General features: G+C 42.7%; 2 protein-coding genes across 2 annotated transcripts; one reads left to right on the top strand and one right to left on the bottom strand.

Annotated features, from left to right (window-relative positions):
* Positions 1–23,409: 23,409 nt before the first annotated feature.
* Positions 23,410–36,863, bottom strand: LOC133792593 (uncharacterized). Its single transcript, XM_062230502.1, has 10 exons — positions 36,760–36,863; positions 35,624–35,633; positions 35,109–35,220; positions 32,987–33,004; positions 32,770–32,912; positions 32,584–32,679; positions 32,171–32,351; positions 24,706–24,811; positions 23,644–23,721; positions 23,410–23,518 (listed from the first exon to the last, which is right to left on the bottom strand). The coding sequence occupies exons 1-10, from the start codon at positions 36,861–36,863 to the stop codon at positions 23,410–23,412; spliced, it is 957 nt and encodes a 318-aa protein (XP_062086486.1).
* Positions 36,864–44,189: 7,326 nt separating this feature from the next.
* On the top strand, positions 44,190–46,653 carry LOC133792594 (AT-hook motif nuclear-localized protein 1-like). Its single transcript, XM_062230503.1, has 7 exons — positions 44,190–44,247; positions 44,476–44,603; positions 45,445–45,709; positions 45,879–45,940; positions 46,054–46,179; positions 46,266–46,403; positions 46,642–46,653. Exons 1-7 carry the CDS (start codon positions 44,190–44,192, stop codon positions 46,651–46,653), a joined length of 789 nt encoding a protein of 262 aa, XP_062086487.1.
* Positions 46,654–72,089: the final 25,436 nt, after the last annotated feature.

The following is a 72,089-nucleotide window of genomic DNA, read 5'->3' on the forward strand; positions in this document are numbered from 1 at the left end:
AGATTAACACGGGATTTTTACGTGGCTGGGGCGTTAACTAGCCTTAGTCCACGAGTCTATGTTATTAGAGCTTGAAGAAACTTTTACAATGAAGTTTTTCCTCTATATTTTGACAGAGTTCCTGCCTTTTCTAATGGAAGAAGCGAGCCAGTTTACAGTGTTCTGTAGCTTATATTTATAGGCTTGTTGGAACACCGGGTCTGGGCCGGGTCCGACCCAGGCCCATCGGAGAAATGGATATATGTGGCCTTTCTAGTGGAGGCCCAATACAAGAGGTACAAAATACATGAATTCCAAACCAGCTAAGGCCCAACAGATTGACCTTAGAGCTACATCTCGCCCGACAAAACGACACTTTTGGTCTGATCACTTCGAGTCACGAGGCCGATTCAGGAGACAATACCAGTCAGAGTACTTGGCTGCGCAGACCTGACACATTGGCGTGCAATCCTGAGGTGGCCTTTTCTGTAGGTGAAAAGTGGGGACAACGCCCACGTGGAGTGAGGCGGCTTCAGGGTCCTGGACACTTGGCCCCTTCAACCGGGGGTGAGGTGATCCGGGTCTGTTTACCTTTGCCCCGCTTTGTTTACCACAGGCCCGGACCGTATCAGGGTCCGGGATCGGGACACGTAGGCCGCGGGTGGTCCGGACGCTCTGTACACCGCCCGGACTATCGTCTCAGAGGACGAACCCGGAGTGACATTCCGGACCCCTCCAACGGGCCCGGACATGAATCCCCGGTCTATACCCTTCTCCATGGACACTCTCCATACCAAGAGGCCTTGGGCCGGGCCCGTGTGCCTACATGGCCCCTGATAATGGGCCTGGAAGAAGGCTCCGAGCCCACGCAGGAAATGGGGATAACATTTACCCCTCAAGCCTTCGCCTAGGTCTGCCAGGAGGAGAGTTGCACTGTCCCCCCGACGCTCGCTTGGTTGCCTCCCCGGTTCCTGCCCGAGTTCGTGGGTCCGGGTCAGTAGGCAGTGGCATTGGTTGGATGCTTGGCCCGGATCTCTTACCACGGTCCGGGGACGTTTACCTTTGTCCCGCTTTATGGCAAGGATACACGTGTCGTCAGGTGATTGCTGCACGGGTCTTGAAGGGTCGCCTAGCCCTCCCAAGGGTCGCTAGGCCTAGACTAGGGTGTCAGCGCACGTCTCGAGGCGTCCCACCTGCATGGGGGCCATCATTAATGTCCCTGGAACGAGGTGGACCGTAGGATGGGGCGACCTTTGGCATCCGTCACTCCTGGGCCATCAGATCTGATACGGCGAGGATCCAACCTGAAAGGACTCATAAATGTCCCTGTGCGACTCCTGACCGTCTGATGAAGAGACACCCGTCCATTGGATCGTGGGACGGAACTCGGGGCCATTATAAATACCCCACGAAAACCACATTTGGCACTTTTACCTCTTCGAACCAGCTTAAGAAAACGCAACCATTACTTGAGCTTTGCATGTCCGACCTCGCCGACGACCTACACCGCCACCTGCTAGCTTTGCGCCGCCGCCTGTTCCCCGGAATCCCAATTTTCGCTCTTCTTCCTGAAGACGCGTCTCAGGTTTGTCTTGTCGACGAACTACTGCACCGGCTGCGCCACTTCAAGAACGAGGTTCTACCGTCCTTACAGTCGGACAACCACCACCTTCTACAGTCGACACCTCATAGTAAGTTCTCCTAACTCTCTTGACAACTTTATGAACCTGTGATGTTCTTTTGATGCGTGCGTTTAGGCTCTGTGCTTAGAAATTTCTAGGAAGGTTGCCTGGTCCGGGTTGCTCCGTACCCGGACGCCTCTCGGACAAGGGGCGGGCCTTAGTAGTCTCCTCTCCCGATCAGGGTCCCGGGGCTCTCCGGAATCCCGGACCTGATCCGATGGGACTCCAAGCAGTCCTTAGGAGACTCCCCGTACCTTGACCGACTTTCTTGGGTTTAGGTGCTGACTGCTTGGCCTTTCTTTCTGTGTCCCTAGATCGTCAGCTATGGCAACGGGCGTTACACTCCATTCTGAAGAGGAGGTCTATAGGGCCCCTGTCATCGTTCCCGGATCCCAGACGCCTAAGGGCAACAGGTGGGAAATGGACGTGACGACCAACTCGTTCCGGAATTACCGGATGATGCTGCTCCTGGAGCAGCGTCTGGGCATCGAATCAACTCCGGGCCTCTTTCACAACTGCCTGGCCAGGCTCGAGGAGCGGGCGCATACGTCCGTGGAAGGATTCGGGGCCTGGAGTGCTGGCCATATCAGCGCGGGAGCTACGCTCTTGCTTCATGACTTTTTCGTGCGGTTCCTGACGTACGTGGGAATCGCACCGTTCCAGCTTCTGCCACAAGCGTACCGTCTACTCGCTGGATGGCGAGTATTTTGCGCCGCGAAGGAGATTGCGGAGCCCACCCCTGCGGAGGTCTTGTACTTCTACAAGTTGGAGCCGCAGGTTAACGTCAAGGACACCCTGGATGGCTTTTAAGGCTGAAACCGCGAAGCAGCTATCCCGCTCCTACCAGCTCCTGGAGGCATCCCCCAGACGTCAGGCATTACTGGTTCATGACGTCCGGATTCCTCATAGACAAGAACCCCACACTGTTGCTGGACTTCCAGCGAGTGGGTAAGTATTTCCCTAGATCTTTCTTTTATTCACCTTTTCTACTCGTCTCTTATCATATTTTCCGGGTGGCAGGGCCCTTCGCTCAAACTCCTCTTACCGAGTTCATTCTGGAAAGGAGGAGATTTTATTCTAAGTTGACCGCGGAGGATCTAGACGTAGGGGGCTACGTCACGGACGACAATCTCCGACTGGTTGGGATGCTCGCAGCCACCCAAACCATTGTTATTCCGAACCTTCGGGGCATCCCCTGTGAGAAGAACGTCGACGTTCGTGAACAGTTGGCTCTGGACCACAATGCCACACGGTATGAGCGGCGCGGGCCAACGCGGCCCAGCGGAAGAAGGACCAGGCCCCGGCGGAAGCGGCCACCTCAGAAGAGCTGGAGGAGCTCTTCGAAGATGCCCTACCAAACGCCAGGACTCCTGGGGCTAGCGTATCGGGGCGAGGTAACTCCCCTTTAACCTTAACGTATGCTCCCTGAGTCGGGGACTTAGCTAGGGATAGGCTAGTCCCCCTGGGCCCCGCGTTTGGGGCCGATGGGGAGATAAGGCCTTCAGTTCCCGTCTCGGTAGGCTCAGAGGTCCTCATGTTCTTATCCGGGTTCCTCCAGTACGGGGGCTTCTTGAACCTGGATGACATGGGGGATCAAGTCCACTCATTTTCTTTAAGGGAATTGAGTCTCGCTCGGGGCCTAGACGAGGGTTCTTCCCTGGCCATTCCTAACTTTGATTTGTGTTTTCATCTATTTGGTTTACCGTCCTAACTCCTTTTTCTGTACTTTGGCAGAGGACTCCGACATGTCAAACTCGGCCAGCGAAATGAGGTGGCTCATCAAGGACAGGGCGGCCAGGAAAAGGAACGAGGTGACGGGTCCGGAGCCCCACCTTACCGGGGAACTATCCGGGACAGAGCTCCGTCCAGGCGAAGGAGCTCTGGCCGTGTTCCCCTTCCAGGTCGTGGAGCATGCTGCAAACTTTGCCTCTGACCCGCCCCCCGTGATTGATTTGGAGGCGGGCGTGGCTGCCAGCCGGAGCTCCGGGAAGAGGGGCTCGGATGCTGATGCCGGAGAAGGCAATGCCGGGAAGAGGCCCCGGACGATGCGGGCCGGCTCGACTGAAGAGTCACATGGGGAGAGTTGGCTGATCGCGAAAGAAATCTCCCCCCGCCAGTTCTTCCCCTACGCCCGACTCTTCTGGAGGAGGGGGAGTTAGCCCTGCGGGATGAGCAATCCCGGCTGATCAATCGGACTTGGGAAAACGGCCGGTGCTGGAGGGATGACACTTACAAGGCCCTGATGATCCGTCGCCAGATTGAATTCTCGAATCGTCCTGCCGAGTTCAGCGCTCTTCAGTCGATCGTGGACCGGCTAGTCGCCGAAGCGGGCTTCCACCCTAAACTCGGCCAGGACACGGCTCCCCTGGCGACTGACCTGCTGGACCAGGTTGAGAGCACCATGTCCAACCTTCAGCTCAAGAGGTACGCCACGATAGCCAACCTGGACGTACTGTTCGTCTCTCAGACTCTCCGCCACCAGGCCACCGCGGTAACTTTCACTTCTCTTACACTCCTTCCCTTACTTGTTGATGATAGTTTTATTTTCTAAATTTTCTTTGCTCTAGGTTGATCTGTTGTCCCAACGGAGTGCTGATTTGGTGGCCGAGCTCGCCATAAAGATGGAGACGGACAAGCTGGAGTTGGAGGTGGGTGTGAATCAGAGGGAGGCCGCCAAGGAGGCTCTTGGCCGGGAGACGGCCCGCGTCCAGGCAGAGTTGACCCGTATAAAGGCAGAGCGCGAGGAGCTCGGTCGAGCCAAGGCCGGGTTGGAAGAGGAGTTGTCCTGGAAGACAAAGGAGGCCGATGAGCGGGCGATGCTCTTGGAGATGGCCGCGGCTCAGTCCGCCCTGGATAAGGAGGAGATCCAGGCCTTGAAAACCCGAGTCTGCGAGCTGGGCAATTCTCTGCTCCAGGAGAAGGCGCCATATGAAACGACCCGTTGAGAAAAGGAGGAGGCCGAGGGCCTACTAGATGTCACCTTTGACGAGGCCATCTACATGGCCTGGTGCAAGGATAAGAGCATGAATCTCCTTGTCTTCCCCGATCCTGAGTCAAAGCGGGCCGAGTAAGAGGCCAAGGAGAGGGAGGATGCAGACCTCCGGGCGGATGCGTTGTAGGCCCGGACACCGGCCTTGTAGTTTTTATTTGTGTTTTTGGCTTGTACTTAAATTTAAAACACTGCTACCTTCTCTGGTTTTTATGAAGGTTTCCTTTCTCTGTTCCAAGTAAGAATTTCATTTTGTTGCCGCGATTAACTGATTGCAAGGGTTTAGTTCCGGTTCCAACGGCCTTGGGCACGGTCCTCTTTTATACCCCCGGACATCGTTCGTCCGGGGTGGGACCGGCCTTGGGCACGGTCCTCTTTTATACCCTCGGACACCGCATCGTCCGGGACTGGACTGGCCTTGGCACGGTCCTCTTTTATACCCCCGGACATCCTTCGTCCGGGGTGGGACCGGCCTTGGGCTCGGTCCTTCGTTTTTATACCCCCGGGCATCGTTTGTCCGGGGTGGGACCGCCTTTAGGTCGGTCCTCTTTATTTTATACCCTGAACATCGTTCGCCTGGGGTGGGACCGGTCTTGGCACGGTCCTCTTTATTTTATACCCCCGGACATCGTTCGTCCGTGGTGGGACCGGCCTTGGCACAGTCCTCTTTTACACCCACGGATGTCGTTCGTCCGGGGCTGGACCGACCTTAGGCACGGTCCTCTTTTATACCCCCGGACATCGTTCATCCGGGGTGGGACCAGCCTGGGGCACGGTCCTCTTTTATACCCCCGGACATCGTTCGTCTGGGGTGGGACCGGCCTTGGGCACGGTCCTCTTTTACACCCCCGGATGTCGTTCGTCCGGGGCTGGATCGTGGTGTTTGTTTCTCCCGGACTGTGGTCCAAGCCGGGACTAGCCTAAGCTTGCTCCCCGCCAGGTGTTTGCTTATACCTGGGATGATACCCCCTGCAAGTGAGCGGAGACAGGTCTGGGGTCACTTGAGAAAGATTAGCACAGTTTTGACAATAACCCTTTATGACGTTTTGCACACGTCATTTCCATTGTTTGAAAGAAATTCGCCCTGAGGCATACATTGTTTACAACGAAAATATTAAACTGGGAAAGGCTCCCTGACTATTGATAGTATTTACAGAGTTGTTCCGCATTCCAGGCTCGCGGGACATTCGAGCCATCGATCCACTTTAAGCGGTACGTTTCGAGGCACACCTCGTGCTGGATCTCATACGACCCCTCCCAATTTGGGCCCAGAACCCCCACTCCCGGATCTTGAGTGGCAGGGAAGACTCTCCGCAAGACCAAGTCGCCGGTTTCAAACTTACGGCTCCTGACTTTGGAGTTGAAGTGCCGTGCGATCTTGCCTTGATACATCTTCAGCTGCACCTGCGACTCTTCCCGAATCTCTTCGATGAGATCTAGTGATTCTTGGAGTAAGGCGTGGTTCTGGGTGGGATCATACGTGTCACGTCGGTGGGACGGGACGGTCGTTTCGATCAGGATGACGGCTTCGCATCCATAGACCATAGAGTAGGGGGTGTGGCCGGTTGACGTCCGCTCGGTCGTCCGGTAAGCCCATAGTACGCGGGGGAGTTCCTCGGGCCATTTGCTCTTACAGGTCTGGAGCTTTTTCTTCAGTGTCCCCTTTAGGATTTTGTTCACGAATTCTGCCTGCCCGTTTGCCTGAGGTCTGGCAACCGCAGAGAAGCTCTTCACTATACCGTGCCTTTCGCAAAAATCCGTGAAATGGGCGCTGTCGAACTGCTTCCTGTTGTCGGACACGATTTTTTAGGGGAGGCCATACCGACACACTATGTTTTTTATGACGAAATCTAAGGCCTTTTTGGAAGTGATTGTGTTCATGGGCTCTGCCTCAACCCATTTTTTGTAATAGTCCACAGCCACAATGGCGTACTTTACCCCCCCTTTCCCGGTCGGGAGGGATCCAACAAGATCGATCCCTCACACTGCGAAAGGCCAGGGGCTATTCATCAAGGTTATCTCTGTCGGGGGGGCCCGAGGGACCTTCACATACCTCTGGCACTGTTCGCACTTGCGGACGTAATTTATACAGTCTTTCTTCATGGTTGGCCAGAAGTATCCTTGGCACAGGATCTTTTTGGACAGACTGGGCCCGACAGTGTGATCTCCGCAAAAACCTTCATGCACCTCATGAATGATGGCGCCCAGCTCGGTCCCGGACACACACCTCAGGTAAGGCATGGACAAACCCCGGCGATAGAGCTTTCCATCCATCATGACGTAGCGGTGGACTTGATATTGGAGTTTCCTGGCAGCGGCCCGGTCAGTTGGAACTTCCCCGGCAGACAGATAGCGGATCGGCGGTCCCATCCAGGAAGCGGAGTGGTCAACGGCGTGGACGGCGGGGGCCCTGATGCTCAGGACGGGGAGATGGTTGACGGGGACCAGTCCGGTCAGTTCTGATTCGGCATCGGTGGCCAGCTTGACCAGTGTATCCGCGAAGACATTCTGCTCCCGGGGGATCTGGCGGATGGAATGTGCTGCGAACGCCTGTAACAGCTCCCTCGCTTGAGTTACGTACGCCGCCATTTTCTCTCCTTTGGTCTGATACTCCCCCAAGATTTGTCTGACGACTAGCTGGGAATCGCTGTAAATTTCCAGGCTCGTTGCCCCTACCTTCCGGGCCAAGCGCAGGCCGACTAGGACAGCTTCATGCTCCGCCTCGTTGTTCGATGCTTTGAACTGGAAGCAGAGGGCATTTTGCAGTTGGTGCCCCTGTGGTGACACCAAGATGATCCCGGCTCCGGCCCCATTCTCGTTCGAGGCTCCGTCCACGAAGATTTTCCACAAGGGCGCCGCGGGGGCTTCGGGAATACTGTCTTCCGGAGAAATCCCGGAACATTCGACGATGAAATCGGCTAGGGCCTGTCCCTTGATGGACACCCTGGGCACGTAAGGTATATCGAACTAGCTTAGCTCCATGGCCCACGTCGGGAGTCTTCCCAATGACTCGGGCTTCTGTAATACCTGCCGCATGGGATGATTGGTTAAGACCTTTATGGCGTGGGCCTGAAAGTAAGGTCGAAGCTTTCTGGACACCATCAGCAAGCAGAAAGTCAGCTTTTCGATCAACGGGTATCGAGATTCAGCGTCGAGCAACCGCTTGCTTATGTAGTATACCGGGAGTTGTGTCCTTTCTTCCTCTTGTACCAACGCGGCGCTGATCGCGTGCTCGGTCACGACCAGGTATAGATACAGGGACTCCCCCTCTACCAGTTTCGCCAGGATCGGGGCTTTGGCTAGGTGTTCTTTCAGCTTCTGGAAGGCCTCCTCGCATTTGGGCGACCATTCGAAACGCTGGCTTCCCCAAAGGACGTTGAAGAACGGGATGCACTTGTCCGTGGCTTTAGAAACGAAATGGCTCAAGGCGGCTACTCGCCCCGTCAGGCTTTGCACGTCCTTGTGCTTCCGGGGAGAGGCCATGTCGATCAATGCCTTAATCTTATCCGGATTGGCCTCTATTCCCCGGAAACTTACTATGAAACCCAGGAACTTCCCGGAGGCCACGCCGAAAGTGCACTTTTTAGGATTCAGCTTCATCCCGTACTTCCGGATAACCGCGAAAGCCTCCGCCAAGTCGTCCGAATGGTTCTGGGATGTTTTAGACTTGACCAGCATATCATCAATGTATACCTCCATGTTTCGTCCTAACTGGGCCCGAAACATCCGATTGACGAGTCTTTGGTACGTTGCTCCTGCATTCTTGAGTCCGAAAGGCATGACTATGTAGCAATAGATTCCCTTGTCGGTTTGGAAACTGGTGTGTTCCTGATCAGCCATGTGTATAGAGATCTGATTGTAGCCGGAGTAAGCGTCCATGAAGCTCAAGATCTCGTACCCGGACGCGGCATCCACCATTTGGTCGATCCGGGGGAGCGGGAAACAGTCCTTCAGACGGGATTTATTGAGGTCCGTGAAGTCGATGCACGTTCTCCAGGTCCCGTTTGGCTTTGGTACCAGGATGGGGTTGGCCATCCACACGGGGTACACAGCCTCGTGTATGAAGTTGATAGAAGACAGCTTCTCAACCTCTAGCTTAAGGGCCTCGACCCTCTCCGTCCCCAAAGGCCTGCGTTTCTGGCGGATCGGGGTCGCGTTTGAGTCAATATTCAACGCGTGGAAAATGATATTGCGGTCTATCCCGGTCATGTCGGAGTGGGACCAGGCCAGAAGGTCCTGGTTATCCTTGACTTGGGCGATGACGGCGGCCCAAATGTCTGTCGGCAGGCTTTTTCCGACTTGGATGACCCGGGTTGGATCGGTTTTGCTAATGCACACCTCTTCTATTTCGTCCATTGGCTCCAGGGCGCTATCGTCCCTTATCTGCGGGTCTAGGTCGTCCTCTTCCCGCACCATCCTCTCAGCGGGCGGGAGAACTGGTTCAACGGGCTCCTCCAGGACCATGAATATGGGCCGGGCGGAGACATGGTAGCACTTCCGAGCGCTCTTTTGGTCTCCCCGAACGGTCCCTACCCCTCCGTTGTCGCATGGGAACTTCATGCAAAGATGGCGGATGGAGGTGATGGCCCCGAACTCGACTAGTGCGGGCCGACCAAAGATGACGTTGTAAGCGATGGGGCAGTCCACCACGACAAAGGTGCAGAACTTGAACGAGTGCTGTAATTCACCCCCTAGCATAACCGGCAGCTGGATCTTTCCCATGGGGAGAAGCACATCTCCGTTGAAGCCATAAATTTGGGTCGGGCAGGACGTTAGATTCGTTTCCGTCAGGCCAATGCCGGTGAAAGCGGGTTTGAACAACAAGTTGACGGAACTTCCGTCATCCACCAGCACGCGGGACACCAATTTGTTGGCGATTTACGCGTCTATGACCAGTGGGTCATGGTGCGGAAAGTGGACGTTGCGGGCGCCGTCCTTCATGAAGGTGATGAGGAGGTTTATCAATTTAGGGCGCTGAGCCGGAGCCTGGACAAGGGCGCAAACTTCCTGGTCGTGGTCCAGCTCGCTCAGATAACACTTTTGGTCATTCCTTGAAGGCCCTCCCAGGTGAGGTCCGCCCGAGATGGTTGCCACATGTCCATCAACTCGAGGGGGTGCTGCCCCGGAGGGATAAGGCATTCTGGGGCCGGGAACTTGCGCTGTGAGGGCCCCCTGAGGGGCATGCGCTGGAGGTCCCTGTGCATACCCTCCCTAGGGGGGTTATGCCCGAGTCGTTCCAGGGGCCGTGGGTTGCCCAGGGCTTGCTGACACGCCTGGGACTCCCACGGTGTAGAGTCCAAGAACTTTACTTAGCTAATTATTTAGTAGTATTATAGTATGTATAGTATTATCTTTGTTACTGTGGATTTTTGGTTCAGACCGGGAATTATTTGGACACTCATAGTAGTACTTGTAGATTTTCTAAGTTTAACCTATAGTTTAAGAATATTAATTTTAACCTAAGGTTTGATTAATATGACTGATATTGATGATGATATTTATTATATTATAAGGTTTAGATAAACCCAATAAGATAGTAACACTTGTCTTATGTATGATTATTAATGAATTATTATTTTAATGATAAAATAAGAGAAATATAAGACTTAGTATTCACCAAAATCTGATAGGAGCATGATAATTGTCACAATTTTATTTATTTGTGAATTAGGTTGTAAATAGATTTTTCGTAACTTTAGGGTACTGTAACTTCCGACCTATTTTTAACCCAGTTATATTAGGAATTTCGAAAAATAGTATTTCTTAATAGTTGTAGATAATTTAATGAGCTTTCTAACGGTATAAAGAGAGTCCAAATCGGAGTTCTACAGCGTCAGATATGTTGATTTTACTGAAGGGGAGTTTAGAGTTACGAGATTTAGGGAGTTAGAAGTTAGGATTCTATTTGTTTTTATTATTTTAAAAATCAAGCTTTGAATCCTTAAATCTCTCTGAAAAATTTGAACAATTCCTAAGCCTTTAGCTGAAGGATATTCAAATATTTTCAATTAAATTTATTATTTTTATTCAAAGCTAAAAAGAAGATTTTTATTCCTAGAACTCTATAAATAGGACCTAGTACCCAGCCATTATTCACCTTTTACTCTAAGTTCAGAGGCTGCAAGATTGCTAGGAGAGTGTGAGAGTTAAACACCTGGGTTGGGGAATCATAAGCTTGATCATCATAAGCTTATCAAACACTTTGGGAAGTAAGGTTTTATGGTATTTCGGTTTGAGGTGTAGATTGGTCTTACAAGTCTTTGAGGTAAACCCGAAACTCTATTTCATTTGTTTCATGTTATTTTCTTTCTCAAAGCCTTCTACTCAGTCCCCTAACCTCATTCTTATTTTGGTTAGGGAATCCAAGTTCTTAAGCACATAAGTTGTGGTAAGCATATTTCTCAATAATTTAGTCTTCCTATTCATTTTCATTTCTTCTTCTTAAGACTCACTCTTTCTCATATGGTTTAGGAGTGTTCCAAAAGTCCCAACTCAGTCCATCATATCCCGGTAACTTTGGTAAGGAAAATAGGATAGAATCTATATGTGTATTGCTTATGTTATCTTATGTGTTATGTTATGAAATATGATATGTTATGAATATGTTATGAATGTGTATGTTTGTAGGCTTGGGCTTATGCCCTATTTGACTAACAAGACCCCAAAAAGATTATGGGCATATGCCTACTTAGCTAGTAGGACCCCACTAATCTCATGGGCATAAGCTTGTTTAGTCTATGGGACCCCAAGTAATAATGGCCATTATAATAAGTGTATGTATTAAGTGTTATGATATGTCTTTACGGTTATTATGAAATTTATGTTTATGACTATGTGTTAGATTTTCCTTGCTGGGCATTAGGCTCATTCCTTTTTGTTTTATGTGCAGGAAAATAGCTTTAGAGGCGGTAAGATTCGTGACGCTTAGAGGATGTGTATCGATGGTGAATGGAGTCAAGGGGCCGAGCGTTATTCGATTCGAGGATGTAGTCTCATTTTACCTCTTTATGGTTTTATATGTATTTTCCGCATTTCTTATGTAATTCTTTTCATTTAAATCATGTTTTTGTTTTTAAAGACAATGGGATCCCATATCCTTCTTAGTATTCTATTTTGTAAGTAACTCTTATTTTCACAAGTTACTCAATAAAATAATGGTATTTCCGCAAAATTGTAAGTTTTATGTATAGTTTCGTTAATGGTCCAAATAGTCTAGATTAGTGGGTCACTACACACGGGCATCCTTACCCACTGGTGGAGGTGCCCCAGCTTGATGAGATTTTCAATCTCATCTTTGAGATGTCGACACTCATCGGTGGTGTGGCCCACGTCCTTGTGATAGGCGCACCTTTTGCTGGTGTCTCTCAGATTCCTTCCCCCCTTATACATGGGGCTAGGCTTCCGGTAGTGGACCGCCCTCTCTGTCGCCAGATAGATGTTTTCCCTGGTGTCCACCAAGTTGGTGTATTCTGAATATTGGGGCTCGTAGCCCCTCTTCCCCTTCTTGGCCGGCTCGGGCCGGTTCTGGCCTTTTCCTGATCTCTTCCCCCGGGAGGGATTCACGCTTGCCTCAGTCACTCCCGTTTGTGACTGCTGGGCCACGACAGGGGCAATGCTGTGTCCTGCCGGCGCGACGCCATAACCGGAGAAGTGGGTTGACTGGGCCGGGGTGTACCACGAGGCGGCAGGGTCGTATACCGTAGGGGTGTAATTGATTCCGAACGTGATGGCCGGTCCCGGGGCAATGGGGGGCGTGGCGTAGGACTGTGCCGGGAACTGTCCTGTATATCCCGGAATCGTCTGAGAGACGGGATGAGGAGCCGGGGGCCACCCGAAGGCCTGGATCTGGGCTTCCTCCCAGTTGATGAATCCTTGGGCCCTCCTGATGAATTCTTCCAAGGTGGCGGCCTTGCTACGCTGCATGTCATCCCAAAGGGGGGACCCGGCCCGGATCCCGGATTGTCGTGCCACCAGGCGTTGTCCGTCGTCGATTTTCATCTTGGAGGCCTCCTCAGTAAAGCGCTGGATGTAGGCTCTCAATATCTCCACAGGGAGTTGCTTAATATTGGCGAGAGCGCTGATTTGCATATCCATCCTCATGGCGACCGCGAACTGCTTTCGAAACGCTGACTGCAGCCCGGACCAGGATTGGATGGACCCCGGTTTAAGCCTCTTCCACCACTCTTCAGCGGGACCGCCCAAAGTGATTGAGAAGTAGAGGCATTTGTCGTCGTCGCTGACATGGGCCACTGTCATGAGTCGGTTGTATCGAGACAGATGGTCCCTAGGGTCGGTGTTGCCAGTATAGGCAGTGAGATTTGGCATCTTGAACCCCTTAGGGAGTACGGCGTCCAAGATGTGCCTTGCGCAGGGCTCTTTATCCTCTTCATCAGAGTCGGTGTCTGCACCTTCTTGCTTGCGGACCAGGCGATCTGTGACCTTTTTCAATGCGGCCATCTGCTCCATCAGTTTCTTGGCCGTGCCATCCTCTAGGGGGATTCTCTCGTTCCTCCTGTCGTTGATGTTGTTTCTGAGGTCGCCATTTCGGGGGAGGATCTTTTCCATGCGGGCCCGCTCTTTCCGAGCGTTCAGTCCATCGCGTAAATCTATCCGGGAAGTGTCGTCCCCCGAACTGAGGGCGTGACGTTCCTCGCAGCGAGGCTGTTCCCGACGGTTCTTGTTAACCGAGGCACTTGGGTGCAACAACCTTTCCCGCCCATCTCGCCCTGGGGCGTGTCGGGGCTGTGTATTTCGCGGCCGCGTCCCCTGCAGATCGATCGGGTGGCCTCGTCCTGGGACGGGGCGCACCTTTTCTTTCCTAGGTAGCGACTGGGAACGGGCCCCGACTTTAGCGACGGGAGTGGTCTTCTCCCGGGTCTTCCGTCGCTCCCTGTCCGGGCATCCTGGAGCTGGCTCAGAAAAAGGCTTCGGGGGAGGGACAGGGCTGGCCCCTCTGGGGACCCCAACTTGCTCTCGTGGGGCATGTTTGTAACGACCCAATTTCGCTAATAAGGCTTAAGGGCCTTGATTAGCGTTGCAGGAGGGCATGATGGGATTTATGTGTGACTTTGATGAGTTAAATGCATGAATATGATTTAAAGCATGTTATATGACTAGTTGTTTATCTGAGATGCATGACTATGTATATTAGTATGCATGTAGGCCCGGATCGTGTTAGAAGGGCATAATTGTAATTTGGCCATGTTGGGCATAACTGTATTGATATGTGATGATTGTATAGACCACAGTGGTATGTGGGCGTATCTGTGATTTGTGACTCGAGACAATCCCAGTGAGCAGGCTAGCGGAAAGTCATGACGGGAATTTATACCCGGCTCGGGGCGAGCCTGGGGGTATGAACAGGAATTCAGAGAATAGATTGAGATTTATTTTGATGGTGGGGAATATTTATTTGGTGGTTTATTAGGTGTTGGAAAGCAACGGGAAAATATTAGAGACACTTGAGGATTAGCGGGAATTGGGTAAAATGACTAAAATGGCCCTATTTGGACAAAAGGATTTAGAGTTAATAGGAAGGGCATTTTGGTCAATTGGCTTTTAGAAGGTTGATTTATGAGGCTTTATACACTTAGTGGGATTTATAGAGAGTGTTGGCTGTGGAGAGAAAGAAAGAAAAGAAAGAAAAGGAAAGGAAGAAAAGAGGGAAAACAGAGGGGTTTTCACAAGGGTCGGTTTGTGCATTTTTGCACCATTCCGCTCCATTTTTCTTGGAGCAAAGCTTAGTGGAGAGCAATGGTAGGCTGTGCACCAAGGATCTTGGGCTAGACTTGAAGATTTGGCAAGAACACATCAACTTTTGAGGTAAGTTTTAGAGATTTCAGTTTTAAGGGTTTTTGATGGTTTGAGTTGTGTTTTGAGCTGAGTTGATGGGAATTTTAGGGAAATTCTGGGCAAGCTTTGATGATGAACAAGCTAGGGAGGCCTAGGGTTGAATCAAGGTCGAAATTTGCATCAATGGTAAGAATTCTAAGCCTTTAACTTTGTTGTTGACTGAATTTCTGAGCTTAGGGTTGTTCATGGTAGATTTTGAGATTTGGGATAAATGTTCTTGGGATTTGAGGATTTGGGATGCTTGGGATGAATGGAGAGTGTTCATAAGCTTGATTTTGAGTTTGGTAAAGATTTGGGGAAGTTTGGTTTGAGATTGGTTGAAAGAAATCGCAGAAATGCGATTTTGGGTTTTCTGGGCTGCAACTAGCGCTACAGCGCTAGTCAGTGGGCGCTGTAGCGCTAGCCCCTGTTCTGGGGGGATTGTTCTGCTTGTAGCGCTACAGCGCCCTCTTTAGAGCGCTGTAGCGCTGCACTGTTCACAGAGGTGGATTTTTGGGTTTTTGATGAGGGATTTTGACCTAGGGTTCGGGGCTCGATTCCGCCACTTGGTTTTGGGGATTTAGGACTTCCCGGGGGCTCGGGATTGGTCCCGAGGCTAGGTATTCGGACTTGGGGTTCAGTGTTGACTTTGACCTATGTTTGTGCCTAGGTGTGCGCTAAGGCTCGAGTGGGATCGTGCTCAAGGAGTCAGGTGATCTAAGCTATTGAAGGGAAAGGTAAGAAAACTATAACACCCGTAGGATAGGGCGTGGGCCCATAGTGTGATTGCGGGGCACGACCCTATATTGCATGATGAGATGATTGCAGGGCACGGCCCTATATTTCATTACATGTTAGGGTGCAGATTTAAATGAATTGATATTTGTTTGAATGTTGCTGATTTATGCTATATATGTTTATAATAAAATGAACGGCAAGGGCCGAGAGCGGCGTAGGCCGGGTGCGGCAGCGGGGCCGGAAGTAACACTTAGCACATGGGATGCTATAGTCAGGGCAGGGCCCGGTGGATACATGTGTTATCCTTACGGTGTGAACCGATACCCCAGGCTTCGGTAAGGCTTCTGGGGTGGCATGGCCGTGTTTGCTTAGTCTAATGGTTGACTTGTTTAATAGTGGATTATCTGTTATGATAAACTGTATAAATTGCATATGTTATGTTCTACATGAGTTTTCTTGCTGGGCTTCGGCTCACGGGTGCTCCGTGTGCAGGTAAGGGCAATGACTGAGTCAACCAACCATGAGTACGGAGAGCGTGAAGCGACGCGTACATGTTTGGCCTGCCCGACTGCTTTGGTTGGGGGTTTATTCGAAAATGGCTGTAATAATCTATGATTTTTATAACTGATCAATTGTAAACTTATTCTAAGATGTAAATAGTTTTCAAACCTTATTTTGGGATCCCAAGTGTTTAATACTAGAAGTTTTTAATGAAACGACGCATTTTCAAAGATTACAGCCCTAACTTTTAATTAGTCACACTTTTGTTTCAAAACCTCGGTTAGCGAGTTCATTGCACACTGTTTTGTCTTAAAACTCACTTAGTAACAGCTCTAAGGAAGTAGGGCGTTACAATGTTGCCGCGTCTCAAGAAGTGGGCCAGTTGCGGGGTTGACTGTCGGACCCCGCGCGGCCAAGAGTGCCTGTAGGGCTTGGAGAGACTCTTGCATCCGTCGATGTGCCTCCGCTTGCTCAGCGATCCTGTCTTCCTGATCTAGGACTTGTTGCCTTAGTCTGATCATGTAATGACCCAAATTCGCTAATAAGGCTTAAGGGCCTTAATTAGTGTGCCTGGAGGGCATAGTGGGAATTATGTGTGGTTTTAATGATTTAGATGCATGATTATGATTTAAAACATGTTATGTGATTACTTGAGTATTTGAGATGCATGACTATGTGTGTTAGTATGCATATAGGCCCTGATTAGGTTAGAAGGGCATAATCGTAATTTTGGCCATTATGGCATAACTGTTTTGATATATGTGATAATTTTCGAGACCACATTATTATGTGGATATATCTGTGATCTGTGACTCGAGACGATCCTAGTGAGCAAAGTAGCGGAAAAGTCATAGCGGGGATTTATACCTGGCTCGGGGTGAGTTAGGGGTATAAATGGGAATTTAGCAGATATACTGGAGTCTATTATGATGTTGAGGAATATTATTGGTGATTAATTAGGTATCGGGAACTAAGCGGGAAATAATAGAGACACTTGAGGAGTTAGCGGGAATTGGGTAAAATGACTAAAATTCCCTTAAGTGGAATAAAGGGTTAGAATTAATAGGGAGGGCATAATGGTCATTTGCTTTACAGAAGTTAAATTATACTAAGGCTTTATGTTAGTGAAATTTGTAGAATATCAAAGAAGTCTGAAAAAGAAGGAAAAGGAAGGGAAAAGAAAGAGGGAAAAACAGAGAGAGTTTACCCTGAGTCGGTTTGTGCTTTCACCACCACTGTTCTTCATTCTTTTTGGAGTAAAGCTCAGAGGGGAGCTAGGTCAATTAAGCTACAAGATTTCTGAGCTGAGCTTGAGGATTTGGCAAGGGTTTAGCAAGGTTAGGCCATTACTTGAGGTAAGGTTCTGTAAATTCTCTAGTTGCTGGTTTTGGTTTTTGAACTGTGGTGTGTAAGCTGGGTTTGATGGGGACTTTGGGAAATTCAGGACAAATTTTAAGGAGGAGCAAGCTAGAGGAGTCTAGAGGCAGCTTGTGGTCGAAATCCTATCAAAGGTATAAAGTCTAAACTCTAACTCTGATGTTCAGCTGGTTTTTACTGGGTTTTAGAGCTTAGGAGTGGCTATGTTGAATTCTGAGTTTGTGGATGCATGTGTTTGGGTTTTAGGTGTTTGGGGTGCTTGGGATGAGTGGAGTGTGGTTATGAGGTTGTTTTTAAGTTTGGGTAGGAGTTGGAAGAGGTTTGGTTGAGGTTGGTTCGAGAAAATCGCAGAAGTGGAATTTTGGTGCTGGGCTGCCTGTGACTAGCGCTACAGCGCTAGCCTTTGGGCGCTGTAGCGCTAGGCCATAATGCTGAGGGGAATTTTGCTTCTGTCTGTAGTGCTGTAGCGCCCTCCCAATAGCGCTGTAGCGCTACCCTGCCTTCTGAAGGGGATTTTAGGGTTATTTGCAAGGGTTTTTGACCTAAGGTTTGGGGTTTGGTTCCACCACCTTGTTTGGTGGAACTAGGACTTCCCGGGGGCTCGGGATTAGCCCCGGGGCTAGGTTTTGAACTTGAGGGTTGATGATGACTTTGGCCGTGATTGTGCTTAGGTGAGCGCTAGGGCTCGAGGGGGATCGTGCTCAAGGAGTCAAGGGATCAAAGCTTGTGAATTGAAAGGTAAGAAAACTGCACTCGGTTATATGATTGTGATGGGACTAAGTGCTCCGGAGAAATTGTATCGTGTCAATGTTGGTATCACGCCATGGGACATGTAAAAGAGGCTTAAGAGTGTCGTACATACTATTAGCGCACAGAGCGCGATTTGGCCACTGGGAGCCATGAACACTGGGATAACAGAGGGAGCGGCCTGTGAGCGCTAGCCCTGGTTATCGTTATAAACTGTGCATGTTATGAATTGATATGCCTAATATGTGGAATACTTGACTATATTGGGTGGTTATTTGACTGAGGCTATGTGATGCAATGTGAGATATTGACTTGACTGATAAATGCTTATGCTCTGTTGTTGTTGTGTTTTCTTGCTGGGCCTTGGCTCACGGGTGCTACGTGGTGCAGGTAAGGGCAAGGGCAAGCTGGACCAAGCCTGAGGTGGAGAGCTCCGAGGTGAAATGTACATAGCCAGCTGTTCGATCTCCACGATCGAGGAGTGGACCAGGACAGGGATTACCTAACTGCTTGTTTTGCCTTAGTATGGCTGGTTATTGTATCCGAGTCTCACAACTTTTGTAAACGATCTTTAAACTTGTAATTTTTTTGGATCCCGTGTAACCAGATAATGTTTCTTAATGAAAGGTGTGGCTTTTGAGACCAAAACGCTTTTAACCCTAGTTCTCTTGTAGCTTCTGTGACACGATTTTAAATAAATGACTTGATTAGCAAGTCTGGCACTTTATAAACGCACAGAGTAACGATCTTGGCTATCCGGGCGTTACAGGTCACCTCCAAGTCTTGCTGATCGTCGTGGGGGGTCTTGGGATCCGCAGCTTCGTCGTGGAACTCCCCCTCATTTTCCTCTTCGTATTTTGTCCCACCTTCGTAGTCTTGTGACTCGTCTTGGTGAGATGTTTGAGGAGGCACGTCCTCGGGCACACCCTGAGGGATAGGCTGTGAAGGCAGCGGGTCTCCGTTGTCCTGCTCTGGGTTGGTAGGGTCGAAGGTGGTGTGTCGCGTGTTCACCATCGTAGTAAAGGCCTGACGTTAGCACTAGCTTCCTTCAGCTCTCAATGAAAGCACCAAACTGTTAACCGAGATTTCTGGCAACTCTATTAATAACCAATATTTACTAGTAAGTATAGTGAAAATAAAAGATTAACACGGGGTTTTTACGTGGTTGGGGCGTTAACTAGCCTTAGTCCACGAGTCTATGTTATTAGAGCTTGAAGAAACTTTTACAATTGAGTTTTTCCTCTATATTTTGACAGAGTTCCTGCCTTTTCTAGTGGAAGAAGCGAGCCAGTTTACAGTGTTCTGTAGCTTATATTTATAGGCTTGTCGGAACACCGGGTCTGGGCCGGGTCTGACCCAGGCCCATCGGAGAAATGGATATATGTGGCCTTTCTAGTGGAGGCCCAATACAAGAGGTACAAAATACATGAATTCCAAACCAGCTAAGGCCCAACAGATTGACCTTAGAGCTACGTCTCGCCCAACAAAACGACCTTAGAGCTACGTCTCGCCCGACAAAACGACGCTTTTGGTCTGATCACTTCGAGTCACGAGGCTGATTCAGGAGACAAGACCAGTCAGAGTACTTGGTTGCGCAGACCTGACACATTGGCGTGCAATCCCGAGGTGGCCTTTTCTACAGGTGAAAAGTGGGGACAACGCCCACGTGGAGTGAGGCAGCTTCAGGGTCCTGGATGCTTGGCCCCTTCAACCAGGGGTGAGGTGATCCGGGTCTGTTTACCTTTGTCCCGCTTCGTTTACCACAGGCCCGGACCGTATCAGGGTCCGGGATCGGGACACATAGGCCGCGGGTGGTCCGGACGCTCTGTACACCGCCCGAACTATCGTCTCGGAGGACGGACCCGGAGGGACATTCCGGACCCCTCCAACGGGCCCGGACATGAATCCCCGGTCTATACCCTTCTCCATGGACACTCTCCATACCAAAAGGCCTTGGGTCGGGCCTATGTGCCTACATGGCCCCTGATAATGGGCCTAGACGAAGGCCCCGAGCCCACGCAGGAAATGGGGATAACAATAGACATCATGTGTCTGTTTATTCCCGAATTCCTGGATATGCAATATAAATGTGCATGATCAGACATCACACGCCTGATTTAGGCCATGCGGCCCATTATCCATTTTACCTATTGATTAGACCACACTTCAATATAAAATTTAAATATTAATCATTAATGTCACAGAGATGATGTGAGGGATCAAGAGATCACAGGATGACCCTAACACCTACCCAGAGATCATTCTCCTATAAATACCAAGACCCTGGGTAGTGCAAGGGGTTGGATTCTTTCTGTAATGCAAATACTCTGTAAAAATAGAAAGAGATATACAACAATAATATTGACTCGTGGACTAGAGGGATTTTAGCCTCCGAACCACGTAAAAAGGAACGAGTATTCTTACTATATCATTCTAAGTACCTTAAAGGGTGATTATTCTCATTACGGTTTATCCTTAAGCACTAGTTTATTCCAGCAAATTTTCGGAACACACTGTTGGCAAAAAACCGTGTCAACAGTTTGGTGCTTTCATTGAGAGCTGCGAATTAGTGAAATTGAAAAAGATTTAGGAAAAAGTTCATCATGGTGGTCACTCGTTCAAGGCACGGTAACGAAACGGATCAGCATGGTGGGCAGGAGGCTCACCATACCACTGTTTCTGACGAACAAGGCCCGGAGATCTAGCAGCGATCGGGAAAACAACCAATGGGTCACGGCGACATCGGACGTTGAACACCTCTACCGCCGAATCCGAACCCAGATTATTTGACTGTGGTAGAGATGGAGAACATGTCGTTGAGGAGCCATCTAGCCAAGGCCAACAAGCAAATCGAGGAAGTCTTGGCTCGGCTAACCCCTCTTTCAACCGACGTTAACGCCGAAAGAGGCAAGGCGGGACTCGTAAGTCTCGCCGGGATAGTCGACCCAGGCCAAGTCGGTCGGTTAGAACCTCAACTCCAAGTTCTACTCCCGTGTCGCCCAATCATCAAGAAACCTCATTGGGTGGCTTTCCCAGGAATCACCAACGAGTCAGTCGGACGGTCAGAACCTAGACGCCGAGTTCAACGCCCCCGTCGAATGTTCATGGCAACCCACGCAGATGGTCAAGGACAAACTCACAAAGACGGCGTGTCCCGACTGGCTTCCCTGTACCGCGATCAGATCGCCATGCATAGGGAACCATAAATGGTGGAGCAGATCAACCTCGAGCTAGTTTGATCCGACCTGATGGGACAAGAATTGCTTCACCAATTAGACACCCTCCGTCGCCCATCAGGAATCCGTCGCCACCTCGCTCTGCTCGAGACGTCCCTGCCTGTAGAAACAGCAGGAGGAATCCTCCTCCTGCTGCCCCTGCTCATGTCCCACGAGCACGCGGGAACGCTCCAGATCCTCCTCCTCGACCACAGGCTATGAACTTCTCTAATGGAAGTTATTGGACGGAGGATCGTCGAAGTGGTAGAACCAGCATAGATTTGAGGAATCAGCTGAGCTTAGCTCAAAATGCTCGGGTTAATCCACATACCGATCTGCAAGATCGCCTAAACTCACAAAGGACCAATCCGACTTGCGATGGATTCAGCGGCACTCACCACGAGGGAAGTCCTTCCGAGGTATGTGACAAGGGGAATGCCCCACCAAACCAAGCTCGAGCTTGGAGAGACAATAACCTGTCAAATGCGTACGGTCAAACGGGAGTTGTTGAACAACCCCAAGGAACCAAGGACCCAACCCTCGAGAGGCTGCCCCAGATGGAGGAACTGATGAAAAGACTCCTATCAGAAAAGGAAAAAGATGAGTACGACTCAGGGGATGAGCTCGAGCTTTTTTCCCCCAACATCGCAACAACACCATACCCACCAGGTTTCAGGATGCCCCGTTTGTCAAAGTTTGACGGAGATGGAGATCCGCCCGACCACTTGGGGATGTTCAATACCCTAATGATGGCCCTTAACATCGAACCCGAATTAAGATGCTTAGTATTCCCTTCGACTCTGGTCGGACCGGTGTTTAACGCCCAAACGTGACTTCCACTTAGCGGTGGTTGTAGTATAGATCGGACGGTCGATTCCACAAGGAGGCAAAGAAATAAAGTTAATCAATAAATAAAGTTTAGAGATAAATAATATGAGGAAAATAGAACAAATGATATTTTTGAGATTAAATATTATAAATGAAGATAGAATAAAGTGTGATGTAACAATATGTAACAAGTAAGAAGGATCATGAGTCATAAATATGCATACTTATTTATTTGAATCTTTGATTCACAAAAGTTACACAAATGAGAAGTTCACATCCCAACTATTCATTTGGAAGATTTAACATTGAAGTACAAATATGTTTTACAAAAATGTATTCAAGTGATTATTATTCTTTACCATGGAAAGATGAGATAAATTTTATGAGAAATCCAAAAATGACATTATACCATTGGACATAATGCAATAAAAGATTGGACATAAAACCTAACACAAATATTACTTTTACCATTTATAATATACATAAAAAGAGCATGACTAATTCTATATAGATTTAGCAAAAGTAAATATATATGAATGAGATGGAGAAAATGATAAAGATATTATCTATATTACTTTTACTAATTTGATAATACATTGAAAGTGCTTGACAAAATCTATATACTATTAGTAAACATAAATATAGATAACAAGATGAAGAAATAGAGATGAAATAAAATAAATCACTCAAATATATAAACTTTAAGCACATGGTGAATCAAAAATACCAAACAAAGTCATAGTGCATATAGGATCATCCTAACCTTCCTAAGAAGGTTAGCCTATTATGCTAGACATTCTCATGAAATTCTAGAGAAAAAATATGAGAAATGAGACTAAAATTTGGTAGAGTTTAGCTACCTAAAAATTACATAGAAAATGTGAAGAAAGAGTTCCTATTTATAGAAGGAGAAAATGACTAAAAAGAAATTAAACAACAAAATGGGGTTTACAAAATAAATCTGAAATATTAATAATAAAATATAATTTTGAAAAATAAAATCTTATTATAAATATTAACCTAGTTATTTTGGTGTATGGTCAAAATACATTTTTTCTAAAGCACCAAAAAAAGATGAGCTTTAAAGCTCAAAATGACAATTTTGCAAGGCCCAATACCCGCAAAATATGGGTTGAAGGTGGTTGGTGGCATAATCTCTGATTTGATCAATAAAAACCAACAGCCCCACCATGTGTTCATGTATATGTGTGAAAGAGAAAGAGAGGAAGGAAACGATAGAGAAGTTAAACAAAATTTATATATGTACCATACTACTCCAACCATAACAGTAATAAAGAGCACTATATATGCTTGTGTGCATATAAACATAACTGTATGATGTAAGATATATATAAGATCCAATGGCCTAGAATCTAGATGACACTCATATTATATGTGTGCAAGGCAAACATGTGATTAGGCTTACTAAAAAAGAAGCAATAAAGAGCATAAATGGTTGTGCCAATTCATTAGTCTGAAATAGTTTGAGAGATTAAATAAAGAGCATGACCATGTATTTAGACTAAGTCCAACAAGCCATAAGAAACTCAAAAAAGAGAAACACAAATAGAACACCACAATAAACTAAGCTACAAAAATCAGCAGCAGAGTGTGCTTTATGATCGAAGCCACTGCCAAAAAAAAAAAAAACAGAGAGAGAAAACACAACAGACTAAACTTGGAAGTTTTATTAACCAACAATTCTGGACCAAAATCATTGTCAGAGAAGGATCCCTTCTAGTTATGAATCAAATACTATTTTGCAACATCAAGAGAGATGTTGACAATCCCTTTAACACAATCCAAACCCAAACACAAATAGAGATATTGACACCTAGAATAAACAACCAAACAAAAAGCTATTATGCAGCATGTCTGTTTTAGTAGTCAGGATAGCTTTTCCCAAAGAATAATTGCTGTCTTTGTAGACAGAATTGTACAGTAATGGACAAATACACAATTGATCAAGGTATTGGGCTTCAAGGGTAGACAAAAGTTAATTATTTGATCTCCAAAACGATTTGTAACCACTAACCAGTAAAGTACATATGCTATAAATATAGAGAGTGAATGTATCAGAGAGTAACAATTCCACTACAATGACAGTAAACAAAATGCACTTAGAATTGACAGTAAAAAGATGGAGAGACAAAATAAAACTATATTCATTAATGGTTCAAACTTAACATAAAAAAACATATTCCAACTCAAATGTCCAAAAAAATCATCATTTTCATGTGACTGAAATTAATTGGAAATGTTTATCACATTAAATAGAAATAAAAAAGAGGAAAAATCAATAAAATGCGTGTTGCATATCTAAAACCAGAAAACGAAATTGAATTGAACTTACTTTCTGCTGCTTCTGCAATTCTTCTCATAAACTCAGAGTTTACAACACTAATGTACGTTTCCTGGCCTAGATACCACGAGTTTAGATTGTCTATTCGAAGGTTCCACATGCCACTATTGTCTAGAGAAATCAAAATTGTTGTCCAAGCTCTGGGAAAGACCTGTAACCAGTTGAAAAATCATTCTGTTAACAAGACATGATTCACTTCTGACAGAATATGGCTCTTGATTAAGGGAATTCTGGTGCAACGACCTAAGAAAATATGAGCTAAATATTAAGCTAACTAAATGCAATGCTACAGAGCACACACCACCAAAAAATAAATAAAGAAACAAAACAGCAATAGCAAAATCAATAAGCAAATAGCAACATCAAATGTCAAAATAAAGTTACATACTGTATTCTACTAAGATAAATACACTTGAATAATAAAAAAATAGAAAAAAAAGTATTAAGCATGCTTACGTGTCCAAGAATAAATCTGCTAAAGCACTGCGCTTGATATGTTCACCCTTCATGGCAACATCTGTGAAAATAATCTGATCTGGTTGTACACCTCTTTGAACAGCATCTGGAACACCAATAGTTTATCATAGAGGTTGATTAAAAAATGGCATCATAGAAATACGTTGATTAAAAAATGAAAGACAATCATAGAGGGAATCGAAACCTGCTGGCCATTGTCTCCTTCTGTGTGGATTAGAATTTTCCCAATCTTGATTCCCTTACAACATGCTCTCAGAGCATTCTCCATACTCTCACCGCTGTAATGACAAGAATAAGTGTGCAATGAGAATATATCGAATTAGTACATTGTGAAAAAGTACAGCTTTGAATCTTATTTTTTGGCCCAAGAATATAAATCCTCTAGAGTTTGCTTCCAAATATAAAATTTATATGAAAAACTGACAAAAAAACACATGCCACAATTGCTTTGCGAAATTACCTCATGATTATAGACACACCACATAATCTCTTACAGAAATCTATACCAGTATACACGGACTATGCGAAAGACAGGAGATGTAAATTAGCTATCAGCAATTACAGTCTCAAGAAATTGGACTCTCTTAGCGAAATCAAAATTAGAAAAAGAAAACAAAATAATGAAGGTATCATCTATACAGCATAAACTAACTTTAGTCTTTGAACAGCAAACATGCATATGAAGCATGGGTCCTAAACTGTCATATTAGGACAGTTAATATTAGATTTTCCTTTTTAGAGATTTGCAGTACTGACAACATAATGCTTTGCTTTTCTAATATGAGTAGTGGCACTTAATTGTTGAGGCTAAACAGTTAATGCCCTCACATTCAGACAAGAAGCTAATGTTACTCATATGCTAAAAAATTTCCAATTTAAAAAAAGAAAAAAGGAAAAGTTACAATATGATAAGTAATTTTTCACATATAAGCTGAAGGAACCCATTAAAAATAAAAACTGAAAGGGACAAAGAACTAAAAAATTCCATTTGACTGTCAGCTTACCAGTTGGAGTGACCACCTGTGTTTCTGTAAATGGCAGATGTCCCAGACCATGCTCAACGACCTGGTAATAATTTCAAGATCATTACTCATTGACTAATCCCATTCTCAAAATGCAAAACCATAAATAAACCATTTTCAAAATATATGATTCCCTCTATGCACATAACAAGGTTTTGCAATCTATCACATAAATGCAAAATCAAAGCAAGGAACAAAGACAGATATAGAAGTTTGTCATGTATTCTCATTAGTTATACAAAAGTGAGATCTATACATATGTATTTGCTTAAATGCATATATAGTTCAATTAATTAAATTAATCAGTGGAATTAGACCTTTAATTAAAAACATTTCAAATTCAAATTCTATCAAAATCATAATGGGAAAACTTATGTATACTCTAGACACGCCTGTAATTGGTTCATGAATTTATTATGCATAAGTTGTATACTATTCACCTTTGAAAAATCTAGAAGAACAACCTGAATATCAATAAATACAATGACAACTAATCAATATAAAACAATTAACTAAAACATAACGTCAGCAAACCAATTATAAGTGTAATTTGTAGTGAATTTATAAATGAAATACTAAAATTATCATGCAACAAACTTTAGTCTAATTGGTAAAATATATACAAGTCAAATTAGCATTTAAACAAAAAAATATAATAAGTACATATATATATGTATATATAGATGCAAGATTAGTAAATTCTTAACCGATGATTTAAAATTACTTCTTTCCCACTTCTAATGCTCCAAACATAAACACTACCATCACCATAACCTATCAATTTTTATTTAGTAAGTCCATGAAAACAGAAAGCAAATTCAGCTTTTTAATGGATTGGATTTGAGTTATATTTCTACAATACATATCTTGTTCTAACAAAATTGGGATTTATTGAACCTTTTCTGATAAAGAACTTGACATGAATTTAGTGAATACACTACTAATTATGAGGTATTAACTAAAAATCAATCATGATAGAGAGTGCCAAAGGCATCAATTGCCTTAGTGGACATGTAAAAGACCCTGTCATAGAAAACATGCTAAAATAAATCAGTTGCCTTAGTGCCAACTCTAGATGTTGCAATTGTGCCAAGCTCTGTCATATAATGTAGAGTCCAAGAACTTTACTTAGCTAGTTAGATAGTAGTATTATAGTATTTATAGTATTATCTTTGTAACTGTGGATTTTTGGTTCAGACCGGGAATTAATTGGACACTCATAGTAGTACTTATAGATTTTCTAAGTTTAACCTATAGTTTAAGAATATTAATTTTAACCTAAGGTTTGATTATATGACTGATATTAAGGATAATATTTATTATACTATAAGGTTTAGATAAGGACCAATAGGATTTTAAGCACATGTTATGAATGGGTGATTAAGGATTAAGTATTTTTGAGGAATAAATTTAATAAGGGGTAAAGTTTGAATGCTATAAGGTCAGTCAGCAGCTTTGAATACGTTGAGGGCTTAGTCAAGGCTGTTTACTCCATTCAAACTTAGCTAAAAATGTGTAATTTCATGTTTAATTAATCAGCGTGTGCCGATATATCGCAGCTATAGGGGGCGATATATCGCAGCACGCAGATACGGAAAACACGAGACGATGCACGACAGCCTCGGGCATACTGGCCCAGGCGATATATCGCCTCCTTCAGTATATTTCAAAAAAAATTGAATTCTTTTTCCTTTCAGCCATTCAACCTCTTGATAAGTCCAGCACCTTTTTGAACGAGTCTTCAGCCTCTGCTGAACGATTATTCAAATTATTTTCACCTAAAAAGCTATTATTTTTATTCAAGTAAAATTTAGATCCTTTCATTCCTAAACTCTATAAATAGGACCTAGTACCCAGCCATTATTCATCTTTTGCTCTAAGTTCAGAGGCTGCAAGTGCTAAGTGAGTGTGAGAGTGTAAACACCTGGGTTGGGGAATCATAAGCTTGATCACTATAAGCTTATCAAACACTTGGGGAAGTAAGGTTTCATAGTATTTCGGTTCGAGGTTTAGATTGGTCTACAAGTCTTCAAGGTATTTCTATACCCTAGTTCATTGGTATTATGTTATTTCTTTCTCATAGTCTTCTACTCAGTCTTCTAACCTTATTCTTATTTTGGTTAGGAAATCTAAGAACTTACGCATAAGTTTTTGGTAAGTATGTTTCTCAAAGGTTTAGTCATTCCATTCCTTCCATTCTTTTCATTACTTTTTCTTCAATCTACTCACCCTGTTATATATGGTTTTAGGAGTGTTCCAAAAGTCCCAACGCTGTCCTCTTATCCCGGTAACTTTGATAAGGAAAATAGGATAGAAATGCATATGTTATATGTCTTATATGTTATCTTATGTTTCTTATGTTATGATAAGTGTTATGATATGTATGTTTGTAGGCTTGGGCATATGACCTATATGACTAACAAGACCCCAAATAGATTATGGGCATATGACCTACTTAGCTAGTAGGACCCCACTAATCTCATGGGCATATGACTTGTTTAGTCTATGGGACCCCAAGTAATAATGGTCATTATAGTATGTGTATGTAATAGGTGTTATGTTATGTCTTTATGTTTCTTATGAAATTTATGTATGTGAAGTATGTGTTAGATTTTCCATGCTGGGCATTAGGCTCATTCCTTTTTATTTATATGTGCAGGAAAATAGCTTTTAGTGGCGGTAAGGTTCATGGATGCTTGGAGATTGTGTATCGATGGTGAATGGATTCAAGGAGTCGAGAGTTCGATTTCGAGGATGCAGTCTTTTATTTATGGGTTTATGTGTAATTTTTCCGCACTTTCTATGTAACTCCTTTATTTTAAATTATGTTTTGTTTTAAAGACAATGGGATCCCATATCCTACTTGATATTTTATGAGAGTAATCTTTATTTCAATAAGTTTCCAATAATGTTATGGTATTTTCGCAAATGTAAGTTTTATTAAGGATTTGTATGTATAGTTTCGTTAATGGTCCAAAAGTCTAGAGTAGTGGGTCATTACATAGAATCATTGAAAAATATTATTTATCTTCCAACATCTTAAGATATGTCATTTTTCAATGATATTTAAACTTTCTAGACTATAAGAAATCACCACTAATTTGACAACAAACAAACATGGTGCTAGCTAAGCTACTTACAAGAAGTCAAGCAACAAGATTCCCGACCCAATTAGGAAGTAAAACAACACAGTTTTAGAAAGACCACAGTACATTCCATGATGTTAGTAGCTAATGGAATTCCTCTAGACTGTTGTAAGAGTGAACTTTAGAATTGAGTGCTCTATATGTCAAAAACTCTTAAAAGATTACACTATGTATATAAATAGATTCAACAAGGGGAAAGCAGTAATTTAGCAGCATTGGACTGGGATTAAATTTATATATAGGATATGTAGAATGTGGTTCCACAAATTCTCAATCTCATGCTTCTTTGGCATCATCTGTAATATTCTTTAGAAGTAAAAAAAAATGATAATCAGAACTAATTAAGTTGTGATACTCTATATCTATGAAGTACCCTTTAAATAATTAATTGCTAGAAAACATAAAATCTATAGCAAAATAATTAATTATTTAAGAGGAAAAAAATAATAGAAAAAAGATACATAGAATATGTTACCATCAACATATATAGAGCCAAAATAGCATTCCATGTGAATAAAGGAAAGATATAAGTAACAATAGCTACTAAACCTCATAATGAACTCAAATGTGTATATGTGATGCTCAATGTGAGTGTTAAAGGAATGAACTCTTATTTTGTTATTTCAAGCTTTGGTTCTATTGGGAGATGCATCAGTCAACATATTCTTCTATCCTGTTTTTTTTTTTTTTTTATCTAAAATATGTAATAATTTTCTTCCTTCAACTTATTTATAATTATTACAAATGGAATGCACACCAGCATTAGTACTATAGCCTCATGAATTCTCAATTTTTATAAATGTTAAGATAGTTGACTACTCACCTTTACATAACTAAATATAGACATATATATATATTTATAGAATAGCATATATAAATTGGTTTTTAATTTTCATTCTCTTCTTGTCTTTCTATTGGGAATTTTTTTCAAACACCTTGAATGCATGAGAAATAAAATACTGACTACCCAGCCAAAAAAGTCTCAGAATTACAAAGATCAATCATAAATGGATCTAGCAAAACAAAAAAAAAACAGTAGTAAATTAACTACATTCATAGAAGCTTAGTTTCATAAAATTGAAATCAAACTCTATAATAAAAATAAGACAGACCCCAAAAAGACAAGAAAAGAATGAAAATTAAAATTAAAATCAAACTACATTCATGGAAGCCTAGTTTCATAATATTGAAATCAAACTCTATCAAAGATTGGTATGGCAAGAGATCCGATCACATATCAAAGATCCCAAACAATAGTAAAATTAGGCATTTTAGTAAATAAAAAAAGTTATAGCATTTGATAACTCTACAAAATAGAGTTATTTTATCACTTTTTATGTGCTAATTGTTGCTTAATTCTTGAGTTTTTAATTGATTTATTCAGTTTTTAAGTAATTTTGAATTTATTAGGTTTATTTTAATTTTATAGATTTTTGTGTATTTTTATAGTTATATTATTGTAAAATATTATAGTTTAATTATTTAAAAATAATATTGTTAAGTTAGGAGTAAAAAGATTGATTATTGAACTTAAATGTAAAATATAAATTAAGTTATAATTAATATTTTCAAATAATTAAATTGATTTATTTTAGAGTTGAAAATATTGTATTATGATTTATTTTACATTTATTTTGTAGGGAATGTATGTTCTTAAAAAGAAAGAAAAATGAAGGACAACATGACATTTTCAAGAAAGCAAAACAAGGAGTTGGCATTTATAAAAAAAAAACTTCATTTGGGCCCAAGCCCAACAGCCTCTCCAACAGCCCCATGTAGCTCCTCCACCTGTCTCCCACGTTGCCTCCAGCTGAAGCTCTCCCTGCAATGCGCCAGCTGTCGCCTCCAAGAAGCTGCTAGATGAAGAGACTCTCCTCATATACATCTCAAAACATGCGCCAGCTGCCTTCCATGTTGCCTATCAATGAAGCTCCTTCAGCTACATCTCAACACTCACGTTCAGCAGCATCAACAAAGCAGCATCACATGATGCGTGAACCCAGGCCCAAATTCCACCATCAGCCAGGCCCAAATTCCTCCACAGCCAAGGCCCAATGCCAATTTTCTCCCAACCAAAGACAACAGCCACAAAAAACCCAAAACTCACATTTTTATTCCCAATATTTTTCACTCAAATATCAATTCACTCTTCCCTATTTTTCTTACCTAAATAAACATTTCTAATTCATTTTTTTTACCCTAGCTTTTCACTAATCTTTTACCCAACCAAATATTTCATCTTTCCAATACTCTTACACTTACTCTATTTATCCTACCACTTCCCAACACAATTAAATTAATCAATTTATTTATTTTAATTTGATTAATTTAATTTCCATATTTTGCCTATAAATAGAGTCTTGTAAGACCATTTGGGGGGCTCTTCTTCTTCATCTTTTTTTCAACCTCTTCTACACATATTTTTCTCTCTTCTTTTCACTATTTTCTCTCTACCATTTTCATCTTTTGAAAAGCATGTCAAGTATGTTATTTTGTAATTTTTATTTCAATCTAGTTATGAGCTCCTAATCTTTTTCAAAGGTTATTAAGATGATGATGAAGCAAAATGTAACTAGATAGTATTTTTTGTTGTATGTTGATTTCCCATTTGTACAACATTGTTTATGGATTTTTCTATCAAAGATATGCATTTTTCATCTAGTGTTGATTGTTAAAGCATATTACACTTAGTTCTTCATTATGCAAAAATATGATATTCTTTGATTAAATGTTTTTCATTAAGTTGTTCACATCTAATTCTTAGAGCATAAGTATCATATTTTGCCTAAACATAATCTCTTTGATTTTTTGTAGTTTCATTAGGTTGTAACACAACTAATGCTTAGAAATTATATCTTATATAAGTGAAGAAAAATCCTACATTTTTTTAAAGTAACTTGTGCTTGAATAGAAAATGTATTTTGAAAAAAAAGTATAGTGTGATTTATTTCAACTATATCTAAACTTGGGAATCAATATACTTATAAATACTATTGAACTTGCATTTTGTGGATTCTAATATCTTAATAATCTTATTTTACATATCTCATTTGAAAACCATTTTTCTATTTAATCTTAAATCTTTTTATTACTTGTCTTTTATTTTTCTAAAACAAAATCTCATCAAATATTTGGAACTAGGTTAGAATATTCTTGCTTTGTTTGAAATAGTTTCTTTTGGTGTTAGTCAACTCCCATGAGTTCGACCTTGTACTTACATGAACATTATATTCTGAAACGATTCATGCACTTGCGAGTTTAAAATTTAAAACATACCCGTTTTGGGTCCAACAGCATTCATCTCAAGGTGATCAGTAGAGCGAACCCAATAAGTGTACCCTAAACTGGCTGTAGCTTGGAATCTCAAGGTGATCGGTCTGCTGCTTGTTGGTGGATTTGCCATGTCCCAAACTGCCCCATAGGCTCTGCGCATGGATTTCCATTGTTTGGTATCCTCCTGCACATAAACAAATAGCATTGGCTCATCAATCAATTTATTGGTTAGTATATTAGTATTAAAGGTTAAAATCAGTTTTCAACTTTTTAAAAGACTTATTTTATACATTGAATAATTTCCAATGGTATAGCATATTTCAAAGAGACCTTTTTGGACAGTTTTAAAAATGGTGTTGAGTATTATTAAGCTATATAAAAAAATGAAGGCGAATCAGTAGGATGACAATTTCAACCTTGTCTCCAGTGTATATATCTCTCTCAGTTGCAGCAACAAAAACTGTTTTCACCAAATCAATTGCTTCTGCTTCAGAAAGTGGAGTGACAGCATCCTGTCATTGCAAAGGATTTGTGGATCAGACAAAGGCAGAGTAAGGACCATATATGAATGGGTAATATAAACTTGAGGTCAAAGAATATACCTGAGCAGGCAATATAAGAGGGCTGGGAGCCTTTAGATGCTTATCCAAAACAAGCATGATAAGTGTTGAACCAGAATCTTGAGAGCTATATCCAACCTTCTCGTAGGAACCAACAACAACGTATGTGAAGACACAACCCTTGCCTATTGAAATAAATACATCTAATTAGCATGCAGAAAGGTCATCAAACAGGCAACACTAGAGTTTTATCGATTACCTTCATTATCGAGACCACCTATGTAACGACCCAAATTCACTAATAAGGCTTAAGGGCCTTGATTAGTGTGCCGTGAGGGCATAATGGGAATTATGTGTGATTTTTATGACTTAGATGCATGATTATGATTTTAAGCATGTTATATGACTATGTGTACTATGTTATGTGATAATTATGATATGTGAATCGTACCACGTGGGTGCGGTGATACCAATGTGATGCACGTGTCAAGACGGTCCTAGAAAACTAGATAATGGTAACTGGTGATTTGGTAACTTGTGTGACTGTTAGTAACCATAGAGAGTAACAAGTTTTGTTAGAGAGGTGGTAGAATTGTAAGCCAGTAAAAGGACAAGTAAGCCCTTGAGGTCTAGTTAGAAAGGGATATTAATAGAGGGATAAATTGGTCTGTGGCAGTAAATAGATGAGTTTGAGCTAAAGGAAATACATTTACGTATAACATTTTGGGAGTTGGTTTTATGCTGAATATTGGAGACCTAGAAGTAGAACAAAAGAAAGATAGGAAAAGGGAAGCTGAACTTTAGCTCTTGGAAGGAGAATCAAGGGGTGTTTGAAGTTATTAACCAAGCCTAAGCCAAGAAAACTCAGAGGTAAGGATTTAGCTATAATATGTTTAGGTTTCAAGTCTGGTTTTTAGATGATGAATATGAATTGAAGCAAGTTGGTGGCTGGTTTTGCATGAATTTAGAGTTGGAGTAATCAAAAGGAGAAGGTGATTTGAAGCTAAAGTTGAGGAGAATCCAAGCTGAGTTCTTGACTGAGGTAAGAGTGTATCATGTTTAAATTTTCGTAGCTGTTATGGTTTAGGAATCTAAAGGGGCTGGTTTACACATTTCTCAAGCTTTGGTTCAAAGGTCTGAATATGAATTTAAGTGTGAATTATGTGGGTGATTGTGTAGTTGAGCTGGATTATAGTGTTTATAGGTTGTTGGTTGGTCTATGTGGGGTTTTAAATAAGTTTTGGGGCTTGGGTATGAAGTTGGGCTGATTTGGAGTGATTTGGGTTCAGGGAAAATGCAGGGAAACCCCAGATTTTCTGGGCAGGGCGAGTCCCCTGACATGCTGGGCGCCGCGGCGCAAGGCCAATTTCAGGATAGGAATTTTTGCAATTTTGGGCCTTTGCTCCGGGGGTTCGGGGGATGTCTTCGGTGTATAGTTTTAGGGATTTGGGGGTTCCGAGAGTGTGGGTTTGGTTCCGGGGAGGTAGCTTTGGATTGATTAGTGACAAAGGATGTTTTATTTGTGTTGTGATTAGGACTTTGGAGAGGCTCGGGGTAGAGGACCGTGCTCGCGGCTTCGTGGCATCGGAAACCAGTGAATTGAAAGGTAAGAAAACTGCACCCGATTGTATGATTGAGATGGGACTAAGTGCTCCCGAGGATGGTATCGTGTCAACGTTGGTATTATGCCATGGGACATGTAAAAGCGGCCTAAGAGTGTCGTACATGAAATTAGCGCACAGAGCGTAGATTGGCCACTGGTAGCCAAGAATAACAGGATAACAGAGGGAGCAGCCTATGAGCGCTAGCCCTGGTTATCGTTTGTGAATTGTGTATTATGAATTGAAATGCCTAATATGTGAAATACTTGATTGTACCGACTGATGATATATCTGAGTTTATGAGATGCGATATGAGTTATTGATTTGTTTGTTAATTGCTCATGCTCTATGGTTGTTGTGTTTTCTTGCTGGGCCTTGGCTCACGGGTGCTACGTGGTGCAGGTAAAGGCAAGGGCAAGCTGGACCAAGCCTGAGGTGGAGAGCTCCGAGGTGAAATGTGCATAGCCAGCTGTTCGATCACCATGGTCGAGGAGTGAGTCAGGACAGGGATTACCTAACTGCTCGTTTTGCCTTAGTATGGCTGGTTAATGTATTTAAACCTTGTAACTTTTGTAAATAGCCTTTAAACTGTTATTTTTGGGATCCCGTGTAAATAAACAATGTTTCTTAATGAAAACGTGACTTTTGAGACCAAAACACTTTTAACCCTAGTTCCTTTACAGTTTCAGTAACACGATCTTATACTAATGCCTTGGTTAGCAAGTGTGGCACTTTATAAACACACAGTGTAACGGTCTTGGCTATCCAGGGCGTTACAACCTAAAACATTGAATGAGTAGTAAGGAAAGAAACGTTTGTAGTAGAGAGTGTTTGGCAGAAATTGGGCCATAACAGGGCAGCTCATTTGTTTGTTATGTTGATGTTGATAAATCTGACGAAATATGATATACGTTATAAATAGATGAAAACGAAAAGGAAGGCAGCTACCTAGAGGGTCAATCAAATACCTCACACTCACTCATGAAAGTATTTTAAAGTGTGCAGATATCTTAGTTTATTCAACTTGGTATTACTACCTGAGGCCTTACCATATTTTTATTGAAACTCCTTAAGAGTCAACTTTGTAAAAAAATACATATTCTTTTGTATTTTCTAATATAATGTTAAAAATAAAAATGATATGTTATATAATAGTGTTAAATAGTTTAAAAGAAAAAATAATTAGTTTACTCATAGGTTCTCTTACAAAGAAGTTGAAGTTCATTTTTCTAGATTAATTTGAAATAATATAATTCTTAACAAATAGATATGATTTAAATTGTATTTACACGCACCTTGCACGTGCTATATAAATGTATAACAGAAACAAGTATAAAGAAAATAGACAATTTACACTATTGCGCCAACACAACAACAAAACTTACAATTACCGGCGGAGGATCCCGCCGGTAATACATGGTCAATCCGCCGGTATTATATATTACCGGCGGAGGTCCGCCGGTAAAAACCCGCCGTTAATAATCGGTCGGTATTATCACCATTACCGACCGACTGACACCATCCGCCGGTATTGTATTATTACCGGTGGATTAATAGAGGTGGGACCCGCCGGTGATGTGCAACGCTGACCCCCGTCTGACCCGTTTATTACCGGCGGGTTCCGCCTCTAATAATCCGCCGGTATTAAATTACTAATATTAAAATAAAACAATTAATTTTTTTTTATTTCTTAATAAATATACATATAATACTTATTTAAAAATAATAATAATTAACATATATTATAATTAATAACACAATTAATATTCATCAAACAAAAATAAAATTGTAATTAATCATAAAATTAACTTAATAAAATACAAATTGTCTCATTTTAATTACATATAAACTAATTATAAAATAAACTTAATAAAATACAAATTGTCTCATTTTAATTACATATAAACTAATTATAAAATAAACATAATAAAATTTCAGTCTTAATATAATTAAAAAACATAATCTAATTATTATTGTTTTGATCAGGCCAACTTGGTGTAAAATATTCGTTAAGATCAATATCTTGATCACTAGTATTAGGGCGCGGCAACGGTGGTGAAGCAAACTGTGGTGCTTGTGTAGTGTGATGCTGCGAAGATGACCTAAATTGTCGAGCATGTGGTCGCGGCGAGGGAGACTGATGCAAAAAACTCTCAAACTGACCATACCTCTGCTGTTGCGACGAACTCACAAATTGACCATACATCTGCTGTGGATGCTGCTGCCTAGGATGTGACGTCTGAGATCCTGTAGGGAGGTCGGGTAATAAAAAGGAGGGGACTGGGAGGAGCGTCCATACGTGTTTGGATAATTCTGTTGAGGTGGATACACATGTTGTTGTTGTTGTGGCATCGACCAAGGAGGTGGACATTGAGAAGATATACCACCTTCAGGTTGTGATGGTAAATATCGTTGGAGAAGGCTTTCAAACCACGACTCAGCTTCTGTACTGGTATGCTGAGGATTACCAGATGGACCTTGTTGAGATTTCAACATCCGGATCTCTTCACGCATTGACTTCATCATTTCCGCCATAGTAGTCATGTCTTCCTGAGGTGTATGAGCAGGTTGGGCCTGTGACTGACTTTGACTTGTGGAGCTGGAAGCTGATTTTTTCCCTTTGCCTTTGCTGTAACCTACTCCTCTTTGAAAGTCAGACCTCTCCCCAAGTACTTTACTCATAATATCGTACTGATCGATCGACGAGGATTCAGCAGCAGATCCAGTTTCAGATCCCTCCGTCGGTCCTTGAGATTAGCTTTGAAGTCGTGCCCTCTCAAGCTCTTCCGTCATTTTTTCCTGTTCATAAAAAGTGTTAGAAACACATCAATAACATAGTTTAATGAAAATAATAACACAAAAGTTTAAACTTACAAAAGTTTCTCGAGCTGTGTCGTTGACAAAAACTTTTGTCGATTTTCTCAAATGGCTATTTTTCCAAGTATCAATAACATGTTCATCAGGGTTCGCCTATACAAATTTAGAGATAGGAAGTTAGAATGTAAAATTTTGTTAAATTAAATTAATATTTTTACTTACAAATTGGTGACGCTTAGCTGCCATCGATTTTGTGCCTTGCGTCGATGTATACTTCATTTCTTTTCTGTTTTTCTTGTTTTGGTTGGATCGCGCGATAAATTTTGGGCTCAAAAACAACTGAACAATATCTTTCCAACTCTCCTTGGAGCAATGGTCAGGTGGGGCAACTAAAACACTCTGCAAATCTTCCGGATTAGAGTAATATTTTTTGAAGTGAGTATGTCTGATGTTCTTTCTCTCAGAATATCTTTTGCGCATCTCTGTGTAGATAGTTTTCATAACTCTCTCGGGTTCTGGATGACCATCAACATTATAAAAATACTACATTAAAATTAACACGTTAGTTTAGTTTGTAAATGATTTTAATAAAAAAATTATACCACAAGACTTGTTCTAAATTTGTACCTTCATCCTTTGTACGACTTGTTCCTTAAATTGTTGAGGTACATCAGCGAAATCCAAGTAATGTCCTGGCAACAACAAAGTGACTTGGAGGCCTATCTCGCGGACAAAAGCTTGGTCCTCCAAGCCAACCACTTTTTCCATCCTAGGATCAAGCTGAAGATCTAGTGGTTTCCCAGCATTTCGCCTTCGAATTTCAAGTGGCTTCGAATTAGCCAGGCCACGACCCTTTCTTCTCGGCACTTCAGCTATCCACATTTTGAAGAATAACCAAAATTTGAAATTTTAATATTATATTTAAACATTCGTTGAGCTTGACTTTCAAGCTATGAGCAAAATTTGAAAATTATTATTAACCTGACTCGCAGGAAGAGGGTACTCTACTAGGATCTGGCAGGTCTAGACCTCCACCATCTCCGCCGTGAGAGGTGGCTATATCTGCTGACATTTTACTTAGGAACAAAAATGATTAGTTAGTATTAAATTGTTAGTTAGTATCAAATATCACCAATGGAAATGAACATCATGATTACAAGTCTCATATATTATATTATAAACAATTGTCTTTATTACAAAAATATAAAAACTAAGTAGAATAATCACTATCACTTTCATCATTAATTAAATTAACATCAATCGGAGACACATGATTAACATCATCTTCACAAATATCAACTAGCAATTCATCTTCTTCATCGACTTCTTCTTCGCCTAAGTCATCATTTATGAAATTTTCTTCTAATTGATCAGCAGGTGAATTTTGTATAGTGCCAATATATGTTGCAGGTTCATGAGATTCCATAACCAACTGACCGAGATCCACGGTCAACACAAAATTTGATGAGTTTCTGTCATGTACAACATCAACATCTGCATCAGCTTCATCGTCCTTGATGTCCCAAATTTGACGGTGATTGACATCCTCAACAATTTTCCAGTGTCGGCCTCTAAGTAGATCATCGAGATAGAATACTTGCTTAGCTTGGCTAGTAAGTATATAAGGCTCATCTTTGTACCATTCGCTACTGACGTTTATACTGGTGATATTATTTTCAGTGATTGTTTTCTTCTTGCTTGGATCAGTGTTAAACCATTTACACCTAAACAATGCAACTGAATATGCACCAGTGAAAGATAAGACCAGTACTTCTTGAAGCGTGCCATAATAGTTAAAACCTTCAGTTCCCGCAACAGACACTCCACTATTTTGTGTGGTGCGCTTTTGATCTCGGCCATAAGCGATAAATCGAACACCGTTAACTATACAACCTTCGTAGTATGTTGCCAAGTGATCTGACCCAGATGCTAAAGCTAGCAACTCATCACCATTCTCTAAAGATCCTTGTTTGTGCAAGTCATATATCTAAATAAAGTAATAAACCTATATTAGAATGATAAAAATATCATTACAATAATAAAGGTTTAAAAATAATCTCAATTTTACCTTCTTATGAAACCACTGGCGAAAATTTTTCTTCTGTAAAAGATTATGATCACCATCTGGGAATTTCAGTTTGATCTCTACTAGGTGTTCGCTGTAAATTTGAAAGCTTTGACTACATTAGATAAAATAATTTGGAATAAACATAAATTTCACTTTAAAGGGAATAAACTTACTCTAAGTAATCCTGAATTTCGGGTGAATTGTTAATGATGAACCATTCAGCCATTTCACGAGTCGCAAGATCGAGAGGCTTGAGAGTTCCCTTTGTTAGGGGACGACATTGAGATTGAAACACAGTAAGGTGTCGTGGGACATACACCTCATCTTTATTGCGATCAAGACGATTAAATTTAGTTTCAACCCCTTTGAAATACATCGAACAAAATGTCATAGCCTCATCAGCGACATAGCCTTCAGCTATTGACCCTTCAGGACGAGCTTTATTTCCCACGTAGTTCTTCAATTTTTTCATGTACCTTTCAAAAGGATACATCCATCTCATAAATACCGGTCCACCCAAAATTGCTTCTTCAGGCAAATGTAAGACCAAGTGAATCATTATATCAAAAAAAGCCGGAGGAAAGATCAACTCCATCTTGCACAATATCAAAACAAGGTCTTTTTGTGCTTCCTCCATATCTGTAACATTTATAGTCCTCGAACATAGTTGCCTGAAAAAACTACATAGTTCAGAAATGGTGGTCGATATATCTTTTGGGAGAAACTTGCGAACACCCACAGACAATAATCGTTGCATTATAACATGACAATCGTGGGATTTCAACCCAATGATATTTGTTTCATTCTCGATTACTTTTTTCTTCAAATTTGAACAAAAGCCATCTGGAAATTTCACTTCTTTAATAAATTGACAAAATTGTTGTCTCTGAGCAGGAGTTAACACATAAGAAGCATGCGGCTTCATCAACTTTCCACTCTCATCTTCATAAATCCATAATGATTCCCTTACCCCCATCTTCTTCAAATCATATCTTGCATTAGTGGTGTCCTTAGACTTATCATTGTCCAAGATTGTGCCGAGGAGACTATCGCACACATTTTTTTCGACATGCATGACATCAATGTTATGTTTTAAAATGTTTGTACTCCAATAATCAAGCTCGTAGAAGATGCTTTTTTTCCTCCAATTTCTATCTTCCGCAACTCTTCTACGTTTCACACCTCCAAACTGCAAGTGTTTTCCAGGAACTTGGGGTGGAAGGTTGTTCACTTGTTCTAATATTTCCTCACAAGTAAATTGTTTAGGAGGACGTCTTCTCTCAATTTGTCCATCAAACTCAGTGTTCCTTCTCATTCGATGTGTACTGGGCAAGAATCTTCTGTGACCAACATAAGATGTCTTACCGATCACTCGAATGGAAGATGTGTCTTCATTACATGTAGGACAAGCTTTGTATCCCTGACCACTCCATCCAGACAAACTACTTCGAGCTGGAAAATCATTGACTGTCCATAAAAGGGCTGCGCGCAGCTTGAACATAGTGTTGGTCGTACTATCTCTCGTAACAACTCCGTTAGCCCACAACTCATTCAACTCATCCACCAATGGTCTTAGAAATACATCTATGTCCTTACCCGGTGATTTTGGACCAGGAATAAGGATGGTCAGCATCAAATTGTTGTCTTTCATACATAACCAAGGTGGAAGATTATAGTTCGCCAACACCACAGGCCACATGCTGTATGCGAGGTTCATGTTGCCAAATGGATTAAATCCATCAGCAGCTAAGCCTAAACGGACATTCCTAGGATCACTTGCAAAACCAGGATGATTGACGTCAAAGTTCTTCCACGCCGTCCCATCCACCGGGTGTCGCATCACTCCATCATCTTTCGATTTCCCAGTGTGGTGCCATAGCATGTCCTTCGCTGTAAGCCTTGAGCTGTATAGTCTTTTCAACCGGGGTGTCAATGGAAAGTAACGCATCACCTTATGCGGCAACTTTTTTCCTTTAGTTTTTTCAAAAGTAACCCATCGACTAGTTCCGCAAACTGGACATTCCTCTTTGTTTGCATGCTCTTTGTAAAATAAACAGCAATCATACTGGCACACATGAATCGACTCGTATCCCAACCCTAATTTCTTCAATCTCTTTTTAGCCTCGTAGTATGTTGATGGAATTTTATTTTCCTTCGGAAAGGAAAGCTTTAACAACTTCAATAATTCATCGAATATGTTGTTAGGAATCTTCCCTCTAACTTTCAAATGTAATAGCTTAGCTAAGAAGTTAAGGGAAGAAATCCAATCACATCCAGGATACAACTCAACTTCAATCTCCTCAAATAACTCGTCGTAATATTCACTTGCGCCACTATTGTCTACTTGCTCAGTTGTCGGTAAGAGGAAGTCCTCCACTATAGGAATCATCTTGTCAACTTCATCATCATCAACTACCTCATCAACAACATCTAGTTCTGTTTCCCCATGATAAATCCACCTCTCATAACCTTGATAAAATCCCCTATCGAATACATGTGCTTCGACAACAGGTAAAATTTCAAGCCTGTTATTTATGCATCTGACACACGGACACCTAATTCTTCCATCAGAATCCTTATATTCCGAGGCCATCCTCAAAAAAGATTGTAGACCATTCCAATATTCTTGACAAGCACGATTTCTCAATGTTGTCCAAGTCTTGTCAATCGCCATCTAGAGTGCTACAAGAGTCTGTGAGTTTTAGTAATGTGAATAGGAATGGATAACAAAAAAATTTGTTATCATTTTTTAAATCTTATGCAATATTATAATATCTTATGTTATTTTATGATGTTTTATTATATAATTTTATTCACATTAAAAAAAATTCATTTCATTATTTTATTGTTAATACTTTAAACTTATCATTTATGTGCCGATATCCCTCTAATCGATGGTTGTAGTAAACAACCATCAATCACAAGCATACCGGGACAGAAAAAATAAATTATTATAAGATATGTAGTAATTTTTAATTAATCATTATTAATTGTAAAAAAATTTATTAAATAAATTTTTTAATTTCTATATTAAAATAATTTAATAATAGTTAATATTATTAATTAGATAACATTAACTATTAAATTATATAATTAATAATATTAACTATTTAATTAATCATTATTAATTTTTAAGATTTGTATTAAATTAAATTAAATTATTCAATTAGATAATGTTATTCAATAAAAAATTAAATTAAATTATTTAATTAAATAATGTTGAATCAAAATTTTATTATTTAATTAATTAAAAAATTAAAAATAAATTATTATAAAATATGTAGTAATTTTTAATTAATCAATATAAATTGTAAAAACTTCTATTAATTTTTTTTATAATTTCTATATTAAAATAATTTAATATTAGTTAAAATTAGGTAATAATATTTAATAAATAAATTAAAATAATTTCTTAAAATAATTTATTATTTATTTAATTAATCATTATTAATTTTAAAGAATTATTAAATTAAATTATTTAATTAAATAATGTTGAATCAAACTTTTATTATTTAATTAATTAAAAAATTAAAAAATAAATTATTATAAGATATGTAGTAATTTTTAATTAATCATTATTAATTGTAAAAAAATTTATTAAATAAATTTTTTAATTTCTATATTAAAATAATTTAATAATAGTGAATATTATTAATTAGATAACATTAACTATTAAATTATATAATTAATAATATTAACTATTTAATTAATCATTATTAATTTTTAAGATTTGTATTAAATTAAATTAAATTAAATTATTCAATTAGATAATGTTATTTAATAAATAATTAAATTAAATTATTTAATTAAATAATGTTGAATCAAACTTTTATTATTTAATTAATTAAAAAATAAATTATTATAAGATATGTAGTAATTTTTAATTAATCATTATTAATTGTAAAAAAATTTATTAAATAAATTTTTTAATTTCTATATTAAAATAATTTAATAATAGTGAATATTATTAATTAGATAACATTAACTATTAAATTATATAATTAATAATATTAACTATTTAATTAATCATTATTAATTTTTAAGATTTGTATTAAATTAAATTAAATTAAATTATTCAATTAGATAATGTTATTTAATAAATAATTTAATTAAATAATGTTGAATCAAACTTTTATTAATTAAAAAATTAAAAAATAAATTATTATAAGATATGTAGTAATTTTTAATTAATCATTATTAATTGTAAAAAAAATTATTAAATAAATTTTTTAATTTCTATATTAAAATAATTTAATAATAGTGAATATTATTAATTAGATAACATTAACTATTAAATTATATAATTAATAATATTAACTATTTAATTAATCATTATTAATTTTTAAGATTTGTATTAAATTAAATTATTCAATTAGATAATGTTATTCAATAAAAAATTAAATTAAATTATTTAATTAAATAATGTTGAATCAAAATTTTATTATTTAATTAATTAAACTAAGAAAAAAACTACTAGAAAGACAGCAATTAAACTAAGAAACATAAAAGATTCTTATTTTTTTAATCCCTATATATGAAAAAGTTCAAAGAAATCACCCAATATATATATTATATATATGAATCAATATATATATATATATGAAAGTTACCTGGATCTTCGAGATCTTTGCCCCTAAATACTTTAAATACCAATGAAAGCCAGATGCAAGTTCAACTCCAGTAGTCCCTTTGACTCTGAAAAAAACGTGAGATAAAGCCTTAAATCAGGGTGCATACTCACTGTATAGCAGATAGTCTATTGTGACAAAATGTTACATAAAAAATTTAAATTGAATTTTTGATACTCACTGTATAGCAGATAGTCTATTGAAAATTTGATTACTTCTCCTAGAGACGAAGCATTCGAGAGAAATCTATAAAACCCATTTCAGAATTAGATTAATTACATAAACTACTGCTGACATACTCTTTATGACATTTCCTCAATTAACAAGCAGTGTCGCGTTCACATACAAATGTTGCCTACAAAGACATCAAAAAGCAGAGAGATTTCTGAGAAGGTAGAACTGGTTTGTACTAACTTGTTCTTGCGGTCACCCCTCGACAAAATAAACCGTTCTCCAAGTTTCGAGAAGACTTCCAGCACCTAACACTTCAAAGATCGATTCAAAAACTGTGAGGGAAGGCTAAAAACATGAACTGGGAATTGTCATCATGCATGCTCTAGTTATATTTTTACTTATAAGTTTTTTTTTTTTTTTCATTTGTAAAATCTGTTATATAATTTATATCTTTTTGCAGGGAAAGGTGATTTTGTGACTTGCTCCGCACACAAAAACTCTGAGCTCTTCCACGCAGTTCTTGAGGGTTTGGGTCAGTTTGGAATAATTGTCAGAGCGAGAATCACCCTTGAGCCAGCTCCTAAGAGGGTATGCAAATTAAACTATATAAATACTTTATTAACATGATATACCATTTAATTTTCTTTATTTGTACAAAATGCTAAAATAAGATTAATCTCTACTCTAGAGACTAAAGTGTGTTATTTACGCACATATATGTATATAAATAATAATAATAATAATAAGGTTTTGAATTATTTGGTACTGTGGGTTCAGGTGAAATGGGTACGAATGCTATACACGGACTTCTCAGAATTTGCCCGAGACCAAGAAAGATTAATCAAAATCAACGACAGGAAAGACAAGAACTGTGAAGAAAGATACCATGCATGATGACAATAACATCAGGTAAACTACGTAGACAAAAATTAGAAAACCAAATCAATCCATAAAACAAACAGAATGATAACAGCAATTAAAGATTGTACCTTGGATACAATCTTGAAGACAAAACTTGCGAGAGAAAACCAACGAGAGATCTGTGAGAGACAGAGGGAGTTTTCGGACGGAAGAAGAAGAAGAAGAAGAAGGCTGAAAAAAGGCTCTATATACCATTATTACCGGCGGGTTTCCGCCGGTATTAAAACATCACCGGCGGGTCTCCGCCGGTAATACCACAACGCCGGCGGGTCCCGCTGCATTTAATCCGCCGGTAATGCACTATTACCGGCGGGCCCGCCGCTATTAACCGGCGGTAATGTAATATTACCGGCGGGACCCGCCGGTAATATTACCAGTGGAACCCGCCGGTAATAATTTTGAAACCGTTCCCGGGCATTGTATTAGCGGCGGACAATCCGCCTCTAATAACAGGAAAGTCCGCCGCTAATAAAAAAATTAATTTTTATTTTGATTTTCCCATTATTAGCGGCCGATCCAGTACTCCGCCGCTAATATATTGAACATTACCGGCGGACTTAGTCCGCCGGTAATATTTCCGCCTCTAAAAACTCTTTTTCTTGTAGTGCAAAAAAAGAAAATGGCTACTGATGAGGACGAGAAGAGAAGGAAGAGAGATGGTCCAAGAAACGAAGAAGAAGAAGAAGAAGCAGTACTCAAGTTGGTGAAGAGGTCTAGAGAAAGACTCAAGGATTCTCTAAATAAGAATAAACAGCTTTTGTCTTCTACGACTGGTACTGATCATCATTAATTAATAATGCTCTTCATCTTTCATTTCTTTCTCATTAATTAACCTTTTCAAGAAAAAGAATTATCATCTCTTAAGTATAAAATGAATTGAATTCTCATGTAAGAAATGTAAAATTATTCTTTCTGAATTTCATTTTCTGGTTTGGTCACTAGGTCATTTAGCTTTGACTGCTTCTCTTATTACTCCTCATGTGATAACTGTGAATGTTGGTGAGGTAATAAGCTCTTTTCTTCTTCTTGTTTTAATTTTTTTTTATAATTTTTGTATGAAGCCCTTGTTTTCAGTTTCATATATTAATTATATTTAATTTTTTTTTATTATTTATAGGATGTTGTGACTAAAATAAGAACATTGGCTGCGACTTCTCCATCATTGACCATTCTTTCCGTTGATGGCTCAGTATCTATTGCAAGCATTCGTAATGATCAGTCTGATGAAACTAAGACACATGAGGTTTATTATGTCTCATTTATTACTATATATGTTTGTTGATCAGTCACAATATTTAATTCTAATTGTGTTTCTTTAAATTCTTGCAGGGTCTCTTTAAGATTCTATCTATGTCTTGTTCAATCGAATCTGGTAAAGAAACAACGGTGAATGTCTTATTGTCTGGTCCCGAGTTCAAGCTTCTTAGTGGTGTTGCACGAGTACTACTACCTGCTAGTCCTATTCAGGTGAGACATTTCAATAAATATTCATATATATCATCATTTGTTGCTTGTTGGATTAAGTGTTTTTGGTGCAAAACTTATCAAAATCCAACACTGTTAATCTACGAAAGTATTTTCGATAAATATATATATATATATATATGTGTCAGATCTTTCTAGGCAATTTCAAAAGAGAGATTGGTACGAGTAGCTTCTCCCGTGATGAGAATGGTAACTCATTGGGTCTATTAACCTCATCAAGGGTCCCGGCTAATGCACTTGCTACCTCAGCCAACCTATATGCACCACCAGCACCAGTACACCAACACCAACACCAACGCCAGGCACCAGCACCACAAGAACAAGCACACCAACACAAGCATCAACGTCCTCCTATAAGACCAGCACAGTCGGTGACGCATAAGACCACACCAACACCAATCCCAGCACCAGCATCACACCAGCACCAGTACCAGCACCAGCACCCCACCAATGTCAACACTGTCATCGAAGACCAGGACGAAAGCAGCACCGGTAGCAACATCAGTATCGTATAAGACCAACTCCTGCACCAGCAACAGAGCATGTTTCTTAATCCCTAGAATCCCTTAATTGTACATCTATACGAAGTTCATATTAGGTCTACTTATTATGTATAAACTTTCTCCTTGTTTTTTTATTTTCCTGTGCATGAGTAATTTCTCTAAAATAACATCACGAATATTAAAAATGACTATATATATAAAGCATATGTATTTACACGATCCATGTTTCATTTTGTCTTATAAATTTTTTATTAGAGTAAGAGCATGTACCGCATGTGGAATTTAAGAGAAAGAAGAAGAGAAGATTTCTCAATCTTATTATACATAAAAAAATTATGTCTTTTTACTTTAATATTTGATTCTTTTTCCATAGAAAGAGACATGGATGATTTATTGAGCCCACTGTTGTAATATGTACCAAAATATCAGTGGTAGCATTAAGTTAGAAGGAATTACGTGTATTTTTTGTAACTCTATCGTTTGGACTTATATAAATATAGAGTAATGATATATATAACACAAATTACATTACATTATACATACTTAGCAAAAAATCATTTTTATACTCATGTTATATAAATATAATTTGTTTTATTAATGAATTGACAATTTCCTATATGGAATATTATAAGAAATTACCAATCTTAAATACAATTTATGAATGAAGGAATCCAAGCCCACACAAATATCTATTTTTAATGTATATATATACTAGGTACAATCAATGTGCAATACACGTTTGCTTAGTTTTTTTAAAAAAATTATTAATTATTTTTATTAAGTTTATGTTATACCAAAAATTCAGCACTTCCACATGGCGGCTTGCGAAGTGATGACGTGTTAAGATAAAGTGTCAGTACACAACAGTCACCACCTGCCTTCGTACCCTCGCCACTTCCCCAATACTCAAGAAGAGGCAGAACTCGCTTGTGCTGACGGCCTACTTCTCCCATCGTGTGAAGACAAATGATCCCCAGATGGCTCTAGCCAATCGCCCTAGCCAGACGAACACACATCACAAGGATTTATTAAAGTCGCCATCGGACATAGCTGACCCCGAGGCACCTCGTCGGTCGCTGATCATCGAGGCCCCTCATTGCTCGTGGGTGGCCTTAGACACCTGAGCCTCTTCCCGCACCAGAGTGCACCTTCAACCATTAAATGAACATGACACCTCGGACTACCATTTTTTGTGTGACACAAACTTGTCTCCAGCCAAGTGTACCAAGGTTTAGCCTGATTGGAAAACAAGGTGCCACCGTCAGCCCTACCCATATCCGCGGCTATAAATAGTACAACCTGCATTGTAATAAGGGAGGAACAATCGAGAGAAAAATAAGTCGATACCTATTCATTTTTTGAGAGAGCTTCTACTCTCCATTAGTGTATCTGGCCCAAGAGCAAGATCAAACTCTGCTTGCTCCTGAGGGTCCAAAGTTCAAAAATAATACTGACTATAAAGTGGACGTATGTCATATTTTTTGGGTCGAACCACTATAAATATTTTTCTCATTCATTTATTGATGCATTTATTCATCTTTTCTTTAGCTCACTATTCATCATTAAGATCCGCTCTCGGGTATTACACATAAAACAAATATTCATTTATCACTTTGTGTGAATTGACAAAAAAAACGAGTCAACCGTATATATGATTGCCATATAAATTTTAAATAATAAATAATATTATATATAAAAGAATGACATAAAAATATTAAAAGAAAAAATTAAACCAAAACATTGTTTATGATTTTTTTTTTAAATAATACGATAAACTTTTAAACTACCATATTTAAGGTACAAAACATTCATGATATTATTCAAATCACACCTTAATGATTGGAGAAGAAACTTCTTTATTTTTGATAGAAGATAAATGTTATTCTAATTTCTTATTTAGTTACACAATCATACTATTTGTACACACATGACACTTATATATAATATATTTATTGTATATTATATATTATTATAAGAACAATATATTATAACATGTGAGTTTTTATTAATATAATTATTAAATATCTAGTTTTGTATAAAATGTTATTATAATAACATTTTCTAATATTTGAATTTATATTAATATAATTACTAAATAATTATTCTAGCAATATTTTACAAAAATTAGGATTACATATTATATGCTAGCTATATATTATTGTAATAATATTTTATAACATTTGAATTTATATTAATATAATTATTAAATATCTAGTTGTGTATTATATATTATTATAGCAATGATATTTTATAACATTTAAATTTATATTAATATAATTAATCAATATCTTTAGTATAGTATTAAATATTATTATAATAATGGTATTATATATTAATATAATTACTAAACATTTATTGTAGTAAAATTTTATAAAAATTAGGATTATATATTATATGTTATATATTATTATAATAATATTTTATAACATTTCAATTTATATTGATATAATTATTAAATATCTAGTCTTGTATTATATATTATTATAATAATGATATTTTATAAAATTTAAATTTATATTAATATAATTAATAAATATCTAGTCTAGCATTAAATATTATTATAATAATGATATTTTATAACATTTGTATTTATATTAATATAATTAATAAATATCTAATGATATTTTATAATATTTGAATTTATATTAATATAATTAACAATATTTATGATTATAATAATAATATTTTATAACATTTGAATTTATATTAATATAATTAATAAATATCTATTATAGTATTAAATATTATTATAATAATGATATTTTATAAAATTTACATTTATATTTGTTGACGCGGTTCTTCGCCAACAGGTAATTAAGAAAATAAGAGGAAGAGATTAGTGCTTAAGTTGAACCGAAATAGATGAATGATCTTTGTAAATGGACTGGTGACACAATCACGTTTTTTAGGTGGTTCAAAGGTTAAAATCCTTCTACTCCACCAGTCAATATTATTGATATATGCTTGGTATTCTTTTACAGGGTATTTCCTTACACAATAGAATCCAACCCTTTGCAACTCCCAGGGTCTCCATATTTATAGGAGAGGGCACCTGGGAGTTGGTAAGAAGGTCATCCCGTGACCTTCTTACCTATCATGTCAACTCTGTGACATTCATGATTAATTCCTAAAACCTGACACATGAAGTGTGGTCTAATCAATAGGTAAGGGGGATAATGGGCCGCACGGCCCAACCCAGTCGTGGGTGTCTGAATATGCACGTTCATGCTGTGTGTCCGAGAAGTCAGGGATATATCAGACACGTGATGTCTGATATATGCACGTTTACCTTGCGTGGTTGACTTTATAAAAGGTCACCGCCTCCAACTCTAGCTCGCCCCACGAGCTGGATGCTTCCCTCGACCTGTGGCCTTCAGAGTCCAGACTCAGTCCTTAAGTAATCTTGGCGAACCTTTGGATACCCCGAGCTAACGAGGTAGGACCTGACGACAACAGCTCCGGTCTTGGGGATGTCCACGTGGCTGATATAGTTTAGGCCGTATCTCAGCTCGCTAATAGCCCGTTGGAAAATCATGGCGTACATTTTCCCCCCAAGCCCCTGCTCGTGGTACACGACGTCGTGTAGAGCCACAGTAGGGGCTTTTAGGCTTCCCCAAGAACTCTTCATATTCCACATTTTATGCAGGCGCCGAATACGTGGAACATCGTGGTTGGTGACGGTACGTCTTCCGAGAACCGCATTAAATGGCCTAGCCTATACTCAGCCGTCTTTTTGTTCGCTAGGCGACCAGATGGGACCCAAGAAGAACGCTCCCAAGAAGTCCGTAGGCAGCTCGTCCTCCAAACAAAACAAGGGAAAGGAGGTGACGGCTGAATCCCCGATTCCCAACTTCGGGCCAGCAGTGGAACGGGAGCTCGAGGTGGCCCCCGACGCATTCTTCGAGGCGGAGATGATCGTCTCGAAGATCACTGACCAGGCGAGGGTAAACAGAATATTCCTCTCCCATAACATCGAGCTGGGGAGAGGATCCGTGATTGCCCGACCTCCCGCAGAAGGCGAGCGGAGCTGCGTGCCGCTTGATGAGGTGTTCTCGGCCTGGAGCGACGAACATTTCAAGGCGGGGGCTTTCCTCCTGTTGGACCAATACTTCGCCGATTTCCTCAACTACGTGAGGTTGGCCCCATTCCAGCTCCCCCCCCCCCCCCCCAACTCTTACCGTTTGTTGGCGGGGTTAAGATACTTGTTCTTGAAACAGGAGTGGGAGGTCCCCACTCCTGCAAACATTCTGTATTTCTTCTGCCTCAAGGCTAGCCCGGAGCAGCGGGGGCGAGGTGACGGGTTCTATTATTTGACCCGGTTCCCCAACACGGCTGCGGTCATCGAGCTGCCCAGCCACCCTAACGACTTCAAAGACCAATTATTTATGTCGACGGGGTTCCGAAACTGCGAGTTGCACTACTTCAACCGTCCTCGTAAGTGCCTTTCAATCTTAGCTCGGAAGTTTAGTGTTGATTAGCTCCCCTCCTCCCTTTTTTTATTAGCTTCTGACTTAAAACAACTCTGCAGCCATCTTCGCAAAGACAGTGAAGTCCGTGATCCTTGGAAGCCAGTAGGAGACACTGGCGGGCTTCCCCCCCAGTGAGAAGGATTATCGCCAGCTCGTGACAGATGAGACGATTCTGGCCTGCAAGCTGATCTCCCCAGGCCAGACTCTGAACCTGAGGAGGCCCCGGGTGCCTCCCCCAGCTCGCGAGATGAGGCCTACCCCCGTGGAGGAGGCCGCGGGGGATGAGGATGAGGAGGACGAGGTGCCCCTCGTGAGGACGAGGAAGCGGGCGTTGGAGGTCGCCCAAAGAACGGACGAGGAGAGGATCCGGTCCGGAGCAGCTGCAGGTCCCTCCGACCAAGGTAACCTATATATGTTTAGGAACTTAGATAGGGCCACTGCAGACCCCCGACTAGCTAGGTTCAATCTCAGAAAGCTCGTCTGACGCCATCGAAGTGACCCGGACTTTGACGAAACCCTGCTCCATTGCGTCGACCAGCTCGTGCTGGACTAGGAAAGTAGCCGCCCTAGGGGTACCATAGTTGTAGACAACACCCTAGCCTTTAGGTCGGTCCTATTCGAGGAGTATGGGACTAACCTTCGGTCACGGCCATCACTCCGAGAGGGTGTCGTAGCTCCGGGTCTTAGGCAATATGTAGAAGAGTCTAGTCCTGAGACAGCCTCGGATCCAGAACCTGCGCCAGGCCGGGAAGTAATTGTCTTAGATTCTCCCGCAGAAGCTCCGGGGCCGATGGTCGTGACCATAGATTCCTCTTCTAGCTCGGGGGGTAGGATTCCCTTTAGTATATATATATATACTTGAGTTTCGCCTTTTTCCCCCTTGTTTTTGTTTTTGCATGACTGCTTACTGACATATTGATGTTGTCTTTGTTTTGCCAGAGGAAATGTCTCAGCCCGGGGGAAAAGATCTGCGAGCCATGTTCACCGGAGGGAACTCCCCAGCTGGGTCCTCCGGGCCCAAAATGAAGAAGCTTCGGGTGGCGAAGAAAGCCGCTGGGACCCCAACCAAGTCCCCTGCAAAGGGGAAAGAGCAGACCCCAGCTGCTCAGGCCGAGGAAACTACACCTCCTGCTGTAGTGGGGAGCATGCCCCCACCCCCTCTGCGAACTCCGGCCTTCGTCCGGGACACAAGGGCGGAGCTCGGGGCCTCGGCAACTGTGCCCCCCGAGGTACGTATCCCGGTGGACCCCTAGGACCTGGAGAAGATTCCAGATGTCTTTCGGGGGACGATGTATGAGATGGCGAGCTACGCCGTCAGCCACTTCTTCCGCTTCAATGAGAGAGAGCTGCGGGCCATCGAAACCAGGAGCCCGGTGGGCGTAATGGAATCATCATTGGGCATGGCCTTAACGGTAAGCTGACTTTACCCTTCTATGATTTTTGATTATTATGCCTTGCCCTGTTTTTCCTCTCTTTTTTTTTCCTAAGGCAGTTGCCTCTTTGTTTTTTCAGAGCGTCTTGGCCCTTCACCGGAGCATAGCCAGGGCCAAGGCCCAGCTCGAGGATATGAGGGGCGAGCATCAGACGACATTGGCAGCCCATCAGACTTCCTTGCAGACGGCCCAACAGAAGGAAAAGGAAGCCAAGGATGCCCTGGCGGCCGCGCAGGGCGAGCTAGCTGAAGCCCGTCCTAAGCTTCAAGAGGCCAATTCCACCAAAGACGCCCTCGTCGTTGCGCGGGCAGAGCTAGGCACTGCGAAGGCTGGGGCCGAGGAGGCCAAGGCCGCCCTGGAAGCCGAGAAGGCAGCCTCCAGCTTCGCCATGGAGGACATGCTCTATCACTGCTGGGTCTACAACTCGGACGGTGATTTCTCCTTCTTGGGAGCGGACGTCTGGGAGCCCTTGCTGGAGGGTTTCAAAGCTCTCCTCCAGAAAGAGGCACCTTCTGAGACTGGGGAAGCCTCTGTTGTAGCCGAGCAAGAGGGCGAGACAGCGACCTCCACGGGGCAGCCCGGTGGAGCTTAGGGCCTTTCTTTTTCACCCCCATTCCTTTAATATTCTCTTTTTTTTTTTTGTGTAACTTTGCATGAGGTTTTTTTTTACCTCGAGACAATCGGTTTTTATCAATTTTTTTCTTTTAATTGGTTTATCTCCCTTTGCCTCTATGCACTTTAGTCACTACTTTGAAAAATTTAGTTCGTGTTAATTTTTTATCAATATCTCGTGCTCTTCAAGAAAAACAACGATCGATTGATTTGAATTAACTTCTAAGTTTTATGACCTGGTTATGTCCAGGAACTTAGTTTGAAAACATAGTTTGCTTTAATTTTTATCAATATCTCGTGCTCCTTAAGAAAAACAGCGATCAATCGATTTAAATTAACTTCTAAGTTTTATGACCTGGTTATGTCCAGGAACTTAGTTTGAAAACTTAGTTCGCGTTAATTTTTATCAATATCTCGTGCTCTTTAAGAAAAATAGCGATCAATCGATTTAAATTAACTTCTAAGTTTTATGACCTGGTTATATCTAGGGACTTAGTTTGAAAACTTAGTTCGCGTTAATTTTTATCAATATCTCGTGCTCTTTAAGAAAAATAGCGATCAATCGATTTAAATTAACTTCTAAGTTTTATGACCTGGTTATATCCAGGGTAGAGCTTAGTTCGCGTTAATCCTTTATCAATATCTCGCGCTTTTTAAGAAAAGCAACGGTCAATCAATTTGAATTAACTTCTAAGTCTTTAAGGCGACCTGGTTATATCCAGGTACCATATGCCCCCCAAGTAACTGGGAAAGGATCTTTCGTGGTTATTTTAGATTACACTTGTAAATATGTACAATTATAAACGAAAAGTTAATTCTCATTGCTTAATTCATAAAAAATGGCCTTTTAGGCCTTGCAAGGGGGGTCATTGATAATATCTCTTCAAATGGATGGCGTTCCAAGTCCGTGGGACTGCCCCTCCATCGAGCCGAGCTAATTTGTAAGTTCCTTCTTTAATGACCTCGATGATTTGATATGGCCCTTCCTAGTTCGGTCCCAATACTTCATCTTTGGGATCCTTGCCGGCTAATAAAACCCTCCTGAGGATTAGGTCGCCAATGCTAAAGGCGCGCTTTTTGACTTTTGAGTTGAAACAACGAGTGATTTTTTGCTGGTAATGTGCGAGCTGGAGTTGCGAATCTTCTCGTCTTTCATCAACCAAGTCAAGGGAAGTGCAAAGTAGCTCGTGGTTGCGGTCTTTGTCATATGCCTGGACTCTATGCGAATGTACCTTAATCTCCACAGGGAGGACCGCCTCACTCCCAAAAGTCAGGGAGAAAGGAGTATGACCTATAGGAGTTCGGTGCGAGGTCCGGTATGCCCACAAAACCTGGGGGAGCTGTTTTGGCCAGACCCCCTTGGCTTCGTCTAGTCTCTTCTTGAGGCTCGCCTTTAACATCTTGTTGACAGCCTTGACCTGGCCATTCGCCTGAGGATAGGCCACGGAGGATAAACTTTTCACAATTTCGTACCTTTCACAAAATTCGGTGAATAGGTCGCTGTCGAACTGAGTCCCATTTTCGGAAACGATCTTCTTGGGCAGCCCGAATCGGCAGATAATGCTCTTAACCCCGAAGTCGATGACTTTTTTGGAAGTTATCGTTGCCAAAGGTTCTGCCTCAGCCCACTTCGTAAAGTAGTCGATGGTCACCACAGCGTAGCGGACCCCGCCTTTTCCAGCAGGGAGGGCGCCAACCAAGTCGATTCCCCATATCGCAAATGGCCATGGGGAAGAGATCATCTTCAGCTCGACCGGGGGAGCTCGGGCAACGGTGGTGAATCGCTGGCACTTGTCGCACTTCTTGACATACGAGATCGAGTCCTTGGATAGAGTGGGCCAGTAATATCCTTGCCTCAGGACCTTTAGGGCCAAGCTTTTCCCCCAGTGTGATCTCCGCAAAAACCCTCATGCACCAACTACAGGATGGCCTTTGCTTTGCCTAGAAGAACACATCGTAGGAGAGGTAGGGAGTGCCCACGTCGGTACAGCACTCCGTCTACTATCGTATACCTGGGAGCTTGATAAAGTACTCGCCGCGCAACATTACGCCCTTCACGTAGCTTCCCCTCGGTGAGATACTCAAGGATGGGGGTCATCCAAGTCGGCCTGGCGTCGATCATCTCGACCTCCGCCCTGACTTATTCTATACTTGGTTTCTCCAAGAATTCTACCGGTACTAACCCCAAAGCCTCCGCCTCCACGGAGGTGGCGAGCTTGGCAAGAGTGTCTGCGTTAGCGTTCTGCTCCCGAGGTATCTACTCGATTGAGCCTCGCCCAAGTGCGGACAACTCGACTTTTACCTTTGCTAGGTAGGCAGCCATCTTGGGTCCTCGTGCTTGATACTCGCCCAGAACCTGGTTTACCACGAGTTGGGAGTCACTGAAGTACTGGACGGAACTCGCCTTCAGCTCCTGGGCTATTCTCAGTCTGGCTAGCAAAGCTTCGTACTCGGCCTCGTTGTTGGAGGCCTTGAATCCGAATCTTAGCCCCTAGTGGAATCTATGTCCCTCAGGGGATATAAAGATGATTCCAGCCCCAGAGCCGTTCTAATTGGATGAGCCATCCACGAAGATCTTCCACGACGCCTGGGTCGAGGTGACCTGAGGTGAGTCTTCTGCAGGATCCTCCCGGAACCCTACGCACTCTGCCACAAAATCGGCCAGGGTCTGACTTTTTATAGCAGTTCGTGGGATGTACCGAATCTCGAACTGACTGAGTTCGATAGCCCACTTTAACAGACGTCCCGATGCTTCATGTTTTTGCGAAACCTGCCTTAAAGGCTGATCGATTATGACGTGTATTGAGTGGGACTGGAAGTACGGCCTGAGCTTTCGAGAGACCGTGATAAGAAAAAACGCCAATTTCTCCATCAACGGGTACCGGGATTCAGCTCCGAGCAGTCTCTTGCTGATGTAATAGACCGGTTTCTGAACCCGGTCTTCTTCTCGGACCAGTGCGACACTAACTGCATCCTCTGTGAAAGCTAGGTAGAGAAAAAGGGATTCTCCGGCCTTCGGTTTGGACAGTACGGGCGGCTTGGCCAGATGTACCTTTAGCTTGAGGAAGGCATTTTCACACTCTTCTGTCCACTCGAACTTTTTATTTCCTTGGAGCAGGTTGTAGAATGGCAGACACTTATTGGTGGATTTTGAAATAAACCGATTGAGAGCTGCCACCCTTCTTGTCAGGCATTGGACGTCTTTGCGCGACCTGGGTGAGGGAAGCTCGAGTAATGACCTGATCTTGTCGGGGTTTGCCTCGATTCCTCGGGTATTGATGATGAAACCCATGAATTTTCCATATGCGACTCCAAAAGTGCACTTCTGTGGATTAAGCCTCATACCATACTCCCGTAATACCTTGAAGCACTCTTCCAGGTCGGAAACATGGTTATCGGCAGTCTTTAACTTGACTATCATGTCATCGACGTACACTTCCATGTTCTTCCCGATTTGGTTGGCGAACATTCTATTTACTAACCTCTGGTATGTAGCGCCGGTGTTCTTCAGCCCGAATGGCATGACCTTGTAACAATAGAAGTTAGTCGGGGTCATGAAGCTGGTGTGCTCCTAGTCCACCGGATTCATGGTGATCTGATTGTAGCCTGATTACGCGTCCATAAAGGACATGAGCTCGTGCCCCGCTGTGGCATCCACCAATTGGTCGATCCTTGGCAAGGAAAAACAATCTTTGGGGCAGGCTTTATTCAGGTCAAAGAAGTCGATGCAGGTCCGCCACTTCTCGTTGGGCTTCGGGAGCAACACGGGGTTGGCGACCCAAATCGGAAACTTGGCCTCACGGATAAAGCCGCATTTCTTGAGCCGGGCTACTTCTTCTTCTAAGGCCTCAGCCCGGGTTGTTCCCAGGCGCCTCTGCTTCTGGGACTTTGCATGAACGATTTTGTCCAGATGAAGGGTGTGCATGATGACATTTGGACTGATTCCCACCATGTCCTCATGTGACCACACAAACACATCCAGGTTATCCTGTAGAAACCTAGTCAGCTCCACTTTCCTCTTGTTACAGAGGTTTTTTCCAAGCTTGACCATCCGTGAAAGGTTTTGTTGGTCGATGCTCACTTCCTCGAGCTCCTCGATGGCCTGGAGCTCGGACCTGTCCTCGCCTATTCGGGGGTCAATATCCTCACTTAAGACGATATTTTCCTCTTCCGCGCTCTGAGGTTTTTCAATCTCAGGATCAGCTAAAGGTTCCTGAGATTCCTCTCCTCCACCTTGGATGGCCATTGCTTGCTGCCCGGGTTTCGATTTTCCCTTCATGGAAATGCTGTAGCATTCCCTGGTAGCGAGCTGATCGCCACGAACCGTGCATATCCCCGTGGAAGAAGGGAATTTCAGCGCGAGGTGGAGAATGGAAGTGATGGCCTCAAAAGCTATAAGTATGGGTCGGCCCAAAATAGCATTATACACAGCGGGGCAGTCGATGACCACGAACTTGAGGAGTTTGGAGACTGTCTGAGGCCTTTCTCCTAAGGTGATCACCAGCTCGATAGTCCCTATAGCCACTGATCCTTCTCCCAAAAAACCATATAGCATCATAGAGGTCGCTTTTAGCTCGGCGACAGTCAAACCCATCTTCTCCAGTGTGGACCGGAATAGAAGGTTTACCGAGCTCCCATTATCGATCAGCACCCTCCTAACCCTTCGATTAGCGAGCTGTACTGCTACGACCAGTGGGTCGTTATGAGGGAACTGAACATGGCCAGCATCTTCTTCTGTAAAAATGATTGGTTGCTTCTCCAATCACTGCTGCTCTGGGAGACGCTGCTCCGGGACGAACTCTACTCTGTTATGCGCCTTGATTTCGTTCACGTATCTCTTCTGGGCACCCCTGCTCGCGCCAGCTAAATGCGGACCTCTCGAGATTGTGGATATCTCTCCTTCTATCACAAGAGGAGGGACATCCTGATCTATCCGAGACCTGGGCTGACTGACCGGGACTTCGGGAGCAGGTCGACTTGCTAGAACCCTGTTCCACGCGTATTGAGCCAAGGGGCCGGCTCTGATGAGAGTTTCGATCTCATCTTTCAAATGCCTACAATCATCAGTATTGTGGCCAACGTCGTTGTGAAAACAGCAAAACTTGGAGGTGTCTCTCTTCCCCTTCTGGTGCTTCAATGGCTCCGGCCTCTTCCAGGGGAGGTGAGCAGAATTCGCCAAGAAGATGTTCTCCCTAGAGTGGGTGAGCTCCGTATAAGTCGCGTAGACCGACTTAAATTTGTCTACGGACTTATTCTTCTTTGGGCCGTGCTGGCTGCCCTCGCCATTCCCCTTTCTTTTGCCTCTGTCGAACTGGTTATTCTGTGTGACATTTTGGGTCGCTGTCACGACCTCCGTCCCCACTCCAGTGGGCTGCTCAGGGACCTGCTGGTCCCTGCAGCTGAGGCTTCGGACTCCTCCTACTTGATCCATTCCTGGGCCCTATTTAGGAATTCGTTCACTGAGCTAACTCCCTTCATGTGTATATCTTTCTAGAGTCCCCCTCCGACGAGGATTCCAATCCTCAAGGCCATGAGCTTGGATCTGTCATCCGCGTCTCTGGCCTGAGCGGCGACGTTCGCAAACCTGCTCAGGTAAGCCTTCAGAGGCTCGTCGGGCTGCTACCTCACGTTAGCCAGAGAGTCGGCCTTGACGCGGGCAGCCTGGGAGGCTCGAAATGCCCTTTTGAAGTCAGCGAAGAAAGTTTTCCAGGAGTTGATCGATTGTCTCTTGCTTTGTTTGAACCACTGCCTGGCTGGTCTAGTTAGTGTGGAGGGAAATATCAGACACCTCAGCTCAGGGCCAATGTTGTGGGCCATCATCAGGGTGTTGAACATCCCCAGATGATCCGACGGGTCTCCATCTCCGTTGAATTTGGATAGGTGCGGCATACGGAAACCGGGTGGGTAAGCCGTTGCTGCTATGCTGGGGGCGAATAGTTCCAGCTCGTCCCCCGAATCATACTCGTCCTTCTCTTTCTCCGACAAGAGCTTCTTCATTAGCTCCTCCATCTGAGCCAGGCGTTCGAGGGTTTTGTCCTGATTTCCTTGGTTATTCCGGGGCTGCTTAACAGCTCCGGATCCACTGTGTACAATTGGTGGGTTATTGCCCCTCCTATCTTGCGATAGGTTATTTGGGGCGTTCCCACCGTTACGTACCTCGGACAGGTCTCCCCCTGAGCGAGCATGGCTGCCACCTCCTACTGGTTCCCCTCCATGAGAGTTAAGGCGATCTCGCAGGTCGCCCCCTGGGTGGTTTGAGGACATTGTGCCGAGATTAAACGTTGGCGCAGGTCTTCGCCAGAAAGGTCACTCCGGCGACTGCCGGTCCAGTAGCTCCTGTTAGAGAGGCTCGGAGTCCGCCTTTGGGGGTGAGGATCCAGGCTCTCTCTCGACGCCCTGCTACGTCGGGAAGGTCCTGTGCACAGAGGGTTTCTCCTGCTGCTTCCATAAACTGGAATATCTCGGATGGGCCAAGGAGGAGATGGATATCTTATGGGAGACTGAGGATGCCTAACTGGAGATGCAATCCTGGTTCCGTTAGGGCGGATTAAGTTAGGTGGGGGCCTTTCACCCCTGCCAACCTGCGGGTCCCACGCCTGGCGATCTGGACGAGGCGCAGGACGGCTGATGGGGACGGGCTGATGCTGTGATCCCTCCTCGGATCTCCTTCTGGAATTTTCTCGAGCTCTCCTGGGCGTGCTCGAGGCTGGTTGTGAACTGGGAGTTGAAGTTCGGACTGAGCGGCTGTACTGTTGTTCGGCTCTAGGCATTTCTCCGAAGTTTTCCTCTCGACGGTGAGATGAGGGAACAGAGTTGACTGTTGGAGGTCTGTCCGAGCGGCTAGGCTTGGACCGATGTAACGCCCTGGATAGCCAAGACCGTTACACTGTGTGTTTATAAAGTGCCAGACTTGCTAATCAAGTCGTCTAATTAAAATCGTGTTACTGAAACTGTAAAGGAACTAGGGTTTAAAATGATTTGGTCTCAAAAGCCACATTTTCATTAAGAAACATTATTTGTTTACACAGGATCCCAAAAACACAAGTTTAAAGACCGTTTACAAAAGTTATAAGTTTCAGATACAATAACCAGCCATACTAAGGCAAATCAAGCGGTTAGGTAATCCCTGTCCTGTTCCACTCATCGACCATGATGATCGAACAGCTGGCTATGTACATTCCACCTCGGAGCTCTCCACCTCAGGCTTGGTCCAATCTGCCTTTGCCTTTACCTGCACCACGTAGCACCCATGAGCCAAGGCCCAGCAAGAAAGCATAACAACAGAGCATAAGCAATCAACAGACAAATCGATATCTCACATCGCATCACATGATCTCAGCCATATAGTCATTCAGTATAATCAAGTATCCAACATGTTAAGCATATCAATTCATATCATATATCACTGCACAAATGATAACTAGGGATAGCGATCTCAGGCTGCCCCCTCCGTTATCCCATTGACTTCGGCTCGCTTAGGCAGAACTCAGTGAATATTCTCGGCTACCAGTGGCCAAGCCGCGCCCTGTGCGCAAATACTATGTACAACACTTTTAGGCTGCTTTTACATGTCCCATGGCATGATACCATCATTGACACGATACAATTCTCGGGAGCACTTAGTCCCATCACAAACACATAATCAGGTGCAGTTTTCTTACCTTTCAATTCACTAGCTTTGATCCCTCGACTCCTTGAGCACGATCCCCCTCGAGCCCCAGCGCTCACCTAACACAATCATGGCCAAAGTCATTATCGAACCTCAAGTCCAAAACCTAGCCTCGGGGTCACTCCTGAGCCTGCCCCCGGGAAGTCCTAGTTCCACCAAACAAGGTGGTGGAAACAAACCCCAAACCTATCATCGTGGAGGAGGTCGCGGGGGACGAAGATGAGGAGGACGAGGACGACGAAGTTCCCCTCGTGAGGAACAGGAAGCGGGCGTTGGAGGTCGCCCAGAGGACGGACGAGGAGAGGATCCGGTCTGGAGCAGCCGCGGGTCCTTCTGGCCAAGGTAACCCTTATATGTTTAGGAATTTAGATAGGGCCATTGCCGACCCCCGGCTAGCTAGGTTCAATCCCAGACAGATCGTCCAACGTCACCGAAGGGATCCGGACCTGGATACAACCCTGCTCCACTGTGTCGACCAGCTCGTGCTGGATTACCAAGATAGCCGACCTAGGGGTACCGTAGTCGTAGATAACACTTTAGCCTTTAGGTTGATCCTATTTGAGGAGTATGGGACCAATCTTCGGTCATGGCCATCACTCCGGAGGGGTGTCGTAGCTCCGAGGCTTAGGCAATATGTAGAGGAATCTAGCCCGAAACCAGAGTCAGATCCAGAACTTGCGCCAGCTCGGGAGATAATCGACCTAGATTCTCTCGCGGGAGCTCCGGAACCGATGGTCATAACCATAGGTTCTTCTAGCTCGGGGGGTAGGATCCCTTTTAGTATACATATACTTGATTTTCTCCTTTTTTCCCTCTTGTTTTTGTTTCTGTAAGACTGCTAACTTTGGTGTTAACCAATTCTTTGTTTTGACAGAAGAGATGTCTCAGCCCGAAGAGAGTCTGCAAGGGGCGTTCTCCGGGGGGAACCCCTCAGCTGGGGCCTCTAAGCCAAAAATGAAGAAGCTCCGGAAGTTGAAAAAAGCTGGCGGAACCCTAACTAAGTCTCCTGCAAAGAAGAAGGAGCAGCCCCCCGCCGCTTAGGTCGCGGGAACTAATCCTCCTGCTGCTGGGGGAAGCAACATGCCCCCACCCCCTCCGCGAGCTCCGACCACCGCCCAGGACGCAGGAACGGAGCTCGAGGCTTCGGCGATTATACCCTCCGAGGTACACATCCCAGTCAACCCTCAGGACCTGGAAAAGATTCCAAAGGCCTTATGGGGAACAGTGTATGAGTCGGCGAATTACACCATCAGCCACATATACAAGTTCAACGAGAAGGAGCTCCGGGCCATCGAAACCAGGAGCCCGGTGGGCGTCCTAGAGTCTTCACTGGGCATGGCCTTGACGGTAAGCTCACCTTATCCTTTTGTGGTTTTTTATTATTACAAGTTTCCCTGTTTTTTCTTTCTTCTCTTTTTCTAAGGCAATTGCCTCTCCGCTTTCACAGAGCGTCGTTGCCCTTCATTTAAGCATCGCCAGGACCAAAACTCAGCTCGAGGAGATGAGGAACGAGCACCAGACGGCCATGGCCACCCATCAGGCTTCTCTGCAAGCGGCTAAGGATGCCTTGGCGGCATCGCAGGCCGAGCTGGAAGAGACTCGCCCGAAGCTTCAAGAGCTTGAGACCGCCCTCGCCACTGCGCGGGCAGACCTAGATGTCGCGAAGGCAGAGGCCAAGGCCGAGCTGAACTTCAGAGGCCGCCATGGAAGACATGTTCTATCATTGCTGGGCCTATAACCAGGATGCCGACTTCTCTTTCCTGGCAGCGAACATCTGGGAGCGCTTGCTGGTGAAGTTCCAAGCTCGCCTCGATTAAGAAGCGCCCTCCGAGGCCGGGGAAAGCTCCGGCGCTGCCGAGTAGGGCGAGACGGCGACCTCCAAGGGGCCACCTGGCGGAGCTTAGGGCCTTCCTCTCTCGTGCCCTTTTTCCAATATATTTTTTTATTTTTTGTGTAACATTTGCATGAGGTGCTTCCACCTCGAGACAATTTAACCCAATTTTACTGTTAATTGATTTACTTCCCTTTGCCTCTACGCATTTTAGTTACAATTTTGAAAAACTTAGTTCACGTTAATCTTTAACTATATCTCGCGCTCTTTAAGAAGAACAACGATTAATAGATTTAAATTAACTTCTAAGTTTTATGACCTGGTTATATCCAGGAACTTAATTTGAAAACTTAGTTCGTGTCAATTATTATCAATATCTCAAGCTCTTTAAGAAGAACAACGATCAATAGATATGAATCAACTTCTAAGTTTTATGACTTGGTTATATCCAGGAACTTAATTTGAAAACTTAGTTCGTGTCAATTTTTACCAATATCTCGAGTTCTTTAAGAAGAACAACGATCAATAGATATGAATCAACTTCTAAGTTTGATGACCTAGTTATATCCAGGAACTTAATTTGAAAACTTAGTTCGTGTCAATTTTTATCAATATTTTGAGCTCTTTAAGAAGAACAACGATCAATCGATATGAATCAACCTCTAAGTTTTGTGAGCTGGTTATATCCAGGAACTTAATTTGAAAACTTAGTTCGTGTCAATTTTTATCAATATCTCGAGCTCTTTAAGAAGAACAACGATCAATCGATATGAATCAACCTCTAAGTTTTGTGAGCTGGTTATATCCAGGAACTTAATTTGAAAACTTAGTTCGTGTCAATTTTTATCAATATCTCGAGCTCTTTAAGAAGAACAACGATCAATCGATATGAATCAACCTCTAAGTTTTGTGAGCTGGTTATATCCAGGAACTTAATTTGAAAACTTAGTTCGTGTCAATTTTTATCAATATCTCGAGCTCTTTAAGAAGAACAACGATCAATCGATATGAATCAACCTCTAAGTTTTGTGACCTGGTTATATCCAGGAACTTAATTTGAAAACTTAGTTCGTGTCAATTTTTATCAATATCTCGAGCTCTTTAAGAAGAACAACGATCAATCGATATGAATCAACCTCTAAGTTTTGTGACCTGGTTAAATCCAGGATAGGACTTAGTTCGTGTTAATCCTTACCAATATCTCGCGTTTTTCTTTTTTAAGAAAAACAGCGATCAATCGGTATGAATCAACTTCCAAGTCATTAAGACGACCTAGTTATATCCAGGTACTATATGCCCCCCAAGTAACTGGAAAAGGTTCTTTCGTGGTTACTTCAAATTACACTCGAAAAACATGTACAAACATAAACAAAAAGTTGATTCTCATTGCGTAATACATTAAAAATGGCCTTTCAGGCCTTACAAGTGAATCATTGATAATATTTCTTTAAATGGATGGCGTTCCAAGTCCGTGGGACTGCCCCTCCATCAAGACGAGCTAACTTATAAGTTCCCTCCTTAATGACCTCGATGACTTGATATGGTCCTTCCCAGTTCGGCCCCAAGACCCCCTCTTTGGGATCTTTACTTGCCAAGAAAACTCTCCTGAGGACCAGGTCGCCAACGCTAAAGGCGCAATTTTTGACTTTTGAGTTAAAATAGCGGGTGATCTTCTGTTGATATTGTGTGAGCTGGAGCTGCGAATCTTCTCGTCTTTCATCAATCAAGTCTAGGGAAGTGTAGAGTAGCTCGTGGTTGCGATCCTGGTCGTATGACTGGACCCTATACGAAAGTACCTTAATCTCCACGGGGAGGACTGCTTCACTCCCGAAGGTTAAGGAAAAAGGAGTATGACCTGTAGGAGTCCGATGCGAGGTCTGGTATGCCCAGAGAACCTGGGGGAGCTGTTCTGGCCAGACCCCCTTCGCTTCGTCTAGTCTCTTCTTGAGGCTCGCTTTGAGAGTCTTGTTGACAGCCTCGACTTGGCCGTTCGCCTGAGGATAGGCCACGGAGGAGAAACTTTTCACAATTTCGTACCTTTCGCAAAATTTGGTAAATAGGTCGCTGTCGAACTGAGTCCCATTGTCGGAGACAATCTTCTTGGGCAGCCCGAATCGGCAGATAATGTTCTTAACCACGAAGGCAAGAACTTTTTTGGAAGTTATCGTTGCCAGAGGTTCTGCTTCAGCCCACTTTGTAAAGTAGTCGATGGCCACCACGGCGTAACGGACCCCGCCTTTACCAGTAGGTAGGGCGCCAACCAAGTCGATCCCCCAGACTGCAAACGACCATGGGGAAGAGATCATCTTCAGCTCGACTGGGGGAGCTCGGGCAACGGTGGCGAACCACTAGCACTTGTCGCACTTCCTCACGTATGAGATTGAGTCTTTAGACAGAGTTGGCCAGTAATAACCTTGCCTCAGGACCTTCAAGGCCAAGCTTTGCCCCCCAGTGTGATCTCCGCAAAAACCCTCATGCACTTCCTGTAGGATGGCCTTTGTTTCGCCTGGCAGAACACATTTAGGAGAGGTAGGGAGTGCCCACGTCGGTATAACACCCCATCTACCACAGTGTATCGAGGAGCTTGATACAGAACTCGCCGCGCATCATTGCGTCCTTCTGGTAGCTTTCCCTCGACGAGATACTCAAGGATGGGAGTCATCCAGGTTGGTCTGGCGTCAATCATCTCGACCTCCGCCCTGGCTTCCTCAATACTTAGTTTCTCCAAGAATACTACTGGTACTAGCCCCAAGGTCTCTGTCTCCCCAGAGGTGGCGAGCTTGGCAAGAGCGTCTACGTTAGCGTTCTGCTCCCGAGGTATCTGCTCGATCTAGCCCCACCCGAACGCGGACAACTCAACCTTTACCCTTGCTAGATAGGCAGCCATTTTGGGCCCTCGTGCTTGGTATTCACCCAGAACCTGGTTTACCACGAGCTGGGAGTCACTGAAGCACTGGACGGAGCTCGCCTTCAGCTCCTGAGCTATCCTTAGCCCGGCCAGCAAAGCTTCGTATTCGACCTCGTTGTTGGAGGCCTTGAACCCGAACCTCAGAGTCGAGTGGAATCTATGTCCTTCAGGGGATATCAAAATGATCCCTCCTCCGGAGCCGTTTCGTTAGACGAACCATCCACGAATATCCTCCACAATGCCTGGGCCGAGGCGACCTGGGGTGAGGCTTTTGCAGGATCCTCCTGGAATCCTGTGCACTCGGCTACAAAATCGGCCAGGGCTTGACTCTTTATAGCAGTTCGTGGAGTGTACAGAATCTCGAACTGGCTGAGCTCGATTGCCCACTTCAACAAACGTCCCGATGCTTCAGGTTTTTGCAAAACCTGCCTTAAAGGTTGATCGGTCATGACGTGTATCGAGTGGGACTGGAAATACGGCCTGAGCTTTCACGAGGCCATGATAAGGCAGAACGCCAATTTTTCCATCAACGGTTACCGGGATTCAGCTCCGAGAAGTCTCTTGCTTATGTAGTAGACTGGCTTTTGAATCCAGTTTTCTTCCCGGACCAATACGGCACTGGCAGCATCCTCCATGACAGCCAGGTAGAGAAAAAGAGGCTCTCCTGCTTTTGGTTTTGATAGTACGGGTGGCTCGGCCAGATGTGCTTTCAGGTCGAGGAAAGCGCTTTCGCACTCTTCTGCCCACTCGAACTTCTTATTTCCTCGGAGCAGGTTGTAGAACGGCAAACACTTATCGGTGGACTTGGAAATAAACCAATTGAGGGCTGCCACTCTTCCTGTCAGGCCTTGGACATCTTTCCGCGACCTGGGCGAGGGAAGCTCGAGCAGTGATCTGATCTTGTCAGGGTTTGCCTCGATTCTCCGGGTATTGACGATGAAACCCAGGAATTTTCCCGATGTGACTCCAAAAGTGCATTTCTGTGGGTTTAGCCTCATGCTGTACTCCCGTAATATTTTGAAGCATTCCTCCAGGTCGAAAACATGGTTATCGGCAGTCTTTGACTTGACTAGCATGTCATCGACGTACACTTCCATGTTTTTTCTGATCTGGCCTGCGAACATTCTATTTAGCAACCTTTGATACGTAGCTCTGACGTTCTTCAGCCCGAAGGGCATGACCTTGTAACAATAAACGTTAGTCGGGGTCATGAAACTTGTGTGCTCCTGATCCGCCGGATTCATGGCGATCTGATTGTAGCCCGAGTACGCGTCCATAAAGGACATGAGCTCGTGCCCCACCGTGGCATCCACCAACTGGTCAATCCTTGGCAGTGGAAAACAATCCTTGGGGCAGGCTTTATTCAGGTTGGAGAAGTCTATGCAGGTCCGCCACTTTCCGTTGGGCTTCGGGACCAGCACGGGGTTGGCGACCCATATTGGAAACTTGGCTTCATGGATAAAGCCACATTTTTTGAGCCGGGCTACCTCCTCCTCCAAGGCTTTAGCCGGGTTGTTCCTAGGCGTCTCTGCTTCTGGGACTTCGCAGGAACGCTTTTATCCAGATGAAGTGTGTGCATGATGACGCTCGGGCTGATTCCCACCATGTCCTCATGTGACCACGCAAACACATCCATGTTATCCCGCAGAAATCTGACCAGCTCCGACTTCCTCTCGCTGCAGAGGTTTTTTCCGAGCTTGACCATCCGTGATGGATTCTGCGGATCAATGTTTACTTCCTCGAGCTCCTTAATAGCTTGGAGCTCGGATCTGTCCTCGCCTATTCGGGGGTCAATATCCTCACTTAAGATGATATTATTCCCTTCGACGCTTTGAGGTTTTTCAATCTCAGGACCAACCAAGAGGTCCCGAGATTCCTCTTCACCACTTTGGATGGCCATTGCCAGCTGCCCGGGTTTATATTTTCCCTTCATGGAAATGTTGTAGCATTCCCTGGCAGCGAGCTGATCGCCATGGATAGTGCAAATTCCTGTGGAAGTAGGGAATTTCATCGCGAGGTGGCGAATGGAAGTGACGGCCTCAAAGGCTATGAGCGTAGGTCGTCCCAAAATTGCGTTGTATGCAGCGGAGCAGTCGATGACCACGAACTCGAGGAGTTTCGAGACTGTTCGAGGTCCTTCTCCCAGGGTGATCACCAGCTCGATTGTCCCTATGGCCGCCGATCCTTCTCCCGAAAAACCATACAGCATCATGGAGGTCGCCTTCAGCTCGGCGACAGTCAATGTAACGCCATGGCTACCCCAAAACAGTTACGGTGAACGGTGGACCGGAAATTTGACTCGTTACCCGAGTCATTTGGTCAAAAAGTGTAATTAACAGGTTAAGGCATAAAACCTATAAAAAGGAAATGGAGATTTTCATTACAAACTGCTCTGCAGAGCTAAACAAAACATTTACAAGTGGTTCTCAGTACAAAATGGACATTACTGTTTTAAATTTACAATCCCGCCGACCTAATCAGCAAAAATAGGGTAAACCCCCTAGTTCCTCTGAGAACTCCTTGGCCGTTGTGGTCAAGCGGCCGCATATGTACACATCACCACATCAGCTCTCCACTCAAGGCTAGGTGAGCTTTTCTTTCCCTTTACCTGCACCACATAGCACCCATGAGCCAAAGCCCAGTAAGAAAACATAACACTTATATACACATTATCAAATGATTATCATTATAATCACACTGAGCATAAAACTTTCAAACCAATGAGTGAACATCACATGATTCAAGAGGGAGAGTGGCTGCTAGGTAAGCCACTAGCCTCCAAGCGCTTATTTCTTTCATCAACCCTCGGGGTCGGTCTTGCATTAATGCTCTTTGAGTCATTCAATGTTAATAGTCGATTAGATCTAATCTCTGTTGGCTTGCGTGATCCACGCTATGGCCGTTCTGACTAATGAGTCAGTGCTATGTGACCAGTGTCCAGTATCACTGCCGAACCTGACTAATAAGTCACAGCTTCACAGCTGATACTAACACCTTTGCCAATTCTGACTGATGAGTCAGTGCAACGTGACCAGTGCCCAGTACCACTGCCGAACCTGACTAATGAGTCACAATTTCACAGTTGATGCTAGCACCTTTGCCAAACCTGACTAATAAGTCAGTACCATGCACAAGTGAGCAACACATGCCCAACATTCTATATTCAATTCATGTCCATATTACACAACCAACATGCCTCACGAGTATCCCTGCATGTCACGCTTGGGGTGCAATTTTCTTACCTCTGGTTCGAGCTAGAATGAATAAAAGAATGACCCTGAGAACGATCAACCTTTTGTTCCTTTAGCGGTTACCTGGTCATAACCAATTATGGGATTCCATCAATAAAATGAACAATAAAAGGTTCCCAAACCAAAACCTAACCTCCGGGACATCAAATACTACTCAACCGGGTAGTAGGTTCAACCCCGGGGCCTTAGACTTGCATCCCCGAGCCAAAAAGCCATTTCTGGCCAAAAAGCCACTAAGGGCCGCGGCCCTCCTTGTCCATGCCACGGCCCGCCCCTCAAATAGAGGCGCCCAAACTCAGCATCCCCCAAGGGTCGCGGCTCCTCCTGGCCATGCCGCGGTGCAACCCCTAGTTCAGCCAAAACCCTTGTTTTTCTTCCCTTGCGTTTTCTCTTGGAACCAACCCTTCAAACCCAGTTTAAACACCACCCAAACCTCCAATACAAACCCTAAACTCTCCCCCATCATAACCCAAGTAAACACCCAATTAAAACACCACAAAAACTCCCCTTGATTCCAACTATCCACACCAAAATCTAGAGCTGAAATCTTAAAAAGAAAACAGAGCATACATGGAAACTAGTGGCTAAAAGCTTACCTCAAGTTCAGGTTATGGTGCTCTTCCACAGTGGAACACTCTCCCAAAGTACCAAGGCCTAGCTCCAAAGCTCAAATCCCCAATAAGATCACAAAAACTCACAAGGAAAATGAAGGAAGGAAAAGGTACGGGAAGGAGAAGAAGAATTGTCTCTGTTTTACTCTATTTATTCTACAGCCCCCAAACATCATATATATCCAAGCCAAAAGACTAAAATACCCCTAGGTCTTTTAAAACTTCTAAAACCACTTCAAGGGTAATTTTGGCACTTTTCACCTACACTGTTAATGATAATTAACGCTTCCCAATTCCCGCTAATCTCAATATTCTCAAACACCAATATTTCACATCCCGTTCCCCTTTAATACCCAGTAACACTCTAATCATTAAAACACCCCGAGACTCACCCCGATCCCCGAGCTCAAGCCTATTATGACCAAACTGATAATTTACATTCCTTGATCGTCTCATGCCAAATGGCTCGAACAAACCCACATCATAATGTGGTCTCAAGATATATCACCAACATGCGTACAAATAATCAATTTACCCTCAACGGGCCAAATTACCATCACACCCCTGTAATTAGAAATATGGACTCACATGCATGCATTTCACATCATATCATAATATAATCAACATATACATATGTTTATCAATTAATAACATAATTAAGCAAGTATGGCCCTCCCGGCCTACTATTCACGCCGTTAAACACACCGGAGAATTCGGGGCATTACAGTCAAACCCATCTTTTCTAACGTGGAACGGAATAGGAGGTTCACCGAGCTCCCATTGTCGACCAGCACCCTCCGATTAGCGAGCTGCACTGCTACGACCAGAGGGTCATTGTGCGGGAACTGGACATGGCCCGCATCATCTTCTGTAAAAATGATTGGTTGCTTCTCCAATCCCTGTTGCTTTGGCAGGCGCTGCTCCGGGACGAATTCTGTTATATTATTTTATAATATAATGTTTTAGATTAAATAAATGTGACATAGAGTGTCACATATTGTAACATATAATAGAGAGTTACATTATTTGGATATATGTGAAAAATCCAAACATGTAACATATTTGGTGTTACAAATTCATCACAAATTTGTAACTCCCAAATATTACCCAATAATGTGTATATTATATGTTACACATTTGAGATTGGATTTCATAAAGCCATATGAGAAATGGCTGATAGAGATGTGATTTTAACTCCCATATTGTGTATGGAAGTTACAAAATCAAGTGGGAATAAATTGGAACGTTTTGGAAAAAAAACTCAAAAAATTGGTTGCTGAAACTGACCAAGGGCCGCGGCGCTTGAAACTAGCGCCGCGGCGCTAGTGGCTGACAGATTCATACTAAGTCGGTTTTTATCCAATTTTGAATGTTTCCAACAGCCAAGTAACTCCCAAATCTCTATTTTAATTCCATAAAACACCCAATTTATCATTGGTAACAGCCATGGGGGTTGGTGGAATTTGAAATTCAAAGGGTGTCTCTAAACTCTATAAATAGGAGCCTAATGCTCACTTGTAAGACACACCATTTCTATCCACTAGAGCACTTGGCTAGAAACACCTTGAGGCTTGATTATTCCAGAAAGCATTTCCAAAATCTGTGAGAGATCCCTTAGTGCTTGAGTTAGGGGGAAATAAGCTTTTGGACAAAGGTTTCAAACCTTGTTCAAGTTGGTGATCCCCAATACTCTTCACTTTGGTTGTGTGAGTGAGAGTTCTTTGTTCATTGTTCTTATTCTTGTTCTTTTATTATATTGCTTTTCTTTTCTTCTATTATTCACTCTTTTACATGTATCTTTTGTTTTAGAGTTGTAATCTCATCTATATCTTTTCATTATACTACTTCTAGTTTATTTGTATATTTTGTCTTAGAGTTGTATTTTCTATTTCTATCATCTTCTACCTCTTTCTCTATATTTACATGTACCTTTTGTCATAGAGTTGTAACACTTTTAATCAATCAATATTTATTTGTAATATATTGTCTAGAGTTGTAATATTATCTTACCATTTCCATTGAGGCAATATATATTCTCTAACAAATTCTTCTCCATTGTGCGCCTTTAGTTCATTCACGTACCTCTTTTGGGCACCCCTGCTCGTGCCAGCCACATGCGGACCTCTAGAGATGGTGGATATCTCCCCTCCAACCACGGGAGGAGGGACGTCCTGATCTATCCGAGACCCGGGCTGACTGGCCGGGACTTCTGGAGCAGGTCGACTTGCTGGAACCCTGTTCCGCGCGTACTGAGCCAAAGGGCCGGCTCGGATGAGAGTCTCGATCTCATCTTTTAAATGCCTACAATCGTCGGTGTTGTGGCCAACATCGTTGTGAAAGCGGCAAAACTTGGAGGTATCTCTCTTCCCCTTTTGGTGCTT

The sequence above is a fragment of the Humulus lupulus genome, chromosome 7 (genome assembly GCF_963169125.1).
Source record: "Humulus lupulus chromosome 7, drHumLupu1.1, whole genome shotgun sequence".
NCBI lineage: Eukaryota > Viridiplantae > Streptophyta > Magnoliopsida > Rosales > Cannabaceae > Humulus > Humulus lupulus.

Bases quoted from the DNA above. Each gene is read 5' to 3' on its own strand.
- LOC133792594 (XM_062230503.1), top strand. From the start codon at position 44,190: ATGTTGCCTACAAAGACATCAAAAAGCAGAGAGATTTCTGAGAAGGTA. The intron at 44,604-45,444 runs GTATGCAAATTA...TCCCATTATTAG, and splicing joins TTGAGCCAGCTCCTAAGAGG to CGGCCGATCCAGTACTCCGC. The intron at 45,941-46,053 runs GTAATAAGCTCT...TATTATTTATAG, and splicing joins TAACTGTGAATGTTGGTGAG to GATGTTGTGACTAAAATAAG.
- LOC133792593 (XM_062230502.1), bottom strand. From the start codon at position 36,863: ATGGCGGAAATGATGAAGTCAATGCGTGAAGAGATCCGGATGTTGAAA. The intron at 32,352-32,583 runs GTTGAAATTGTC...GTTTATGTGCAG, and splicing joins ATATATACACTGGAGACAAG to GAGGATACCAAACAATGGAA. The intron at 23,722-24,705 runs GTAAGCATGCTT...TGTTTATTCTAG, and splicing joins GCAGATTTATTCTTGGACAC to GTGTCAATATCTCTATTTGT.